General features: G+C 42.2%; 2 pseudogenes; both read left to right on the top strand.

The window, feature by feature from the left end:
• The first annotated feature begins 21,228 nt into the window (after positions 1–21,228).
• On the top strand, positions 21,229–21,343 carry LOC140187019 (U6 spliceosomal RNA; annotated as a pseudogene).
• A 20,620-nt stretch (positions 21,344–41,963) lies between these two features.
• LOC140186730 (ATP-sensitive inward rectifier potassium channel 8 pseudogene) lies at positions 41,964–43,651 on the top strand (annotated as a pseudogene).
• The last annotated feature ends 28,438 nt before the right edge of the window (positions 43,652–72,089 follow it).

Below are 72,089 nucleotides of genomic sequence, written 5' to 3'. Positions count from 1 at the left end.
TTGATGCATGCCCCCTGGTATTAGACATTTCAAACCTGGGAAACAGATACTCTCTGTCCACTCTGTCTATGCCTCTCATAATCTTGTAAACTCTATCAGTTTTCCTCTCAACCTCTGGCACTACAGAGAAAACAACCCAAGTTTATCCAGCCTGTTGTAATAGCTCATGCCCTCTAAACAAGGCAACATCCTGGTAAATCTCTTCTGCACTCTCTAAATCCTCAACATCCTTCCTATAGTAGGGCAACTAGAACTATATGCAATACTCCAAAGTTTTATCAAGTTACAACATAACCTCCTGACTTTTGAATTCAATGCCTCGCTTAATAAATCAAGCATTCCGTAAGCCTTCTCAACCATCTAAATAAAACTATGATCTCTCTGCTCAGCAATGCTTCTAAGGATCTTGCCCTCAACAGTGTACTGTCTCCTTGCACTTGCCCTAGCAAAATGCAACACTTCACATTTGATGCTGACTAGCACCTCACTAGAGATGCTGCCTGGCCTGCTGCGTTCACCAGCAACTTTTCTGTGTGTTACCCCACATTTATCTTGGTTAAACTCCATCTGCCATTTCTCTGCCGACATCTGCAACTGATCTATATCACACTGTATTCTTTGCCAGTTTTCTACACTACCCACAAATCCACCAATCTTAGTATCATCTGCAAATTTACCAACTCAGCCATCTACATTTTCATCCAGGTCATTTTTATACATCACAAACAGCAGAGGTCCCAGCACAGATTCCTGTGGAACACCACTAATTACAGACCTCCAGCTTGAATAAGTTCCTTCAACCATTACACCCTATCTTCTCAGCGCAAGCCAGTTCTGAATCCAGACATCCAATTCGCTGCTGACCTCATGGACCTTAATCTTCTGGATTAGCCTTCCATGAGGGACTTTGTCAAACACGTTACTAAAATCCATGTAGACAACATCTCACTGCCCTAAGCCTCATCAATCTCTCTCGTCAACTTGTCAACCAACTCAGTCAAGCTGCTAAGACATGACCTACCCTGCACAAAGCCATGCTAGGACTCCCTAATTAGACCACGGGTTTCCAAATGCCCATATATGTTATCCCTAAGAATTTTCTCCAGCCATTTTCCTACAGCTGACATGAGACTGACCAGACTATAGTCCCCAGACTTTTCCCTTGTTCCCTTCTTAAATAGAGGTAAAATATTAGCCATTCGCCAGTCCTCCAGGACCTCACCAGTGGCTAGAGATAGGCATCCGTTAGTCTCATGAGACCATGGATTTGCACCTTGGAAGGTTTCCAGGCCACAGGCCTGGGCAAGGTTGTATGGAAGACCAGCAGTTGCCCATGCTGCAAGTCTCCCCTCTCCACGCCACCGATATTGTCCAAGGGAAGGGCATTGGGACCCATGCAGCTTGGCACCGGTGTTGGCGCAGAGCAATGTGTGGTTAAGTGCCTTGCTCAAGGACACACACATGGCCTCAGCCACGGCTCGAACTAGCGACCTTCAAATCACTAGACGAACGCCTTAACCACTTGGCCACGCGCCAACACTGTGGCTAGAGAAGACACAAAGATACTGGTCAAGGGCCCATCAATCTCATCTCTTGCCTCCTTCAATAACCTGGGATAAATCCAATCAGGCCCTAGGGACATCCACAATAATACTCATTAGGAGGCCCAACACTCCCTCCTCCTAGACCTCTAAACATATTTATACACTCAACACTGATCTCTTGGTCCTTCATTAGATTAGATTAGATTATGAGGACACTCAACCCTCGTTTATTGTCATTTAGAAATGCATGCATTAAAAAATGATGCAATGTTCCTCCAGTATGATATCACAGAAACACAAGACAGACCAAGACTAAAACTACCAAAAACCACATAATTATAACATATAGTTACAACAGTGTAAAGCAATACCATAATTTGATAAGAGCAGACCATGGGCATGGTAAAAAAAAGTCTCAAAGTCCAATAGCCCCAACCTCTCACGCAGACAGTAGAAGGAAGAAACTCTCCTTGCCACGAGCTTCCAGTGCCGCAAACTTGCCGACGCAGCATCCTGGAAGCACCCGAGCACAGTGCAACTCTGAGTCCATCCGAAAACTTCGAGCCTCCGACCAGCCCTTCGACACCGAGCATCGAGCACCATCTCTGCTGAGCACTTTGACCCCGACCCCGGCCGCCAAGCAACAGGCAAAGCCGAGGATTCGGGCCTTCCCCTCTGGAGATTTTGGATCACACAGTAACGGCGGCAGCAAAGCGGGCATTTCAGAAGTTTCACCAGATGTTCCTCCGTGCTCTCATGTCTGCCTCCATCAAATCAGAATTATGCACGGCCTCCTACTTGACAGATTACAGATATTCATCACCGGAGAGGCTGCGCGCGCTGCGTCGCACCGCTATCTTCTCCTCCTCCTATATGCTTTTCCTTGATAAATACTGAAGCAATTTACTCATTAAATACCTCGTTCACATTCTCTGCATTCAAGCAAATTTTCTACCCTTTATTGTTGAGCGGTCCTACTCACTCCCTAGTTATCCTCTTGTTCTTGATGTATGTATAGAGTGCCCTGCGATTCACCTTAATCCCAATTGCCAAGGTCTTTTCATGGCCCCACCTGGCTTTCCTAATTCCCTTTTTTAGTTCTTTTCTGTCTTCTGTATGCTGCTCATGTGCTTCAGTTGATCCTAACTTCCAAAAATTTCCTTTTTCTCCTTGACTAAATTCACCACCTCTCTGGACATCCAAAGCTTTCTTATCTTTCCATCTCCGTCCTTCTAACTGGAACGTACCCTTCCTGAACTCTGTACGATTGATCTTTAAACACGCTCCACATGTCTGATGTGGATACACCAGAAAAAAAAGGTGTTCCCAATTAGTTCCTGCCTAATGCCCTCATAATTTGCCTCTCTCCAATTTAAAGCTCTCCCACAAGGACCATATCTATCCTTATCTATGACCAGTTTGAAAATTAAGGAGATGTGGTCACTGTTCCCTAACTGTCAACCCTGTGAATGGTCAGTCACCCGGCCAGGCTCATTACCCAACACCAGGTCCAGTACTGCCCTTCCTCTCATTGGACTGTCCACATATTGATTTAAGAAACCTTCCTCGATACACTTCACTAATTCTGCTCCATCTAAACCCCTTACACTAAGAAGGTCCCAATTTATATTGGGGACTTTAAAATTCCCCATGACAACAAGCTATTATTTTTACATATTTCCTTAACCTGATTACATATTTGTTTCTCAATGTCCGGGTGGTTATTAGGGGGTTTGTAGTACAATCCCACCAGTGTGATTGCACCCTTCCTATTCCTGTCCACCCAAATTCACTCAGTGTCTGGCCCCTCTATTACTTCTCCCCTGAGTGTAGCTGTGTATTGTGTACGTTGGCAGGTTCTCAGAGCAATCTCATTACGTCAGCCAGTGTCTGGGTGACTGTGCTGACTGGTTTGAACCAAAATCAAAGGGAATAAAAGAAATCACAGCTACCATCAGGCAAGCGGACCAGAAACCTAACGTCCCACTACATTGGGTTCAATAACAGTTACTTCCCTTCAAACATTCGATTCTTGAACCATCCAGCACAACCTAAACGTCACATCAGTATAGCAACACTGTAACAGTTTTATAATTTGCACTAAAATGGACTTTGTGGATAACTTATGTTTAATTTATGCATTTTTCAAGTGAACACTGTTTACATAATCGTATATGCCTATGATGTTGCCACAAGTTTTTCTTTGCACAACTTCATACATGTATTTTTGCATGACAATAAATTTGATATTGACATTGAAACATATAAGTTGTCACAGGGATACTGCAGAATGTATATTGTGTTACATATTTCATGCGTATCTTGTGACTGTCTTATGAGGATGATGTAATGGTCTTGCGGAGGTCACATGATGTCATTTTCCCACAAGTGAGGTCACATGACGACCTGTTCTCAACAGGTATATAGAAGAGACTCCTGATGTGACGCAGTTAGTTTTCAGTTAGTTTTGTGTTAGATACTCCGTTTTGCTGCGTATTCGGCTGATGACGCAGTTTTGTTTTAAAGTGGTGTTCTACTTTCTATTGTAAGTAGTATTGGAGAGTGAAGATCTTACCAAAGTGCAGGAATTCGCTAAGCCAAGTAAAGCTGATATCGTTTGGCAGTTTTGGAGAGGATCGACCTTTATTGAATCTTCGTTCAAGAAAAAGTGACCTGCAACTGAGATATCCCCTGCTAAAGTAAGAAGGATAGTGCAGTGTTGATTTTCCAGAGGAAAGGGTCAGTTCCTTTAAACTGTTTTATTCCTGTCGTCGTGAATCCTGCGGACAAGGCAGATTCCAGCTGGGATCAGCAGTAACGACACGCCTTCGAGGAATTCTTTACTTCAGGAAAGAATTGACTGTACACATCTCTTGGACTTTCGAATTTACTATTGAACTGTGTTCGAATTTACCACTTTAAGAACTGTTTTCGCATTTACCCTTTTAAGAACTGTTCCAGAGTTGCCGTATAGCAGTTAACTTCTGGTTAAGTTAGTTGTTTAAATACATTTCACTATTTTTGAGCAAAGTTTAATAAATGTTTGTTTGTTTTTATAACACCTGACTCAATTCTATATTCATTGTTGCTGGTCACGTGACATAATTTGGGGGCTCGTCCAGATTTGTTCTGATTTTGAGTTTAGGTGCTTGTTTATTTATCAATCTGATTTGGAAAAGGGAAATACCCAATTCTTTTGTTTGATTGGTAGTATTCGGCAGCAATAAATATTGATGACTTTATGGATTCGCCTGACCCGGAAGAATTAGCGAAGGCAAAAAAAAACTGTTGTATCGGAGATTGCTAGGAGGTTGGATATTAAAGGAATTACGAAGGTTACAACAAAGCCCGTCATTCAGAGAAAAATCGCGGAGCATTATATAAGTTTGGGAAAGTTTGATGATGAGGTGTTAGGGAGGGTTCCAGTGAGTACACTAGAAATGCAGTTACATCTTGAACAGATAAAGTTTGAACGATTTAAAGCAGAAATGGCCGAAAAAGAGGCAGATAAAAAGGAGTTTGAGCTAGCGATGGAGAAATTAAGGATGGAAAATCACTCCTCTAGTTCTAGGCAACAGTTCGTTGCTAGTCGAGAGGTTATTTTCGCTCCTCCGTTTAATGAAGCAGAAGTGAACAAATATTTCCAACTTTTTGAAATCGTTGCTCTGAGTTTAGAGTGGTCGAAAGAGAGATGGCCAGTGATGTTACAAAGTGTAATTAAAGGCAAGGCACAACAAGTTTATACAGCTTTAAATGCTGAGCAAGCACTTGATTATGATATTGTGAAACAGCATATATTGAAAGTGTATGAACTGGTTCCGGAAGCTTATAAAGAAAGATTCAGAAATTTGAAGAAATCTGTGGAAAAAACTTACATAGAATTTGCCTACGAAAAATCTGTGTGGTTTGAGAGATGGGTTTCCTCTAAAAATGTGAATGGGGAGTATAATAAATTAAAAGAGTTGATTTTACTGGAAGAATTTAAAAGGAGCATTCCTGTTGAAGTGATGACATACTTAAATGAAAGGGACACTGCTACATTTTTGCAGGAGTCTGCTAAATTAGCTGATGAGTATGCTTTAATTCATAAGAATAAATTTTTTCCAGGTAGGACTTTTAAAAGGAAAAATAGCACAGGGAGTCAAGGTAAACCAGAAATTAAATCTGAAGTTAGTGAGAAAGGTAAGGATGAAGGGAGACATGTGAAGGAAAGACATTTTGGTCTAATTTGTAATTATTGTAAGAAACCTGGATATGTGATAGCTAACTGTTTTTGATTGAAAAAGAAGGAGAAGGAAGCCGTCCCAGATGCTTGTGTGCAGCATATTGAAACACCCGTAAATCCACAGAGTTCAATAAATACAAATTAAGTTTTGTCAGAGTCTGACCAAGTTAGGAGGGGATATGAACATTTTATAACCGAAGGATTTGTATCCTTGAAAGAGGGATCCAATCCAGTACCAATAAGAATCCTTAGAGATACTGGAGCTTCTCAATCACTAATGTTAGACAGTGTTCTAAAGTTTAGTGATGAGTCTGACTCTGGGGAGGTAAACTATATAAAAGGAGTTGGGAGTGCCCTTATGCCAGTACATTTACATAGAGTAAATTTAAGATCAGGGTTAGTTACAGGGCTTGTTAAAGTAGGACTACAACCCAGTTACCTGTGAATGATGTTTCTCTTTTGTTAGGGAATGACTTGGCAGATGGACTAGTTTTTCCTGAAGTGCATTTGACAATAAAGCCTAACTCTGAGGAACCACAGAGGGATTCTAACACAGATTCTTCCTGTGTTGTAACAAGAGCTATGGCTAAAAAGACTGATGTACAGGATGAGGTTGTTACCCATGACTGTTCAACTCAGGATGTGAATTTTGAGGATGTGTCAGAAACTTTCTTACCTTCATTATTTGATCAGGATTTTGGTAGTAAGTCTGACCATGAAGATTTGTCTTTATCTCAGAAGGAGATGATAGCAGAGCAGGGTAGAGATCCTGAGATAGTCAAACTAAAGGAACAAGCTCTTTCAAATAGTGAAATTGAGAAGGTGCCAGTAGGATATTATTTTGAGAAGAGAGTATTAATGAGAAAGTGGAGATCACTTATAATTCCAGCTAGTGAGGAATGGAAAGTTAATCACCAGGTAGTAGTTCCTAAAGTTTATCGAAATGAGATTTTAACTATGGCTCATAGTATGCCTTTGGGTGGCCATCAAGGTGTAAAGAAAACTATGAACAAGGTTTTTAAATATTTTTACAGGCCTAGTTTAAGAAAAGATGTGACAACATTTTGCAGGACGTGTCATATGTGCCAAATTGTGGGTAAACCTAATCAAGTTACTCTGGTGGCCCCACTGCAACTGATTCCAGCATTTGGTGAGCCGTTCTCCAAAATTGTTATAGATTGTGTAGGCTCATTGCCAAAAACTAAAACTGGACATCAATATTTGCAGACCATTATGTGCACAGCGTCTAGGTTTTCAGAGGTAATACCTCTGAGGAATATAACAGCCAAAACTGTGACAAAGGCTCTTATAAAATTCTTTACTTATTTTGGGTTGCCTAAGGAAATACAATTGGATTAAGGGAGTAATTTTATGTCTGGATTCTTTCATCAGATAGTTTATAAACTGGGAACAAAACAGATTACCTCATCTGCATGTCATCCAGAATCACAAGGAGCCTTGGAGAGATTCCATTCTACCCTTAAAACTATGATTAGGGCGTATTGTGTGGAAAATAAAAAGGATTGGGATGAAGCCATACATTTACTACTTTTTGCAGTATAGGAGGCAGTACAGGAATCATTAGGTTTTAGTCCTTCTGAACTTGTGTTTGGGCATAGAGTTCGAGGACCTTTGGCCTTGTTGAAAGAACAGCAGATTAATAAAGAGGTACACACTAATTTGCTGGATTATATTCTAAAATTCAAGGAAAGATTACATAAAGCTTGTAGCTTGGCCAAGGAAAATTTAAAATTGGCTCAGGAGAAGATGAAAACTTGATATGATAAGGAAGCTAGAATGAGGTCATTTAAGCCTGGAGATAAGGTGTTGGTTCCTTTCCTGGTGCAAATGAACCCATTACAAGCTAAATTTCATGGTCCTTATGAGATTAAATCTAAAGTAAACGATGTGGATTACGTTGTAAAAACCCCAGATCAAAGAAAGCTAACACAGCTGTGTCATATAAATATGATAAAACCGTATTATGAGAAATAGGCTGCTACTGTGACTGTTGTGGTCAATAATGAGTCTGATCTTTCTAAAAACTTGACAGATGATTCATCTGAAACTCATTTTAAATCCAACATTATTTCTGCCAGGTTACCAAATTCAACAATTCAAGAAAATATTGATGAGAAATTAGCTCATTTACAGCCAGAGCAGAGAGGGCAGATGAAACAATTAATTTTTATATATAGGGATTTATTTCTAGACGTTCCTAGAAGAACCACCATAGCTTCACATGATGTAGATGTTGGAGATGCAAAACCCATAAAACAACATCCATATCAAATGAACAGGGAAAAATGTGAACTTGCTGATCAAGAAATTAGGTATATGTTAGATAATGGTATTATTAGACCTTCTAATTCGAATTGGAGTTCACTCTGTGTTGTAGTGCCTAAGCCAGACAATAGTATTCGGTTTTGTACAGATTACAGGAAGGTGAATGCTGTGACAAAAACTGATGCGTACCCAGTCCCTAGGGTAGATGGTTGCGTGGATAAAGTTGCACAAGCAAGGTTCCTTACAAGGATTGATTTGTTAAAAGGTTATTGGTGTGTTCCATCGACGGATAGAGGTAGAGAGATTTCTGCATTTGCAACCCCATCTGGGTTATATGAATATAATGTTCTTCCATTTGGGATGAAGAATGCACCAGGATGATTAATAGTGTGATTCATGGGTTATCAACAGATGCCTATACTGATGATTTACTTACAGGAAATAATACTTGGAAAGCACATATTACTGCGGTGGAGAAACTATTTGAGAGACTTTCAAAAGCTAACTTAACTATTGATTTAGCTAAAAGTGAATTTGGTCATGCCTTGGTTACGTTATAGGTCCGGGCTCAGTTAAGGAAAATGGTTAAGGAAATAAATCAAACTCCAATTTAGCAACAAAATTTGATGTTACAGGAGTATAATATTTTGATAACCCATATTAAAGGTAAAGATAACGTGATCACTGATTGTCTATCTAGATGTTAAATGTACAATGTAAATTTTTTTTGTGTGGAGTGGTATTTTAACACTTGTAACACTCCTACTGTATATTATTTTGCAAAATGCTGTATGATAATACTGTGTATACTGTGTATGTTGTAAATTTTATACATTTGTATTTTTTTGTAAATAGCTAATTGTTAAAAATTTTCCTCCTAAAGGACCAAAATTTTTTTCCAGAGGAAGGTGTTACATACTTCATGGATACCTTGTGATTGTCTTATGAGGATGATTTAATGGTCTTGCGGAGGTCACATGATGTCATTTTCCCACCAGTGAGGTCACATGATGACCTGTTCTCAACAGGTATATAAAAGAGACTCCTGATGTGGCACAGTTAGTTTTCAGTTAGTTTTGTGTTAGATACTCCGTTTTGCTGCGTATTTGGCTTATGATGCAGTTTTGTTTTAAACTGGAGTTCTACTTTCTATTGTAAGTAGTATTGGAGAGTGAAGACTTTACCAAAGTGCAGGAATTCACTGAGCCAAGTAAAGCTGATATCGTTTGGCGGTTTTGGAGAGGATCGACCTTTAGTGAATCTTCATTCAAGAAAAAGTGACCTGCAACTGAGATATCCCCTGCTAAAGTAAGAAGGATAGTGCAATGTTTACCTTTTCCAGAGGAAAAGGTCAGTTCCTTCAAACCATTTTATTTCCGTCGTCGTGAATCTTGCGGACAAGGCAGGTTCCGGCTGGGATCAGCAGTAATGACACATCTTCGAGAAATTCTTTACTTCAGGAAAGTCTCTCCTAATTGACTGTATACATCTCTTGGACTTTCGAATTTACCATTCTATGAACTGTGTTCGAATTTACCACTTTAAGAACTGATTTCGCATTTACCCTTTTAAGAACTGTTCCAGAGTTGCCATATAGCAGTTAACTTCCAGTTAAGTTAGTTGTTTAAATATATTTTGCTATTTTTGAGCAAAGTTTAATAAATGTTTGTTTGTTTTTATAAAACCTGACTCAATTCTATATTCATTGTTGCCGGTCATGTGACAATTGTGATGTTTTCACTAGCGGGAGAGTCTCAGCTGAGGGGACTTAGGTTCAGGGTAAGAGATCAGTCATTTAAAACTGAGGTACATAGGAGTCTTTTTGTGTCAGAGGATGGTGGAAGTATTTAAAATGTAGGAAGATGCACCTGTTGGATTTGAGTCTAAATTGTCATTTTCTTGTAGTTTATAATGCTTGTTTATATGTTTGTATAATCACCTTATTGTCTATTGACCACTCATGAACAGAATTAGGTTAAGAAATTTACTACAAAACTCTTAATTAATCAAAATTCGCACTTTTTTGTCTCTGTACAAACAACAACGTTACTATGTTGACCCCGGGCCAACAACTTCGAACATGAATTCTACTGTTCCGTTTGTGCCAATACTCATTCAGACCAATTTTCCAATTTATAACACTGAAATAGGGATCTCTGTTAACCAGACAATCGATCCTTTCTTCTCTCAGCCCCTTGCATGGGAGTTCTTCCCTGTGATGGTGAATCTCCGGTGTCATACTTGCTGTATTCAAAAATCTCTGCTTTTATATTCATTCCCTACCAGTTCAAATGTTGCATTTAGCATTAATGGCTATGGGTCATCTGACTGACCTATAACATCTTCTCATTGGATGTAGTCCAAGGGTGACACAACTTCTTGCCTAGGTGTCTTCTTGTGTTCCTTTTGATTTTGGTTCAAACCAAACAGGTCACCCAGATACTGGCTGACATAACGATAGTTCTTCTGTGAACCACCATTGTACACAATACACAGTTTATCTGAGAATGATCTAGGTTTGGCAGATCCATAGCAAAACCTCATTGGCACCACATTCAGTTGCTCTAACTAGGTTATCCCAGGGCAAGAATCAAACAGTTTGCAAGATGGAGGTTACAGAGCAGTTTCACAAAATGGCGTCCTCTTTCTTCAAGCACATGGCAAGAACAAAGATAATTGGTTTGTGTGCTTCCACTGGCCTTGACTTGTTTGGTGTTTTCTTCCATATTTTAATTACAACATGATCAACATCTCCCGCTTCTGATCCACAGAAAATTCTGGGGATCACACTACTGTTTACATGTCTGTGAGAATACAGAACAAATGGGACACCACATTCACAACTTCAACAAACAATACTGATAAAGATACTAACTAAATATCATCGACTGTAAACATAGATAAAACAATATCAACATATTGGCATATTTAAAAATAATATTATCAGTACAAGGGCACAATGAAACATGACAAAAATGTACCGAATTTCATACTATATATCAAGGCACTTAACAGCCATTATTAACACTTGAGCACAATTTCATAGTATGAAATCAAACCAAAAAAATTGCGAAAAGAGATTTGGAATGGTATTTAGCATGCATGCACACATACACACATACATAGGATGTACATTAACATTTGAATCTCACTTTCAAACTTTACTCCAAAAGGGATGAATTCTGCAAAACATCATTAGCTAAATCTGCATGATCTTTAATAGTCTTGGATAATTCATACCATTGTCTAATGGTAGCTTAATTATATGCTGTAAAATGAAAGATAGGTGGAAGAGCAGTAGGTACATATCTAAGTAAACCCTCAGTATACAATATATATGTCCAATTTAATGGGTGGTTTTGCAACTGGTTTGGATAATACTGGCCAAGCTAAAACTAAGTCCCTTAAAATACTGAAAATTGCAAATTGCAACTTAAAGTTCCCTTCTTGTAATGTTCTTGAAGTAGCAATGTAATATGTATCATCTGCCAAACAAATTTCAGGGATGTCCTGTTATTAGCGAATAATTATCATAAGAAAAACACACACACACAATCTATTAATCCATTCTTAACTAAATGGGTTAACTAGTGGGGTACCGCAAGGCTCAGTGCTGGGATCCCAGTTGTTTACAATATATATTAATGACTTGGATGAGGGAATTAAATGCAGCATCTCCAAGTTTGCGGATGACACGAAGCTGGGTGGCAGTGTTAGCTGTGAGGAGGATGCTAAGAGGATGCAGAGTGACTTGGATAGGTTGGGTAAGTGGGCAAATTCATGGCAGATGCAATTTAATGTGGATAAATGTGAAGTTATCCACTTTGGTAGCAAAAATAGGAAAACAGGTTATTATCTGAATGGTGGCCGATTAGGAAAAGGGGAGGTGCAACGAGACCTGGGTGTCATTATACACCAGTCATTGAAAGTGGGCATGCAGGTACAGCAGGCGGTGAAAAAGGCAAATGGTATGCTGGCATTTATAGCGAGAGGATTCGAGTACAGGAGCAGGGAGGTACTACTGCAGTTGTACAAGGCCTTGGTGAGACCACACCTGGAGTATTGTGTGCAGTTTTGGTCCCCTAATCTGAGGAAAGACATCCTTGCCATAGAAGGAATACAAAGAAGGTTCACCAGATTGATTCCTGGGATGGCAGGACTTTCATATGAAGAAAGACTGGATGAACTGGGCTTGTACTCGTTGGAATTTAGAAGATTGAGGGGGGATCTGATTGAAACGTATAAAATCCTAAAGGGATTGGACAGGCTAGATGCATGAAGATTGTTCCCGATGTTGGGGAAGTCCAGAACAAGGGGTCACAGTTTGAGGATAAAGGGGAAGCCTTTAAGGACCGAGATTAGGAAAAACTTCTTCACTCAGAGAGTGGTGAATCTGTGGAATTCTCTGCCACAGGAAGCAGTTGAGGCCAGTTCATTGGCTATATTTAAGAGGGAGTTAGGTATGGCCCTTGTGGCTACGGGGATCAGGGGGTATGGAGGGAAGGCTGGGGCGGGGTTCTGAGTTGGATGATCAGCCATGATCATAATAAATGGCGGTGCAGGCTCGAAGGGCCGAATGGCCTACTCCTGCACCTATTTTCTATGTTTCTATAAATCCTCTAGACAAACCCAATATCCTCCTTTACACAATCTCGTCTCAGTTCTTCATGACTTCTTTCATCGTACATGTAACCTTCGACCATTTTGAGGCCACTCATCAGTAGTATTCCAACATCAAGCATTTCCAAACACCATTGTGTGGTTTAATTCCTTCAGTGCCTTTAGTCCAGTGATAGGTTATCTCCCTTGCTTCCTTCACAACACATGTCCAGTGAGGAATCAATGGCAACTCAATAACAACATAGTCCCAAAAATATTGAGCTGTTTCACTGCACTGAATTGTGAGGTTTTCCTTTATTATTGCATTTTTTGCTAGCTGAGACAATGTCTGCCCTCCAACAGCCAGGTCTAAAAATCACATTTTCCAATTGCAAAATTGGGACTTTTCAAAGGGTATTATTTCCATCCCTTGGTATAAATCATTGTTGCTGTTGCTATATAATATGCCTGCCCCACCAATGCAAACTGTAAGAAAAACTGATTATTCATAGGCAATGAAGTATTTCCATAAGTACTGATACCACAATTTACAACTTTCTCTTTTGTCATTTCTTCTGGGCAGATCCGGTGGTCTCCCCTTTAATGGCATCTTGATAACTCTGTCCCTTTCCGACCATTCATTACAATAGCATGGATTGGTGTGTTACTTAAGGATATCTAAGGAGTCTCATGACATTTGCTCAAATTGAGAACGTTTTCACTCTACTTGCCCCACGTACAATGTTCTTCTGTGTATCATTAATAATGATCAAAGCATCCTTTGGAAAATACTTGGCTGCAACCACCCCAATAGATACATCTCAAGCGAGTCACATCCCCACTTCCAAACGTACATTCACATGAGTGTGATCCAACAGAGCTATAATCTTACCACAGCCATCATTAGCTAAGGGCTGCTCAGTAACTGGACCTAAAAATTGACTATTATTCCCTCTGGAATAGCTGATGTGAGTTTTCAACTTTATAACTGTTTTTTTACCCTCACATATATCCCAAAATTAGCACTCCTCGCACCATCCTGTGCATGTGAGGAACCATCTACAACAAAAAAAAAGTTTTTGCTTTGTTTGTGTCTTTGTTTCTCGGGTATTTCTTTCTGACCTCCTTCCACTCCCCCCCCCCCCCCGCTTATTATTTTGATACAAGTGGTCCCTTGGGATAATTTGTTATCATATTATGACACTCCAGTATAATGAAGATGATCTGCAAGGAAGGTAGAATATCATTTTCAACCCTGCAGTACAAGGATGACTGACCAAGACATTTTAATTTAAACATCCAGCAGTAGCTAGATAAATGTGGGTTTTAAGATGGTGAGGGAATTAATGCCGAAATGCTGTTTGGACCAGTCCAAATATTTAAATGAAACATTAATTTGCAATTTACTTCACAAAACACTGATTGCTTCAAAACTATTTTCCAAGGGATCTCAAACCCAAAATCTATGTCAAAAGTCTTGAATAACATCTTTTATATTCTGTAAAAGACAACACTCCTGTTAGTAAAAGCAACTTTTAGGATTGCTTCTCAAGTATTCCAATCTTCCTAAAATTGTTAATTTCATATTCCCAATTTAACTGTCTACCAATGAGCAATTTCTCCCAAGTCCTCATTTCCCTCTGAAATGTGGTCATCTCGTATCTGGAATTCATATGCACATCTTAACTGTCTCCACCTAGGTTACAGATGGCCAGTGTGGAATCTGGGTTTCTCTAAAATCAATTCCATGGAAAACAAATAAAGAAACACAAACCAAAAACGCAGGCAAAACAAAACAAAAATCCACACTTGTAGTTCAGAACCTTTGCCAGTAACAGCAATTGCCACCATAACAGTAATTCCACCCCCCCCCCATGAAAAACATTCACACATTTTTCAAAGAACCAAGGAAAAGAGGAAAAAACTGCTGGGTAGGGGCCCCCAGCACGTTATCACATTGATGCAACCTCTTAAAGGAACAGCTTCTTCAGACAAGAGCAAATTCCATCTGGAGTAGGAAAATATTCCTATTCATTATCTTTTGGTCAGAAACTTCCCCCCAATATTGATTGAGCACACACAGAACAGCCTTTGATTTCTCCTCACATAGGCAGGCACACTGCTTCATGAACTCACACGTGGCCATACTTCACACAATTAATTCATAAAAAACATTCACACTTTAAATCATTTCAGAAAGTGTCTTGTTTCCTGAGGTTTAAACCGTTACCAAAACATTCAGTTACAATTTGAGAAAACTGAGGAAATGTGTTACTCTAAGACTTTAAATCAAGAATACTCTAAGTTATTCATCATTCACAAGTAAACAACATTCAATAGCTTTAAAGCATGACATCACCACATTAACATATTCGGACCTTTCTGTAACGCCATTCTCTGATTTTTGTTAGGATTCAGATTCTACGAAGTGTTTGCTGTACAGTTCCAGACATAATGACCCACTTTACCACAGATGAAACTGCAGATCTGAGCACTGTACAGGGATCGATGCCCCACCAACAGCTTCCCTGATTGGGTGAACATGCACTCCAGCGCTATGTTACCTCTCTTCCACAATCTCTCTGCTGACTTCTATACTGTCCTGCATTATTCCACCTGATACCTTAAGGAGACAATACTCTAGTTGCCTCTGAAGTATTCCTAAAGTTAAAATCAAACTCCTGCACTTCCTTCTCCCAAGCACAATTATTTTCCTACGTACCCATGCCTCAGTATTCGTAGGATCACTGGGATCAAGCAGTTCACACATTCTTCTGCTCTCCTCTGTACTGTGTGATACCAAGGTCTTCAGCTAGTTACTACTTTGTTGTTGAGTCAAGTTTCATATATCCAAAGTAGGACCACAAACACTCCAGAAAACCAACCACAACCTCATCACAAATCCAGAGGGGTGCTCCCCTTTCCACTGCCTGCACTATGAAAAGCCTCCACAGGATCACCTCGATTAGCCTCTGAAGCTTCTAAAATAGCCTCCTGTAAATCGCCCAGTGTCATCTGGCCTTGTGCCTGCTCCTCCAGCAGGGCTGAGAGTAACACTGAAGTTAGACACAGAAGGACTGAATTCCATTCCTCTGCTTCATCTAAACCATGCTGCTGAATTCACTGGAAACATTCCCAAGGATCATCTCCCAGCCCACATTTTGGTATATTCTTCGCTGCTCTTGCACTCAATTGGGCCACGTTGAAAAGGATAGAGTACCATTTCACAACTAGTTCCCTTGGTTCTGGTGTCTCCTGAACTCCTTCGATTACCACGGACGCCATTTGGGGCAGGGGTGTTGAAGGTTCCATCCCCTCTTGCAAAAACCCATGGGAGTCGTGGGCCACTTCCCCAGTCATTCTCACTATTACAGAGTGTCGTCTCACACGCTAAATCTACATCACCGTCCACACCTAATGTACATATCATTCCTCTCTGAACTGAGAGTTGACTGCAGCTTTTCGATCTGTTTTAAACTGTTTGTGTGATCGGTGCTGCCATTCTTCTCAGCCGCCAGCTTCTGCACATTCTTAGCAGTCCATAAATCCTGACACGGATTTTTCCATTTCTCTAATTCTATATCCATCCTTTTACACTCCTTTTCAGTTTTCTCCTTTTCTCTCATTACACATTCACAGGAATCTGAAACTGACTCATGGATCACCAGATCGTTCTCCCTCAGAATTTCATTTTCCTTCCCTTCTCTCTCTCTCTCTCTCTCCAGCTTTTTCTTACACTGACTCAATTCCTCTGCCAGTTTCCGTTTTGCTCTCCCCGATTCAATTAGATCTTCCCATATACACCCCACTGTAGCAGCTTTTAAATCTCTTATCATTTCTTTGATTTATTTTCACTAACTGCTTTTCACAATGCATCCCCCAGGATCCCTGTCCCTCCACTCTTAATCTTTCCTATCCACGCTTCATAGTTGGGCCATTTTCTTAATATACGTTTTAAAAAGTAATCTCTCTAATCCCCCAAAACCCCTGGGTTCTTGTCCTCTGCTTTTCCCATCTCAATATCCTAACCTTGTGGGTGGTTCAACTCGAAACTAGGGTACCAGCCCTCTATTCCTTGTTTTTGAACACACCTTGGAATGCCAAAATATGTTGACCATTCATCAAATCAACCAGGTTAGGAAACTTACTATGCAACCCTTAATTAATTAAAGCTCGCACTTTATTCTCTCTGCACAAGCAACAACATAACTATATGGACTCTGGGCCAACAACTTAGAACATGAATTCTACTGTTCCCTTTGTACCAATACTCACTCAGACCACTTTTCCAACTTATAATACTGAAATAGGGCATCTCCACTGGCCAGATGATCAATCTTTTCTTCTCCCAGCCTCTGACGTGGGGGGTTCTTCCTCGCAATGGTGAATCTTTGGAGTTATCGCTATTTTGTATTTGAAAACCTCTGCTTCTCTATTCATTCCTTACCAGTTCAAATTTAACATTTCAGTTTTTTTTGGCTATGGGTTATTTGACTGACCTTTAACACTTTCTCATTGGATGTAGTCCAAGGGCTACACAACTTCATGACTTCTTTTGTTCCTTTTGATTTTGGTTCCAACGAGATAAAAACAGATCATCCAGACACTGGCCAACATAACGATATTACTTTTGCAAACTACCATTGTACACATTACACAGCTTATCTAAGAATTCTCTCAGGTTTGGTAGATCCATAGCAAAACCTCTTTGTCTCCACATTCAATTGCTTTGATTAGATTATCCCAGAGCAAGAGCCAGTTCAAAGAGTTCGCAAGGTGGAGATTACAGAGCAGCTTCACAAAATGGCAGCTCCCATCTCCTTCAAGCACATTGCAAGAACAAAGACAATTAGTTTGTCTGCTTCCACTGACTTTGAACCATTCAAGTTTGGCATTTTTTTCCCATATTTTAATTCTTCCATAGCCAACATGTCTGTACATGTTCAGTAGATTTATAGTATAGCTAGTTCTGGTAAGCCTGTTTTGCACCAGCATAAATTAAACAGACTTATAAGCTGTTGTTATATTAAAAAATCTCATCTGTCCAGTTTGAGCTAGTTTTCAGTATAAAGATCAACCAGAAGGCATGATTCTTTGTCTTTATTTGTTCTTTATACTTACAGAAGAGTGAGTAGGCTATTGGGTTACTCTTATTTGTTTGTTATGAACGTTGAATAAAATGACCATTACCATAAAATTTGTGCCTCATCCTTGACTTCTGAAGAACCACCCAGACACTATTATCTCAGGATCCAACACATCACTGAAAAATTAAGGAATTGGAATCTGTGGGGATCTGGCACAGAGGACGTGTTGACGTTTAAGGCCTTAGGGTAGATCAAGCGTGTTCATATTGAGGAGTGAGTAAGAATGAGAAAGGCCTAAGTAGAGTGGATGTGGAGAGGATATTCCCATTTGTAGGGGAGTCTAGCACCAGAGAGCATAGTCGCAGAATACAAGGACATCCCTTTGGAACAGAAATGAAGAGGAATTTCTTTAACCAAGTAGTAGTTAATCTGTGAAATTTATTTCAATAGACGGCCACAGAGGTCAAGTCAGTGGAAAATTTTCAAAGGCCTTGCTAAAATCCATATGCAACACATCCACTGCTCTACCCACATCAATTTATTGTGTCACCTCTTTGAAGAATATATTTAACAATTTGCCCTCCATTGCTTTCTGTGGTAGAGAATTCCACAGATTCACCACTCCAGTGTGTCAAATTCAGTGTAAATCAAGTAGGTCACTCAGTCCTTGGTGTTGTTGAGTTTCTGTAGAGTTGTTGGAACTCCACAAATCTAGATTTGTGAAGTGTCATCCATTGAGCTCCAGATTTTTGCCTTGTCAAAGACTTTTGATTGTCAGAAGATATGTCATTTGCATTAGGATACTTGCTTTGACCAGCTACCAGAGCCATGGTAGTTATATGGCTGCCCCTGGTGGGCTTCTTGTTAATGTTGACTCCAGGTATTAATGTGGCAGAACTCAATAACGGTAACACCATAATGTGTGAAGGAAATTAGACCCTGCTGTTTTGAAGAGTAGCTAGATAATGGCTTCTTCGGTGGTAAGGATCTCAGGAAGAAGACAAGATGGGACATCTATTCAACACATCCAGTCAAGCAAAACCGCAGGTCTCTGACTTTTCTTTAACACTCATATGCTGGCCACTATCTTCACTAAAGATGAAGATGTTCCTCCTGTTGCCAACTTTGTTACCCAGCACCATTCACTATTCAGTGTGTTAGGACAGGGATAGCACATTACAGCAGCAGCGACCCAACTTCAATTCCCATTGCTGTCCCCATGGCCACATGGGTTTCCTTCAGACGCCCCGGTTTCCTCCCTTATTCCAAATATTGTATAGTTAGGGTTAGTGAGTTGTGCGATTTCAGAATCAGGTTTATCACCAGCATTTGTTGTGAAATTTGTTAACTTAACAGCAGCAGTTCAATGCAATGCATAATATAGAAGAAGAGGAAAAAGAAAATAAAATATTCATAATCATAAATAAATAAATTACAGTATATGTACATTGAATAGATTAAAAATGATGCAAAATAAACAGAAATAACATATATCTAAAAAAGTGAGGGAGTGTTCATGGGTTCAATGTCCATTTAGGAATCCGATGGCAGAGGGGAAGAAGCTGTTCCTGAATCGCTGAGTGAGTGCCTTCAGGCTTCTGTACCTCCTACCTGATGGTAACAGTGAGAAAAGGGCATGCCCTGGGTGCTGGAGGTCCTTAATAATGGACGCTGCCTTTCTGAGACACCGCTCCTTGAAGATGCCCTGGGTACCTTGTAGGCTAGTACCCAAGGTGGGCCTCACTAAGTTTACAACTCTCTGCGGCTTCTTTTAGTCCTATGCAGTAGCAACCCCCCCCCCCCCCATACCAGACAGTGATGCAGCCTGTCAGAATGCTCTCCACGGTACATCTATAGAAGTTTTTGACTATATTTGTTGACATACCAAATCTCTTCAAACTCCTAATGAAGTATAGTCACTGTTTTGCCTTCTGTATAACTGCATCAATATGTTGGGATCAGGTTAGATCCTCAGAGATCTTGACACCCAGGAACTTGAAACTGCTCACTCTCTCCACTTCTGATCCCGCTATGAGGATTGGTATGTGTTCCTTCATCTTACCCTTCCTGAAGTCCACAATCAGCACTTCTGTCTTACTGACATTGAGTGCAAAATTATTGTTGCGGCACCATTTCACCAGTTGGCATATCTCACTCCTGTACGCCCACTTGTCACCACCTGAGATTCTACCAACAGCAGTTGTCTCATCAGCAAGTCTACAGATGGTATTTGAGCTATGCCTAGCCACACAGTCATGGGTATAGAGAGAGTAGAACGGGAGGCTAAGCACACACCTCTGAGGTGCACCTGTGTTGATCATCAGCAAGGAGAAGATATTATCACCAATCCACACAGATTGTGGTCTTCTGGTTAGGAAGTTGAGGATCCAAAGGGAGGTACAGAGGCCCAGATTCCGTAATTTCTCAGTCAGGATTGTGGGAAAGATGGCATTGAATGATGATGCCAGAAACATGGCACAGTTGTGGGCTGCCCGCAGCACATCATCCAATTGTGCTAGTCATTCAGGGCCCTAAACATTTCTTCCAGGTGAGGCAACACTTCACCTGTAAGTCTGTTGGGGTCATCTACTGTATCCGGTGTTCCCAGTGCAGTTTCTTGTACCTGAACATCGGTGAAGCCTGAGGTAGATTAGGAGATTGCTTCGCTGAGCACCTATGCCCCAACTGCTTGAAAAAGCAGGATCTCCCGAAAGCCACCCATTTCAATTCTACTTCCCATCTCCATTCCAACATGCCAGTCCATGGTCTACTCTACAGCCATGATGAGGCCACAATCAGCCTTATATTCTGTCAGGTAGCCTCATACCTGATGGCATGGACATTGATTTCGCAAACTTCAGGTAATTGCACCCCCTCCTCCTCTCACCATTCCCATTCCCATTTCCCACTGTCACCTTATCTTCTTCCCTGCCCATCACCCACCTGGTGCTCCTCCCTCTTCCCTTTCTTCCATGGACTTTTATCCTCTCCTTTCAGATTCCCTCTTCTCCAGCCTTTTATCTTTTCACCAATCAACTTCCCAGCTCTTTACTTCCCCCCCTCACCTCAATTTCACCTATCACCTGCCACCTTGTACTTCTCCTTCCCATTTCCCCATCTTCTTCTCAATTTTTTTTCCAGTCCTGATGAAGAGTCACCACCCGGGGTGTCGGTTATTTGCTCCATTCCATGGATGCTGTCTGGCCTGCTGACTTCTTCCAGCATATGTTGCGTGAATAAATTTTTATAGTTACAGATAGTGCAAACTACGTGCGCTTTGTAGTTTTCCTGACCAATGATGAATGGCGGGACTCTCAGGGCCTCTGGGCTGACTGACCAATGAGAGCGGGTGAGACTCCCCCGTCGGGTAGGTTGACCAACCACTATGGGAAGGCCAGGCTCACCCAGTGGGTGGGCTGACTGACCAGTGACGGAGGACAGGACTCACCTGGAAGGTGGGCTAACTAATCACTGATGAGGGCAACGCTTGTGCTTGCTTCAGGAGCACATACAGCTATACTAAGATTGAAAGAGTACAGAGAAGATTAGTATGGCACCTGAACGGCAATGATATGCAAATTTGTAAGTCGTTCCATTATTTTACAAGACATTATGTATGAGATAGTGTTGGCACGTGGCCAAGTGGTTAAGGTGTTCCTCTAGTGATTTGAAGGTTGCTAGTTCGAGCCTTGGCTGAGCCAGCATGTGTTTCCTTGAGCAAGACACTTAACCACACATTGCTCTGTGACGACACTGGTGCCAACAGTATGGGTCCTAATGCCCTTCCCTTGGACAACATCGGTGGCGTGGAGAGGGGAAACTTGCAGCATGGGCAACTGCTGGTCTTCCATACAACCTTGCCCAGGCCTGCGCCCTGGAAACCTTCCAAGGCACAAATCCATGGTCTCACGAGACTAACAGATGCCTATTACTAGGTATGAGATAGTACAAACCGTAGTTAGACTTAAACGGATGGGAATCTGTATATGTTTTATGTGAATTCCGGCACATGTTGGTATTAGAGGGAATGAGCAAGCAGGCAGCACTACAACCAGAGGTCATGGGCGAATGCTGAAACGTTTAAGGGAACTCAGAGGGTCAAGAAAGTGTGGAATGAGTTGCCAGCACAAGTGGCACGTGTGAGCTTGATTTCAATGTCAGAACGAAGTTTGGATAGGTACATGGATGGTAGGAGTATGGAGGGCAGTGGTCCCAGTGCAATTCAATGGAAGAAGGCAGTTTAAATGGTTTAGTACAGATTAGACTGGCCGAAAGGCCTGTTTCCGTGCTGTACTTCTCAATGACTTTAAATTAGTAAAGGGAGGCAACTAGATGTGCAGAAGTGGGCATTCAAATAAATTACGGTGGAGGAGATACGAAAAACATTATTAAAAGTGAAATCAAAAATTGTGGAGAATGAAGAAAGAATAGGAAGACATCTATAATAATAAAACAAAACAAGGAAGTCTGCAGATGCTGGAAATCCAAAGCAATACACACAAGATGCTGGAGGAACTGGGCACGGTCAGGCAGCATCTGTGGAGGGGAGTGGGTGGACAGCATTTCAGGCCAAGACCTTTGCCAGAAGGAAATTAATGCAGGAAAGAGCAGGAGGGTGGAGGTGATAATGTCAGGATTGTGGTTTGCATTGTTTTTAATGAATAAACACAATAATCAGGTGTTGTGAGTATTCTAATCAGCAAGAAACAGTTGAGCATGTACTGGTGATGTGTCCATGATATAATCAAGAGAGAGGATGGCTAATTTTAAAGTTATCATGGAGTAAAATGCAATTTAACATTAATAATGAAAACTATAGAAAGGGTGCAGAGGAGATTTACAAGGAAACTGTAGGAAGAGTGCAGAGTAGATTTACAAGGGTGTTTCCTGGATTGGGAGGAATGCCTTATGAGAATAGGTTGAGTGAACTCGGCCTTTTCTCCTTGGAGCGATGGAGGATGAATGGTGACCCGATAGAGGTGTATAAGATGATGAGAGGCATTGATCGTGTGGATAGTCAGAGGCTTTTTCCCAGGGCTGAAGTGGCTAACACGAGAGGGCACAGTGCTTGAAAGTAGGTACAGAGGAGATGTCAAGGGTCAGTTTTTTACACAGAGAGTGGTGAGTGCGTGGAATGGGCTGCTGGCGAAGGTGGTGGAGGCGGATACGATAGGGTCTTTTAAGAGGCTCTTGGATAAGTACATGGAGCTTAGAAGAATAGAGGGCTATTGGTAACCCTAGGTAATTTCTAAAGTAAGTACATGTTCAGCATAGCACCTCGGGCTGAAGGGCCTGTATTGTGCTGTAGGTTTTCTATTTTTCTATGTTTCTATATGGTGGATGCAATTTAGTGCACTGTGGACTGATCATAATCATGACATCTATTACCTAAAATTTAATGGATGCTGTCTTTTTATTACTAAGTTAATCTGCTTAGGCACCTTTTCGATTGCAGTTAGATTGAAAGGCCACCTAGATGCCTGACTACATATTTAATTTAACATTGATTGCATCTTACAGACATTGCCCTGTGATGAGATGGTCGAGACAGACACAAAAACAAAATACAGGAAAATCTAGAAACTTGTAAATAAGACGAGGAATTACTGGCACACTCAGCTGGTCACATGGCAAGCGTGCAGAAGAAACCCAAGTGACCAGATCAAGACAACGATGTTTCCTCAGCACTAGAAAATATTTGAGTTAAATAGATTTTAAGCAAATAGTAGCATAGAATTAAGGGAATGGAAAATGAAATGGAGGGGTGTATGATAGGTTAGATGTCAAGAGTCATTAAGTATTAAAGGGCTAATAGTGGAAGGATTTCCAAAAGATGCTGGATACGTCTGTACAATGAAAAAATTAAAATGTTATCAGAAGAACATGGAAAAATAGGAGTAGGAGTAAGCCACCTGATCTCAGACCCTTCTCACAATTCAATGTGATTATGGCTAATCTAACACATTCTCACCTTCTATGCTAGTTCTCAATTGCCCTCAATTACCTGATTCTTCACAAATATATCTATCTCCTCTTTATCATCAATATTTGGTAAACCCCACTCTTCTATTGCTATTAGCAAGAACCTTTTAATTTTTCAGATAAAGATAAGCAATATATATATTTTTATTTTTAATGGAGGATTGGTTAAAAGAACACTTCAGTCATTTTCAAACCAAAGCACTTTGTGTCATAAAGTGCCCCCACTGAGCTTCTATTAAAGATTGCTGGTCATGATTTCAGCATCTGTCATCATAATGCCTAAATATAAAGACGATGCGAAAATCTCTAAATGGTTGCTATACACGAATGCACCGGATGGCTCTTGACGCGAGTTGGCAACAGCAATGACTAATGTCGAGCTTTATAACAACCTACCGATGCTCACCACTAAAATCGAGGCCAGAAGACTGCAACTAGCAGGGCATTGTCTACGCCACCCCGAGCTACCTGCCAGCCTAGTCATCATATGGGAGCCCAGGCACGGGAGGATGAACCCTGGGTGCCCTCCCAAGACTACGGTCAACACGCTCCTAGAAGACAGCAGCACGGCTAATGTAGATGAACTGAACACACTGATAAGGGAGAGGGAGAAGTGGAGAGTCCGTCATCGTGCCCGACGCCGGCCCCCTAGGCCTGAGTCGACGTAGTAGTAGTATTTCAGCATCTGCAGTCTCCTGTGCTTCCACTTTATATCCTGTTACCTTTCAAAGGAACAATAATACTCATGAAGAATGACAGAATTTCTAAACAAATTTCCATCATTCCAACTCTGAAATACAGTTACACTTTTAAACAATATCATTGGCTGCCAAGGCCATCGGGATATTTGACTGTAAAGTGAAGTGCTGCATAAATGGGAGTCTTTTCTTTAATTGATATGACGAGGAGAACTTCTCACAGTGCATATCGTACTGAGTAACAATATGTTGTGATTCATAGACACTTTTATGATTCTGGACTGTTAACGAGGTAGCACAGGAACATCTTGGATTTGATCGCTAACGGAATGCAAAACTTTCTCACTTAACTGATGTGAACTGTTCTGTAAAAAATAAAACTGTTCAAATCTTATTGCTAACAAGACTAAAGGTTATAGGTTGAGTATCAAATAAAATATCAAAAACCTTACGGAACACAATGTTCCCCTGGTCCTGCATGACCCTTCAAAGCAGCAGGTTAAGATTGATTAGAACAGTCTCCGAACTATTATTACCAAAAACGGAAAAAAGATGAAAAATCTAACCATTCCCAATAATTCCAATTGTTATAAGACCATAAGATATAGGAGCAGAATTAGGCCATTTGGCCCATCGATTCTGCTCCGCCATTTCATCATGGCTGATCCATTTCCCTCTCAACCCCAATCTTCTGCCTTCTCCCCATCTCCCTGACTAATCAAGAATCATCTAACTTCTGCCTTAAATATACCCAATATCATGGGCTCCACAGCCACATGTGGCAATGAATTGCACAGACTCACCACTCTCTGGATAAGAAATTCCTCCTCATCTCATTCTAAATGGATATTCCTTTATTCTGAGGCTGGGTCCTCTGGTCATAGACTCCCCCACTATAGAAAACATTCTCTCCAGATCTACTCCATCTAGGCCTTTCAACATTTAATAGGTTTCAATGAGATCCCCCTCATTCTTCTGAATTCCAGTGAGTACAGGCCCAGAGCTCTCAAATACTTCTCACAGAACCATTTCTCAAAGCCTCAACATTACATCCTTGCTTTTATATTCTAGTCCTCTCAAAATGAATGCTAACATTGCATTTGCTTGCTTCACCAGTGACTCAACCTGCAAATTGACCTTTTGGGAATCTTGCACGAGGACTTCCAAGTCCCTTTGCATCTCAGATTTTTGAATTTTCTCTCCTTTTAGAAAAATGTCTGTGCTTTTATCTCTTCTACCAAGTGCATGACTCTACACTTCCTAACACTGTATTCCATCTGCAACTTATTTGCCCATTCTCCTAATCTGTTTAAGTCCTTCTGCAGCCTCTCTGTTTCCTCAAAACTATCCGCCCCTTCACCTATCTTCATATCTAAGGATCTATGGGGACCTCACTTTGTGGATCCAGAAGCGGCTTACCTACAGAAGGCAAGGAGTGGTTGTAGATGTGTCATATTCTGCATGGAGATCGGTGACCAGTGGTGTGCCTCAGGGATCTGTTCTGGGATCCCTTCTCTTTGTGATTTTTATAATGACCTGGATGAGGAAGTGGAGGGATGGATTAGTATATTTGCTGATGACACAAAGGTTGGGGGTGTTGTGGATAGTGTGGAGGGCTGTCAGAGATTACAACAGGACATCCATAGGATGCAAAACTGAGCTGAGAAGTAGCAGATGGAGTTCAACCCAGATGAGTGTGAAGTGATTCATTTTGGTAGGTCAAATATGATGGTGGAATATAGTATTAATGGTAAGACTCTTGGCAGTGTGGAAGATCAGAGGAATCTTGGGGTTCGAGTCCATAGGACACTCAAAGCAGCTGTGCAGGTTGACTCTGTGGTTAAGAAGGCGTATGGTGCATTGGCCTTCATCAACTGTGGGATTGAGTTTAAGAGTCGAGAGGTAATGTTGCAGCTATATAGGACCCTGGTCAGACCCCAATTGTACTGTGCTCAATTCCGGTCACCTCACTTCAGGAAGGATGTGGAAACTATAGAAAGGGTGCAGAGGAGACTTACAGGGATGTTGCCTGGATTGGGGAGCATGCCTTATGAGAATAGGTTGAGTGAACTCAGCCTTTTCTCCTTGGAGCGACGGAAGATGAAAGGTGAACTGATAAAGGTGTATAAGATGATGAGAGGCATTGATTGTGTGGATAGTCAGAGACTTTTTCCCAGGGCTGAAATAGCTAACACTAGAGGGAACAGTTTTAAGGTGCTTGGAAGTAGGTACAGAGGGGATATCATGGGTAAGTTTTTTACACAGAGAGTGGTGAGTGCGTGGAATGGGCTGCCAGCGATGGTGGTGGTGGAGGTGTATACAACAGGGTCTTTTAAGGGACTCCTGGATAGGTACATGGAGCACAGAAAGCAGAGGGCTATGGGTAACACTAGGTTATTTCTAAAGTAAGGACACGTTCAGCACAGCATCGTGCGCCAAAGGGCCTGTATTGTGCTGTAGGTTTTCTGTGTTTCTATGTTTCTCAGTCTGTGCAAATTTAGCCACAAAGCCATCAATTCCATCCTCCAAATCATCAACATGTAACATAAAAATAAGTGTCCCAACACAGACCTCTGTGGAAAACCGCTAGTCACCAATAGCCAATCAGAAAAGGCTCACTTTATTCCCACTCTTTGCCTCCTGCCAATCAATAAATGTTCTATCCAAGCTAGTATCTTTCCTGTAATACCATGGGCTCTTAAATTGTTAAGCAGCCTCATATTTAGCACCTTGTCGAAGGTCTTCTGAAATCCAAATATACAACATCTACCAATTCTACGTTGTCCATCCTGCTTGTTGCTTCTTCAAAGAATTCCAACAGATTTGTCAGGCGAGATTTTCCCTTCAAGAAACCATGCTAACTATGGCCTACTTTATCATGTGCCTCCAAGTACCCCAAAACCACATCCTTAACAGTAGACTGTAAGATCTTCTCAACCACTGAGGTCTGGCTAACTGGCCTATGATTACCTTTATTCTGCCTGCCTTTTTTCTTGAAGAGTGTAATGATATTTACAGTTTTCAAGTCTTCTGGACCCATGCCAGAATCCATTAAGGTCTTGAAAGATCATTGCTAATGCTTCCACAAGATCCTTCAGAACCCCAGGGTCCATTTGGTCCACATGACCTTCACACCTTTCAGTTTCCCAAGCACCTTCTCATTGGTATTGGCAACTTCACTCACTTCTGCCCTGACACTGTCAAACTTCTGGCATACTGCTTGTTTCTTCCACAGTGAAGACTGATGCAAAAGACTTATTCAGGTCACCCACCATTTTCTTGTTCTCTATAACTATCTCTCCGGTATCATTTCCCAACGGATCAATATCTATACTCACCTCCCTTGTACACTTTATATATCTGAAACTTTTGGTATCCTCTTTAATATTATTGGTTGGCTTACCTTTGTATTCCATCTTTTCATACTTTATGACTTATATCAATGTCTTCTGTTGGCTTTTAAAAACTTCTCTATCCTCTAACTTCCCACTAATTTTTGTTCTAATATATGCCCTCTTTTTATATGTCTTTGACTCCTCTTGTCAGCTGTAGTTGTATCATCCTGCCATTAGAATACTTCTTTTTCTTTCAGATATATCTATCCTGTGCCTTCTGAATTGCTCCCAGAATTTCCAACTATTGCTGCTCTTCTGTCATCCGTGCTGGTGTTTCGTTCCAATCAATTTTTGCCATCTCCTCTCTCATGCCTCTGCAATTCCCTTTACTCCAGTACAGTACAGATACATCTCTCTTTAGCTTCTCCTAATATTACGATCTTTCACCCCTAAGGGTTCCTTTACCTTAAGTTCTCTAATCAATTCTGGTTCATTACACAACACCCAAACCAGAATAGCTGATCCCCTAGTGTGCTCAACCACGAGCTGCTCTAAACACCCATCTCATAGGCTTTCTACAAATTCCCCCTCTTGGGATCCAGCACCAATTTGATTTTTCCAATCTATCTGTATTTTGAAATCCTGCATGACGAGCATTACATTGGTCTTTTGACATGCATTTTCTATTTCACGTTGTAATTTGTAGTGTACATCTTTACTACTGTTTGGAGGTCTGTATATGACTCTTATCAGGGGTTTTCTTACCCTTACACTTTTTTTAGCTCTGCCCACAATGATTGTATACCTTCTGTTCCTATGTCACCTTTCTAATGATTTGGTTCTATTTTTACCTACAGAGCCACACTGTCCCCTCTGCTTACCTGCCTGTCCTTTCGATATCCTTGTATGTTATGCTCCCAGCTATAATTTTCTTTTGGCTATGATTCAGTGATGCCCACAACATCATTCGGAGAAGGAAGTCTGAGAATCGGAGCGGGAGTGCGAAGGAAGCCATTTTTGAATTTTTCGGTTTTTTTCCATCGGCGTTCAGAGAGGCGGGACTGCGCAGGCATGTGGCATCAGGAGGTGAAGCGTGGAAGATTTAAAAGGAACAGAGCCTTATACAGTGGGCAGCAGAGTTTGCGGGAGGCAGAGTGAGCCCGGAGCAGAGTGAAGGCTTAAGGGCTTCGGCTCTACGGGCTTAGGCGGAAACAGACGAGGCAGGGAAGGTTTAGTTTTCAATTTCTCCTGTTATTTGAGGAGAGGGGCAGTATGAGTGTGAGGGCAGTTTGATGTTCTCGGTGCCGGATGTAGGAGGTCCTGGAGTCTCCAAGCCTCCCGTACATCCACATCTGCGCCTGGTGCGCCAAGATGCAGCTCCTAAGGGACCACGTTAGGGAGCTGGAGCTGCAGCTCGATGACCTTTGTCTGGTCAGGGAGAGTGAGGAGTTGATAGAGAGGAGTTACAGGCAGGTGGTCACACTGGGGCCACGGGAGGCAGACAAGTGGGTCAGGGCTAGGAGGGGAAAGAGGAAGAGTCAGGTAATAGAGAGTACCCCAGTGGCTGTGCCCCTTGACAATAGGTACTCCTGTTCGAGTACTGTTGGGGGGGACAGCTTACCCGGGGGAAGCGACAGTGGCCGTGCCTCCGGCACAGAGTCCGGCCCTGTAGCTCAGAAGGGTAGGGAAAGGAAGAGGAGGGCAGTTGTAATAGGGGACTCGATAGTAAGGGGGTCAGATAGGCGATTCTGTAGACGCAGTCCAGAGACCCGGATGGTAGTTTGCATCCCTGATGCCAGGGTCCGGGATCTTTCTGATCGTGTCCAAGATATCCTGAAGTGGGAGGGTGAGGAGCCAGAGGTTGTGGTACATATTGGTACCAATGACATAGGAAGGAAAAGGGAAGAGGTCCTGAAAGGAGAATATAGGGAGTTAGGAAGGGAACTGAGAAAAAGGACTGCAAAGGTAGTAATCTCAGGATTACTGCCTGTGCCACGCGACAGTGAGAGTAGGAATGCAATGAGGTGGAGGATAAATGCGTGGCTGAGGGATTGGAGCGGGGGCAGGGATTTAAGATTTTGGATAATTGGGACCTCTTTTGGCGCAGGTGTAACCTGTACAAAAAGGACGGTTTACACTTGAATCCTAGGGGGACCAATATCCTGGCGGGGAGATTTGTGAGGGCTACTGAGGTGACTTTAAACTAGAATGGTTGCAGGGTGGGAATCAAATTAAAGAGACTAGGAGAGAGGAGGTTAGTTCACAACAGGGGGATGGGAACCAGTGCAGAGAGACAGAGGGGTGTAAAATGAGGGTAGAAGCAAAAAGTAGTAAGGTGAAAAGTAAAAATGGCAGGCTGGCAAATCCAGGGCAAAAATCAAAAAGGGACACTTTTCAACATAATTGTATAAGGGCTAAGAGTGATGTAAAAGCAAGCTTGAAGGCTTTGTGTGTCAATGCAAGGAGCATTCATAACAAGGTGGATGAATTAAAAGTGCAGATTGTTATTAATGAATATGATATAGTTGGGATCACAGAGGCATGGCTCCAGGGTGACCAAGGATGGGAGCTCAACATTCAGGGATATTCAATATTCAGGAGGGATAAACATGAAAGAAAAGGAGGTGGGGTGGCGTTGCTGGTTAGAGAGGAAATTAACGCAATAGAAAGGAAAGACATTAGCCGGGTGGATGTGGAATCGATATGGGTAGAGCTGCATAACACTAAGGAGCATAAAATGCTGGTGGGAGTCGTGTACAGGCCACCTAACAGTAGTAGTGAGGTTGGGGATGGCATTAAACAGGAAATTAGAAATGCGTGCAATAAAGGAACAGCAGTTATAATGGGTGACTTCAATCTACATGTAGATTGGGTGAACCAAATTGGTAAGGCTGCTGAGGAAGAGGATTTCTTGGAATGTGAGCGGGATGGTTTTTTGAACCAACATGTCGAGGAACCAACTAGAGAGCAGGCCATTCTAGACTGGGTATTGAGCAATGAGGAAGGGTTAATTAGCAATCTTGTCATGAGAGGCCCCTTGGGTAAGAGTGACCATAATATGGTGGAATTCTTCATTAAGATGGAGAGTGACATAGTTAATTCAGAAGGTTCTGAACTTAAGGAAGGATAACTTTGAAGGTATGAGACGTGAATTAGCTAAGATAGACTGGCAAATGATACCTAAAGGGTTGACGGTGGATATGCAATGGCAAGCATTTAAAGATCGCATGGATGAACTACAACAATTGTTCATCCCAGTTTGGCAAAAGAATAAATCAGGGAAGGTAATGCACCCGTGGCTGACAAGGGAAATTAGGGATAGTATCAATTCCAAAGAAGAAACATACAAATTAGCCAGAAAAAGCGGCTCACCTGAGGACTGGGAGAAATTCAGAGTCCAGCAGAGGAGGACAAAGGGCTTAATTAGGAAAGGGAAAACAGATTATGAGAGAAAACTGGCAGGGAACATAAAAACTGACTGTAAAAGCTTTTATAGATATGTGAAAAGAAAAAGATTGGTTAAGACAAAATGTAGGTCCCTTACAGATAGAAACAGGTGAATTGATTATGGGGAACAAGGACATGGCAGACCAATTGAATAACTACTTTGGTTCTGTCTTCACTAAGGAGGACATAAATAATCTTCCGGAAATAGTAGAGGACAGAGGGTCTAGTGAGATGGAGGAACTGAGGGAAATACATGTTAGTAGGGAAGTGCTGTTAGGTAAATTGAAGGGATTAAAGGCAGATAAATCCCCAGGGCCAGAAGATCTGTATCCCAGAATGCTTAAGGAAGTAGCCCAAGAAATAGTGGATGCATTAGTGATAATTTTTCAAAACTCGTTAGATTTTGGACTAGTTCCTGAGGATTGGAGGGTGGCAAATGTAACCCCGCTTTTAAAAAAGGAGGGAGAGAGAAACCAGGGAATTATAGACCGGTTAGCCTAACATCGGTGGTGGGGAAAATGCTAGAGTCAGTTTTCAAAGATGTGATAACAGCATATTTGGAAAGTGGTGAAATCATCGGACAAAGTCAGCATGGATTTGTGAAAGGAAAATCATGTCTGGCGAATCTCATAGAATGTTTTGAGGATGTAACTAGTAGAGTGGATAGGGGAGAACCAGTGGATGTGATATATTTGGATTTTCAAAAGGCTTTTGACAAGGTCCCACACAGGAGGTTAGTGTACAAACTTAAAGCACCCGGTATTGGGGGTAAGGTATTGATGAAGATAGAGAATTGGTTGGCAGACAGGAAGCAAAGAGTGAGAATAAACGAGACCTTTTCAGAATGGCAGGCAGTAACTAATGGGGTACCGCAAGGCTCAGTGCTGGGACCCCAGTTGTTTACAATATATATTAATGACTTAGATGAGGGAATTAAATGCAGCATCTCCAAGTTTGCGGATGACACGAAGCTGGGCGGCAGTGTTGGCTGTGAGGAGGATGCTAAGAGGATGCAGGGTGACTTGGATAGGTTAGGTGAGTGGGCAAATTCATGGCAGATGCAATTTAATGTGGATAAATGTGAGGTTATCCACTTTGGTGGCAAAAACAGGAAAACAGATTATTATCTGAATGGCGGCCAATTAGGAAAAGGGGAGGTGCAACGAGACCTGGGTGTCATTATACACCAGTCATTGAAAGTGGGCATGCAGGTACAGCAGGCGGTGAAAAAGGCAAATGGTATGCTGGCATTCATAACAAGAGGATTTGAGTACAGGAGCAGGGAGGTACTACTGCAGTTGTACAAGGCCTTGGTGAGATCACACATGGAGTATTGTGTGCAGTTTTGGTCCCCTAATCTGAGGAAAGACATTCTTGCCATAGAGGGAGTACAAAGAAGGTTCACCAGATTGATTCCTGGGATGGCAGGACTTTCATATGATGAAAGACTGAAACGACTAGGCTTATACTCATTGGAATTTAGAAGATTGAGGGGGGGATCTAATTGAAATGTATAAAATCCTAAAGGGATTGGACAGGCTAGATGCAGGAAGATTGTTCTTGATGTTGGGGAAGTCCAGAACCAAGGGGTCACAGTTTGAGGATAAAGGGGAAGCCTTTTAGGACCGAGATTAGGAAAACCTTCTTCACACAGAGAGTGGTGAATCTATGCAATTCTCTGCCACAGGAAACAGTTGAGGCCAGTTCATTGGCTATATTTAAGAGGGAGTTAGATATGGCCCTTGTGGCTAAAGTGATCAGGGGGTATGCAGAGAAGGCAGGTACAGGGTTCTGAGTTGGATGATCAGCCATGATCATACTGAATGGCGGTGCAGGCTCAAAGGGCCGAATGGCCTACTCCTGCACCTATTTTTTATGTTTCTATGTTTCTATACATGCCAGTCCATAACTGTGCTACAAGTTCATCTATCTTATTCTGTATACTCTGTGCATCTAAATATAACAGCTTTAGTCCTGGATTCATGACTCTTTTGATTTTGCCCCTATTACATTGCAACTCATCCCCCTTGATTGCAATATTGTCCTAATATCAGCCTATCCTTGCTAGCAGTTTCATTACACACTGCCTCTGTTTGTAAAACAACTACACCATCCTCAGTTCCATCACTCCAGCTCCCATCCCCCTGACAAAGTAAGTTAAACCCTCCTGAACAGTTCTAGCAAACATGTCCACAAGGATATTAGGCCCCGTTGGGTTCAGGTGTAACCCATGCCTTTTGTACAGGTCATGCCTTCCTCAGAAGAGATCCCAATGATCCAGAAATGTTGATCAGAGATAGTGTCACGGCTGCAGAAAAAGTGGACGCCATGGAGGGATTGTCTATGGAGTCTGTGGGTGGAGGTTAGGAACAGGAAGGGGTCAATAATTCTACTGGGTGTTTTATTACAGGCCACCCAATAGTAACAGGGATATCAAGCAGCAGATAGGGAAACAGATCCTGGAAAGGTGTAATAATAATAGAGTTGTCGTGATGGGAGATTTTAATTTCCCAAATATTGATTGGCATCTCCCTAGAGCAAGGGGTTTAGATGGGGTGGAGTTTGTTAGGTGTATTCAGGAAGGCTTCTTGACACAATATGTCAATAAGTCTACAAGAGGAGAGACTGTACTTGATTTGGTATTGGGAAATGAACCTGGTCAGGTGTCAGATCTCTCATTTTGGAGATAGTGATCATAATTCTATCTCCTTTACAATAGCATTGGAGAGAGATAGGAACAGACAAGTTAGAAAAGCATTTAATTGGAGTAAGGGGAATTATGAGGCTATCAGGTGGGAAATTGGAGGCTTAAATTGGAAACAGATGTTTCCAGGGAAAAGTACAGAAGAAATGTGGCAAATATTCAGGGGATATTTGGGTGGAGTTCTACATAGGTACATTCCAATGAGACAGGGAAGTTATGGTAGGGTACAAGAACTGTGGTGTACAAAGGCTGTAATAAATCTAGTCAAGAAGAAAAAAAAAGCTTACTAAAGGTTCAGGGAGCTAGCTAATGTTAGAGATCTAGAAGATTATAAGGCTAATAGGAAAGAGTTTAAGAAAGAAATTAGGAGAGCCAGAAGGGGCCATGAGAAGGCCTTGGCGGGCAGGATTAAGGTAAACGCCAAGGCATTCTACAAGTATGTGAAGAGCAAGAGGATAAGACGTGAAAGAATAGGACCTATCAAGTGTGAAGGTGGGAAAGTATGTATGGAACTGGAGGAAATAGCAGAGGTACTTAATGAATACTTCAGTATTCACTATGGAAAAAGATCTTGGTGATTGTAGTGATGACTTGCAGCAGACTGAAAAGCTTGAGCATGTAGAAATTAAGAAAGAGGATGTGCTGGAGATTTTGGATAGCATCAAGTTGGATAAGTTGCCAGGACTGGATGAGATGTACCCAGGCTACTGTGGGAGGCGAGGAAGGAGATTCCTGAGCCTCTGGCGATGATCTTCGCATCATCAATGGGGACAGGAGAGGTTATGGAGGATTGGAGGGTTGCGGATGTTGTTCCTTTATTCAAGAAAGGGAGTAGAGATAGCCCAGGAAATTATAGACCAGTGAGTCTTACCTCAGTTGTTGGTAAGTTGATGGAGAAGATCCTGAGAGGCAGGATTTATGAACATTTGGAGAGGTATAATATGATTAGGAGTAGTCAACATGGCTTTGTCAAGAGCAGGTCATCCCTTACGAGCCTGATCGAATTTTTTGAGGATGTGACTAAACATATTGATGAAGGAAGAGCAGTAGTTGTAGTGTATATGGATTTCAGCAAGGCATTTGATAAGGTACACCATGGAAGGCTTATTGAGAAAGTACTGAGGCATGGGATCCAAGGGGACATTGCTTTGTGGATCCAGAACTGGCTTGCCCACAGAAGGCAAAGAGTGGTTGTAGACAGGTCATATTCTGCATGGAGGTCGGTCACCAGTGGAGTGCCTCAAGGATCTGTTCTGGGACCCTTACTCTCCATGATTTTTATAAATGACCTGGATGAGGATGTGGAGGGATGGGTTAGTAAGTTTGCTGATGACACAAAGGTTAGAAGTGTTGTGGATAGTGTGGAGGGCTGCCAGAAGTTGCAGCGGTACATTGATAGGATGCAAAACTGGGCTGAGAAGTGGCAGATGGAGTTCAACCCAGATAAGTGTGAAGTGGTTTATTTTGGTAGGTCAAATATGATGGCAGAATATAGTATTAATGGTAAAACTCTTGGCAGTGTGGAGGATCAGAGGGATCTTGGGTTCCGAGTCCATAGGACACTCAAAGCAGCTGCACAGGTTGACTCTGTGGTTAAGAAGGCGTACGGTGTATTGGCCTCTATCAATCATGGAATTGAATTTAGGAGCCGAGAGGTAATGTTGCAGCTATATAGGACCCTGTTCAGACCACACCTGGAGTACTGTGCTCAGTTCTGGTCGGCACACTACAGAAAGGATGTGGAAACCATAGAAAGGGTGCAGAGGAGATTTACAAGATTGGGGAGCATGCCTTATGAGAATAGGTTGAGTGAACTTGGCCTTTTCTCCTTGGAGTGACAGAGGATGAGAGGTGACCTGATAGAGGTATATAAGATGATGAGAGGCGTTGATCGTGTGGATAGTCAGAGGCTTTTTCCCAGGGCTGAAATGGTTGCCACAAGAGGACACAGGTTTAAGGTGCTGGGGAGTAGATACAGAGGAGATGTCAGGGGTAAGTTTTTTACTCAGAGAGTGGTGAGTGCGTGGAATGGGCTGCCGGCAATGGTGGTGGAGGCAGATACGATAGGGTCTTTTAAGAGACTTTTGGATAGGTACATGGAGCTTAGAAAAATAGAGGGCTATCGGTAAGCCGAGTAATTTCTAAAGTAAGGACATGTTCGGCACAGCTTTGTGGGCCGAAGGGCCTGAATTGTGCTGTAGGTTTTCTATGTTTCTATGTTAAATCTGAACCCCTGAAACTTGCACCAGTTCTTCAGCCATGCACTCATCAACCATAGCATCCTGTACTTACACTCAATGCAGAATCAGAATGAGAATCAGGTTTATTATCACCGGCATGTGACGGGAAATTTGGTAACTTAGCAGCAGCAGTTCAATGCAATACACAATCTAGCAGAGCGAAAATAATAATAATAATATTAATAAGTAAAATAAAACATAATAATAAACAAGTAAATCAATTATGTATATTGAATAGATTTTCAAAAACAGAAATACTGTATTTTTTTTTAAAAAGTGAGGTAGTGGCCAAAACTTCAATGTCCAGTTAGGAATCAAATTGCCAAGGGGAAGAATCTGTTCCTGAATCGCTAAGTGTGTGTCTTCAGGCTTCTGTACCTCCTACCTGATGGTAACAGTGAGAAAAGGAGGGTGCTGGAGGCCTTTCTGAGACACCGCTCCCTAAAGACGTCCTGGTTACTTTGTAGGCTAGTGCCCAAGATGGCTGATTAGATTTACAACCTTCTGCAGCTTCGTTCGGTTCTGTGCAGTAGCCCCTCCATATCAGACAGTGATTCAGCCAGTTAGAATGCTCTCCATGGTACAACTATAGAAGTTTTTGAGTGTATTTGTTGACATGCCAAGTCTCTTCAAACTCCTAATGAAGTATAGCCACTGTCTTGTCTTCTTTATAACTGCATTGATATGTTGTGACCAGGTTAGATCCTCAGAGATCTTGACACCCAGGAACTTGAAACTGCTCACTCTCTCCACTTCTGATCCCTCTATGAGGATTGGTATGTGTTCCTTCGTCTTACCCTTCCTGAAGTCCACAATCAGCTCTTTCGTCTTACTGTTGTTGAGTGCCAGGATATTGCTGCACCACTAGTTGGCATATCTCACTCTGTATGTCCTCTTATTACCACCTGAGATTCTACCAACAATGGATGTATTGTCAACAAATTTGTAGATGGTATTTGAGCTATGCCTAGCCACACAGTCAAGGGGATATAGAGAGTGGAGCAGTGAGCTAAGCACACATACCTGAGGTGCGCCAGTGTTGATCGTCAGTGAGGAGGATATGTTATCATCAATCCACACAGACTGTGGTCTTCTGGTTAGGGAGTCAAGGATCCAATTGCAGAGGGAGGTACAGAGGCCCAGGTTCTGCACACTTCTCTATCAGGATTATGGGGATGATGGTATTAAATGTTGAGCTACAGTCGATGAACAGCATCCTGAGGTAGGTATTTGTGTTGCTTAGGTGGTCTAAAGCCGTGTGGAGAGCCATTGAGATTGCATCTGCCGTTGACTTATTGTGGCGATAGGCAAATTTCAATGGGTCCGGGTCCTTGCTGAGGCAGGAGTTCAGTCTAGTCATAACCAACCTCTCAAAGCATTTCATCACTGTCAATGCGAGTGCTACCGGGCAATAGTCATTAAGGCAGCCCACATTATTCTTCTTTGGCACTGGTATAATTGTTGCCTTTTTGAAGCAAGTGGGAACTTCTGCCTGCAGCAGTGAGAGGTTGAAAATGTCCTTGAATATTCCCACTAGTTGGTTAGCATAGATTTTCAGAGCCTTACCAGGTACTCTATCGGGACCTACTGCCTTGCGAAGGTTCACTCTCTTTAAAGACAGTCTAACATCGGCCTCTGAGACAGAGATCACAGGGTCATCAGCTGCAGCAGGGATCTTCACAGATGTAGTTATGTTCTCCCTTTCGAGGCGTGCATGGAAGGCGTTGAGTTCAATTCAAGTTTAATTGTCATTCAACCGTACATGAATACCGATGAGTACAGCCAAATGAGACAGTGTAACTCCAGGACCGAGATGGCAAATCACAGTGCACAGAGTCACACACAGCACAAAGCACACGTAGAACATACAAGATAGTAAACACAAGTAAGATATCAGTAAAATATAGCCACTCAAAAAATACAGTGCAGACCCTGAGTCCATGAGTGCTGCAGAAATCTGCACTTGACCACAAAACAGATTGTCTTTCGCTGAGTGAGTATTGAAAGCGGGGTTAGTACTGACTCCAGCCTGGATGCCAGACCTCGTCACCCCTAGGAGAGCGCACCGGCTTTGATGTGTCTCTACCGGCAGCTGTAGTAGGGAAATTCTAGGCGGTTTCCAGATCAGGTTACATGGTCGGCACAACATTGTGGGCTGAAGGGCCTGTAATGTGCTGTAGATTCCTATGATTCTCAGATTCTATGACATTGCAGCTTGAGGTCTACTCCTCGCTATCACTGAGGCCGCACCACCCCTCACCATCCACCCCAGTTCTCAGGAAACAAATCAGTGAATTAAACTCACCGATGTACGGCACAGGCAGCAATCCAGGGATTACTACCCCAGAGGTCCTGCTTTTCAGCTTTCTACCTAGCTCCCTCAAATCTCTGTTCAGGACCTCCTCACCTCTCCTACCTACGCTATTGGTGCCAATATTTACCAAGTCTTCTGGCTGCTCACCCTCTCCCTTTAGAATGTCGTGGACCTGATCCAAGAAATCTCTGACCCTGGTACCTGGGAGGCAACATACCATCTGGGTGTCTCTATCACGTCCACAGAATCTCATCTCTATTCCTCTAACTATAGAGTCGCCTATCACTACTGCAGTCCTCTTCACCTCTCTTCTCTTATGAGCCATAGCACCGTACTCGGTGACAGAGACCCTGTCACCCCCTTGTTAGGACGTCCCCCTCAACTGTATCAAGTGGTCTGGTTATTATTGAGGGGAACGGTCACAGGGGTACTTTGCACTGGCTACCCACTTCCCTTCCTTCTCCTGACAGTCATCAGTCCTGACGAAGGGTTGCGGCCCGATTCGTTGACTGATCGTTTCCACGAATGCTGCCCGACCTGCTGAGTTCCTCCAGTGTGTTGTGAGTGTTGCAGTCACCCAGTTACCTGAAGACTACCAGTTTTGCAGACCTGCTAAAAGTGGCAGTCTATAAGTGAACAATCTGAAGTGTTGAAAATCTGGTACATTGATGAATAAGCAAACTTGAGTACAGATCTCTTATACTATTTGCAGAAAATGAATTTAGTTTTAATAACTTAAAATCAAAAGTGGCCAAATGCCATATGCAAAAACAACACAACCAAGTTACTGAAATTCTTAAAGGAATTCAACCTGCTGCCTTTATTGCATCTGATCTGCATGAATTCATCCCATACTAACATAATGGACCTCCTACTGCCCTGTGAGATAGCTCACAGACACCTTGTTTGCATCCAGTTAAATCTGTTACTGGATAAGCCCCATCATTCAGCTCTGGGACATGTTCTCCCTGCAGCAAAGGAAGCTGAGGTATGATTTAATTAAGGGGCATAAGATCATGACAGACATAGATCAGGTAGACAGTAAAAACTTTTTCCTGTGGTCAGGCTATAAAACAAGAGGGTATAGGCTGAAGGTGAGAGGAAGGAGATTTAAGAAGAATCTGAATGGAAATATTTTACATAAAAGTAGTTGATATCTGAAATAATTTGTCAGAGGAGGTGATGGAATCAAATAGAATTGCTATATTTGGAAGGTGTTTAGACAGATATTTAATTAGCCAAGGCATGGAAGGATATGACCCTAATGCAGACAAATGGGATTAGTGTAGGGGAACAAAAATGTTGGCATGAATGCAATAGGCTAAAGGACCAATTTCAGTGCTATACAACTCTGTCTCCATGACTCTCTCAGCCCCTCTTGTAAGGATGTTAAAAGTTGCAGCAAGAAGCAGGAGAATAGGATTGAGAGGTAAGTTACATCAGTCATGATTGAATAGAGGAGCAGACTTGATAGGTCAAATGGCTTAACTGCTCCTATATCTTATGGTCACTTTAACTAGACGTGGATAATCATTAATGAAAGGATAATACTCTATTAACTTTAAGCTTGAGAAATGTTTTCACCAATTAATTTATCATTCATCATTCTTACTTTTCTGTGCCCTTTCTGCTGTGATATTAGAGGAATCTTAGCAATAAAGGATAATATTGTGCTTTGTAGGGAAGATTGGAGCGGGTGAACTGTTTTAATTTTGTTTTATTCCTTACTTTGACAATGACAACATTCATGGAAGCCCACAGCTCTCCAGGACGGTCTCTGTGGTTGATGCATCATGATGCCCTGGCCAAACTTTAATCCAGTTTAATGTTAATATGGAGCCTCATGATCAGCAGAGTGCTTCTGATTATGATTCCTTTGCTTTCCATTAGTCCGTGTTAAAATGCAATCAATAGCCTGTGATATCGCAACTATTTTGTCATTTCAGCCGCATATTATTTCAGGCATTTCTTTAAGTTTGTCTTCGTCTTTATCCAAACTTAACGAAGAGGAAAGGAAATGCAAAATTTGTTCAAATCATTTGAATTTTGCAACAAGTTTTCCATGAGTCACTTGAAACTTAACATCTTTAAGATCATGATGGAGATTTCAATTGATTTGTTATGGAATAAGGATTTCCCTCTAAGAATCTTTCACGTGTGCACTCTAATACCATGCAGTGTTTTCATGTGCAACTGTTCAAGTCTCTGCTCTTAATACTCGTCATGTGGCACAAAATGCAGCAGGTAGCGCTACTGCCTTGTACCTCTAATAACGTGCATTAGATGCTAACCCCGGGTACCAACTGTCCGAGGTTTCCACATTCACTTGTCAATTTCCTCAAAGCGCTCTGGCGTACTCCCGCATCCTACAGACACTCAAGTCGGGCACTCAGGTGTGTGTGAGTGATGGGGTAGTCAGTGGCATGTGACAGAGAATATATTGTAAGGAAATAAATAGAGGGGTGACACTAATGAGACTACACTGGGAGGTTACGTGGATGGACATGATGCATGCACATGCTACAAAACACAGAAACAAGCTGCAGGACTTTTTCAGCGCTGGAAAGGAAGTCAGTATCTGCCGCAAGACACAATGTGTTGCAGGAATTCAGCGGGTCATGATGCGGGGTTTCGACAATTCCTTCTCCCCGCGAGCTGAATTCCTTCAGCAGACTGCTTGTCGTTTCAGATTCCAGCGTCTACAGATCTAGTCCATCTTGACGACATCCGCTCTCCCCGTAGCCTACCAAGCCTATTTATGACTTTTACAGTATTTGGCTGTTTAAAGAAACGCGGGGGTGTACACCGATGCTGAAAGAATTCTGTACTCAGCAAAACAAAGCGTTCAGTCCTTTCACTCTGCTAGTTCAAAAGAGGAGAAAAGGTCACATAAGTACCCGTGCTGGGCTGTTCAGCTTTTAGAGCCGACAGAAACCAGAGGCCAGTTCATTGGCTATATTTAAGAGGGAGTTAGATATGGCCCTTGTGGCTACGGGGGTCAGGGGGTATGGAGGGAAGGCTGGGGCGGGGTTCTGAGTTGGATGATCAGCCATGATCATAATAAATGGCGGTGCAGGCTCGAAGGGCCGAATGGCCTGCTCCTGCACCTATTTTCTATGTATGTTTCTAAACCATCATTGTTACGTGGAACCCGGCAGCGAAGGATACGAGTTCCAATATCAAATAAAACTTTAAAATCATTCTCAGCGTTTCCACTTTGAATGAGCGTTACGGGTCGAAATAAGTTTGAGGGACTGTTTGAAACAGGTTTCCCCCGTGCAGTCCGCCAACGAAGGTTTCATCTAATTCACTCTCAGTCAATTACGTACCGCGGCGTCGGTCGCCTCTAGTGTTAATTTCAGGCGGAAGCGTTGAGGAACAAATGCATCAGGATGGGAAGTCCGCTCGCAAACGTCAGAAGGTTTGTGACTGAAGGCAAATGGAGAGTTTGAAATTGGACTCGTTTACGGACGTAACCTGCCCGACCACGCCCACTCACCACCCCCACCCCTTCCGAGATTTAGGAGCAGCGAGCGAACAAGATCGAGAGTGCGGTAGGCTGACTTCTCGAGATCACCAGATTCCCCGCGAACCCGCATTGAATAGAACAACTTGTCAGGTGCCTCCTGAGCGGCACAGAGGAGGTAACGATATCGGGTTGGTTAAATTCGCTGTTGTGATTTAACTCCTAGAGGAGGGGGAGCGAGGTAGAAGTCCTGATGGAACATAGGTGCTTGCACTAATGTGCAGGTTGGGCGTCTGAGTGAGGGTGAAACGTCCAACGGGAGCACAATCGGTGCTCGGATTCCCTGCCCCGTGTGAAGTCAGGACTATGCTGCCAGAATGTTGGCCAGGAAGAGCATCATCCCAGAGGAGTACGTCCTGGCCCGGATCGCGGCTGAGAATGTCCGGCAGCCCCGCTATACAATACGTCCTCGTCAACCCCGCTTCATTAACAAGAACGGAGCTTGCAACGCGGCGCATAAGAACATCAGGGAGCAAGGTCGCTTCCTGCAGGATGTCTTCACCACCCTGGTAGACCTGAAGTGGCGCTACACCCTTTTCATCTTCACCATGTCCTTCCTCTGCAGTTGGCTACTCTTCGCCATGATGTGGTGGCTGGTGGCCTTCGCGCACGGAGACCTGGACCACAGACAGAGCACGTCCTTCGAGCCGTGCGTCACCAAGGTGAGGTCGTTCACCTCGGCCTTCCTTTTCTCCATCGAGGTGCAGGTCACCATCGGCTTCGGCGGCAGGATGATGACCGAGGAGTGCCCCATGGCCATCACCGTGCTCATCATGCAGAACATCTCGGGGCTGATCATCAACGCCGTCATGCTGGGCTGCATCTTCATGAAGACTGCTCAGGCTCACCGGAGAGCGGAGACCCTGATCTTCAGCCGGCACGCCGTGATCGGCCTGAGGAACGGCAAGCTCTGCTTCATGTTCAGAGTGGGCGACCTGAGGAAGAGCATGATCATCAGCGCCTCGGTCCGGATGCAGGTTGTGAAGAAGACCACCACCACCGAGGGAGAGGTTATCCCCATCCACCAGATCGACATCCTGGTGGACAACCCCATCGACACCAACAACATCTTCTTGGTGGCGCCGCTCACCATCTGCCATGTTATAGACAAGCGGAGCCCTCTCTACGAGATCTCGGCCAGCGACCTGCAGCACCAGAACCTGGAGGTGATCGTCATACTGGAAGGCGTGGTGGAGACCACTGGCATCACCACCCAGGCCAGGACGTCTTACATCGCCGAGGAGATCTTGTGGGGCTACCGCTTCGTCCCGATCGTGACCGAGGAGGACGGTACCTACTCGGTGGATTACTCCAAGTTCGGCAACAGGATCAAAGTGGCGACTCCTCGCTGCACGGCCAGAGAGCTGGATGAGAAGCCCTCCATCCTGATCCAGACCCTGCAGAAGAGTGAGCTCTCGCACCAGAACTCGCTGAGGAAGCGGAGTTCGATGAGGCGAAACAACTCAATGAGGAGGAACAACTCTTTCTTAAATAAAGTGCAGTTTTTTACTCCGGATAGCACAGAGTACTGATAAATTCTATTATTGACTGGGGAATGAATTTTACAAAGGTGCATGCATTTTGTTTGGAATTTTACAAGTTTTCAAACGAGACGCGACTTGCAGACTGAGAGAGATATCTTGAATAAAATCGTTATTTTTCTTTCTGGGCCCATATGGAATTACTGTATATTACACTCTTAGGAGCTCATTTCTACGATGTTAACTTTTTCCTGTTAGATATTCCGTAAATCCCTGCGAAAGTTAGCGAGTCCTTTGCGGTTCCGCACGACACTTCGCTGTTTGCCAAGAATTTGTCTCGGAATTCATTGGCAATGCATCATTTATTGATGGAACAATCAACCAATGAGGTGAAGGATGCGTAACAGGTCATCCACTGCTCGATTAACTTCAATCAGCAAGGGAACAGAGAATCTCCGCTATATTTTTCTTTTTTTTTTGTGGTTCCGGCTAGCATCCTGGAGGAATCTCCTGCTCCCTGAATGTTTCTCCTCACGCCCTTTGCCCTTGCATCTTGCCCCCACTTTGGCAAGTGTCAAGTTCCGAGTTCAGTCCCTTCTCTTGCCTTTCTTCACCCTCACGGTTTACATGACTGTGGAAATTATTTAGAGTCCGTTTATCTTTATTTAATTAGTTCAGTTGAAAGAAATTGACCAAACGGTTGATCTTATTTCTCTGTTGCTTTGAGGATTAGTCTGAGCCCTGTGTCTGAGCAGTGGTAAGCAAGGGACAAGATGAAGGTGCAATAGAGAAGGGTTTTTGATAGTGATGATAAGGGAATAGGACTTAGAGAAACCCTTTAAAACGAGAACGGAAGGGTGAAGGAGATAGATGGTGTTAATGAGTTTTGTTGACTGCTGACTGATGCCACAGGATATAATAGACTGAGCTTGTGACACAATATATATGGGATTTTCACAGGAAGAATGCTCTCTCAGAACGTGGTTTATGTATCACTAATATACACTGAGATTTATCTTGAGCCTTAGAGCAAATGGAATGTAAACATTTGCTGTTCTGTAACTCTTTCCACTCAAATATGCCTATAAAATTTACAAGGACTGGGTACTATAGTGTGTCAAGACTGAAGGCCAATAAAGATGTCAAAATATCCCACTTGAGATAGAGTTTGTACAATCAGTAAAGTGCCTGTAGCAGCTCCCCACAGAAGAGTTTGGCTAGTTATGTCTGGGCATGTGATTAGAATAAATACTAAAATGTGGCACTTGTTTAACATGTGCTAAAAAAGTGAAGTAGTAAATGTCTTTGCCGAATGTGACAGATTTTTTCACTATTTTAATCCACAGCAGATATAGCTCCAACTGTCACTCAAACTAGGAGGTATAAATGACATCTTTAATTGAATAAAATCAAAGTTTGTTAGAAGCAATGGTGCAGCATTTGTGGAAAGGGAAACAGATTGAAGTGACAGAGACTGTGGCAATTCTGGTTCCTGGCTCCATATTGTAGTAAAGTCTAGGATGTAAAATGTGAACTCATTTCCCTTTTCGACAGAAGTTACCTGACTTGTTGAATCTTATTAGGATTGTCCATATTTATTTCAGACTTACAGCATCTGCAGTATTTTTATTATCATGTACCTTTAATACAATACTTGAAAACAGATCGCTGGCAGTTCTCTCAACATTGGGCAAACTAATATTAACAAGATGGCAAGTTTTAAGTACAGCTGCATTCTGCAGTTCCTAGAATGGATTATTATGCTGCTAATATGTAGCTGTATCTACAACAACTGTAAATCGGTATATCATGATCACCAATTGCTTACAGACATTTGAAACTTTTTGGTTACTCTGTAGAGGTATACAGAGAAGCAGGGAATGACTTATAACATTTGTGACTTGAATTGTAATGTTAGTTTTATGAACTTGCTATTGGCTGAAAAAATTCATACATTTGCTCATTTTCTTTGGATTCCAATATTGACACTTACTCTTCTCACCACCTTTAATCTAATTATTGAATATGAGGGAGTACCAACTCCTGCTATATAAAAAAAGTAACTGTCTAAAAATTTCACACCAAATGAACAGGCTGGAGATCTGAAGATTGTGATGGTACAGTCTGATCAGTTTAGTGGATTACAGAGTTGAACAAATCCAGCTAGGGAAAGTCAGATTTTATTTTTTGAATGAATTAATAATGCTTCTGGCCCAACACCAATGGCAGTACTTGTGCACAACCATACCAAGCCCCAGCATTTACATTTAGAAAGCCGGGCAGTCAAGAAAGAGTATCAGTGTCGCAAACTGTGCTGAGATTATCATCAGACACCACTTGTTGCAACTGTCAGATCTAATTGTTGGCAGTGCCTCAGCATCACAGGTAGGTAAGATGCCCAGCCCGAATCAGAACTGCCCATTCTGCAATAGTATGAAAACTTGCAATACTGTACTGCAACCTTTAATGATTCTATTACCTGAAGTATGCAGTTTTTCTGTGTCCTTCACCAGTCTGATGTACTTTAAAATGAAACCATCAGCTATCTTTCTGTTTCTTCATCTGTAGTTTTCCTTTTTTCCTTTGTTCTGACTTGGAGAATTTATTTATATACAGCTTCTTCTCCTTTCCTTTCCAGTCCTGATGAAGGGACTCAGGCTGAAACAATGACAGTTTTATTCCTTTCTATAGATGCTGCCTGACCTACTGAATTCCTCCAGCAGGATTTCCAGCATCTGCAGAATCTTTTGTACTTACGATACTGCAGAGTGACTTGTGCAAGTGTTTCCTTCACTCATTCTCACACGCCCATCTCTGAAGTGCTTCTTTATTTAACTTATCCTGTTTATCTAAACTTTATCCTTTGACGGTATTGGCCAATCGGTTCGATTCTCTGCGGAGAATCATGTGTTTACAATTTATTCCACTTTCTTGAAGTAGATTTGATTCTCCTCTCTTAACAGGCACATATATTTTTCGTGAGGAATTCTTAACTCATAATAAAACCCACACAGACTAATCAGTTAAAGATCTGAACCCTTCTTTCAATTTCTAAGAAAATGGATTAAGATTCTCATCTCTAGTTTATAAATTTTTCATTTCTGCAGGCAAACTTCCAAATTTATTGAAGTTGCTAGGATCAAATTTTTCTTTACCATATCTTTCTAAGCTCTAATGTGCCATTTATTCAATGCCTTTGCTATGTTCAAATCAAATCAGTTGCACAGTATTTTTTTATTTGCAATTAATTTAATCTCTCTTGAGTAATTCTTTGCTTTCTTAACTTTTTCACCATAGGTCATAGTCAGAGAGTCATGGAAAGAGGCAGCATGGGAACAGAGCCTCTGGCCCACTGAATATATGCCAATCATCACTTGTACTATCCTTTTCCAAGGCATTTTATTCTCCCTTCATCAACCTCTCCTAGATTTTACAACTCGCCTGTACTAGTGGTAATCTGTGGTGGCCAATTAACCTCCCAACATTTTGAGAAGGTGTGAGGAAACCATATCACTCAAGGGAAACCCATGCATTCACAGTAAGAGCATGCCAACTCCAGACAGACAACACCTGATGTCAAGACTAAACCTAGGCTACTGAGAGCTGTGAGGTAGCAGCTCTACTGGCTGTGCACTGTGCTGCCCAAAAACTTCAGCCGCTATTTAAAACTTGAAGGTTCATTTTTCTCATCTTTAGGTTTCAGAAAGTTGTTGGTTTGGCAATGAGGAATCACAGGATAACAGAATATACAGCAAGGAAATAGGCAATTTGACCCAGTTCATCCACACTGAAGTGCAGGCATTTTCCCACGTTATTGACTGCACCCGGTGATTGGTCCATAGACCTTGGTGCCTAAGTGATGGAAAAGTTTGTCTGGAAGTGCTCAGCTAGAAAATTCTCGGAAAATCTTGGCACTTTAATGTGGAGTCTCAAAAAAATCTGCATGTTTAAATAAATAGTTTGTCGCCGGTTAGTATATTTATATCTGTGCACTGCTCTTTTTTACTGTAGTCCAAAATATTGCTATAAATACAGCTATTTATTATTATTTATCTATTTATTCCTTAACATCAGATTGTTCTTACTCATATAGTGGTGTGCACATAACCGTTAGGTAGGAGTTATGGACTTAACCGTCTCTTCCTGGCTGAAATAAAGGTTTGCATCTCTTTTCTAAGAGTAAGTATTCGTGTTGGCCCTGAAACAGAAAACAATGCATACAGGATGAGTGCCGTGATTTGGACACAGATTCTGGCATAATGCTCCAACACAGCATTGCGGTATTGCTTAAAGATTTAAAGCAACACACACGAAATGCTGGAGGAACTCAGCAGGTCAGCAGGCATCTATGGAAAAGAGTACAGTCAACGTTTCGGGCCAAGACATCAACTGTTTACTCTTTTCCATAGATGCTGGCTGTCCTGCTGAGTTCCTCCAGTATTTTGTGTGTGTTGCTTGGATTTCCGGCATCTGCAGATTTTAAAGATTTAAAGATTAGCTTTATTTGTCACATGTACATCGAAACATACAGTGAAATGCATTGTTTGTATCAGGGATGAGATGATGGCAGCCTACAAATTGTCGCCATGCTTCCGAAACCAACATTGCATGCTGCACTGTTGGAGGCACTTTTAAGTGAGATGTTAAGTAAAATACCTATCTGCAATTTTTGAATGGAAATTCTCCCACGTGTTTTGTCCTTATTAAACCAGACTACCTGGTTATTGTTCTGTTGTTGGTTTGAAAGCTTGCTTGCTGAGCACAAATTGACTGCGCTGATTCTATTTTTACATTGGATACACTTTAAACCTGTTTCATTGTCTTCTTAATGTTTGGGACACCATACGTTAATGAAATATGCAATGCAACAGTAAACCTTTGTTCTTAAATTTGGTAAGTGGCAATTGAAAGGCCTAGTTAGCACAACTTTAGTTATGGAGTAAAATTCATGTTATAGGGAGACTCTTATTAATTGCAATCAAGTCTGCTGGGGTATAAGCACTAAATTTGATTTACCGTCTACTTTATTTTATGCACAGCTTTTATTCTGCTTGTAACACGTGTGTAGCAATAGACTACAAAATTATTTTTGTTGCTTTGTTTCATTAATATATATTAGTAACATAATCAGAGCAGCAACTCCACTCCTCCATTTTCTGTACAGTATTTCAAGAAATCCTGAAATTGTGAATGATGCCATATTAGTGCAAGTGAATTTTTTTCTTAAAGAAAATAACCCTGTATCCAGGTTCTTACTATTATATGTATATCTAGCAATAGTTATTTTAATACTTTTGCTTGCTACTGAGCAGCAGCTCCATTTTATTAAACTCTGGAATTTGAAATATCTTTTCGTTAAAAGTAAATGACAAATTAAAAAAATTATGAAGAAGTGGATTCTATTGGGGAAAAGTATGAAGGTTAAAATATTATCCACTTATTTGGATACAAAATTCCCTTCAAAATACAGTAGTGACCAATTTTCAATTGTTCGTTGAAAAAATAAGTGATACATATAAATTGGTAAAACAGCAGTAAAATCAAACAATACTTCACAATTATTGTCATAGCTTGTATAAATGAATAGCCAAGCTAATGGTTTCATAGATGTAATTGATAATTACACCCATGTTAGTTGTCATCCTCATCTGAGATATTCTTTATCGAATGTGTTATCTGTACTGCTGCACCAAAACAATAAATTTCACATTATCTAAGACAGTGATAATAAATCTGTTTCTGATGCAGTACCTAAGCAAGAATTAAATTGAATCCATTTAATTTGTATGTATTTTTCAGCAGCAAAATATTTAATACACTGCACACATTATTTCCCCTTTTCTTGTGCTGGTAGTGCTTAGACTAACAAATGGTTATACTCACACTAAGCAGTTAATAAACGGTAACCAATATAACAAGGTATATGTAACCGATCTCACACATGCCCTCTTTCAAAATTAGAAGTTTTCCACTAATATCTACAATTTAGCTGAGCACACTTGTTAAACTGCCATTAAATATTAGCTTTAGCATACAGAGGTCTTTTATTCGTTGCTGACAAATTCACGTTGATTTGACCACACTTCCAATATAAAATATTTTGGCTCATCATCAGCCATGAATGTTCCCAAGCAACTTCTACATCTTTCTTCCGCTAGTTGAAATGAATCATGAAGTAGGAACATATTTCTGCCAGAAGAAGGACCATAGAAACCATAGAAACTACAGCACAGAAACAGGCCCTTTGGCCCTTCTTGGCTGTGCCGAACCATTTTCTGCCTAGTCCCACTGACCTGCACACGGACCATATCCCTCCATACACCTCCAATACATGTATCTGTCCAATTTATTCTTAAATGTTAAAAAAGAACCCGCATTTACCACCTCGTCTGGCAGCTCATTCCATACTCCCACCACTCTCTGTGTGAAGAAGCCCCCCCTAATGTTCCCTTTAAACTTTCCCCCCCTCACCCTTAACCCATGTCCTCTGTTTTTTTTCTCCCCTTGCCTCAGTGGAAAAAACCTGCTTGCATTCACTCTATCTATACCCATCATAATTTTATATACCTCTATCAAATCTCCCCTCATTCTTCTACGCTCCAGGGAATAAAGTCCTAACCTATTCAACCTTTCTCTGTAACTCAGTTTCTCAAGTCCCGGCAACATCCTTGTAAACCTTCTCTGCACTCTTTCAACCTTATTTATATCCTTCCTGTAATTTGGTGACCAAAACTGAACACAATACTCCAGATTCGGCCTCACGAATGCCTTATACAACCTCATCATAACATTCCAGCTCTTATACTCAATACTTCGATTAATAAAGGCCAATGTACCAAAAGCTCTCTTTACGACCCTATCTACCTGTGACGACACTTATAGGGAATTTTGTATCTGTATTCCCAGATCCCTCTGTTCCACTGCACTCCTCAGTGCCTTACCATTAACCCTGTATGTTCTACGTTGGTTTGTCCTTCCAACGTGCAGTACCTCACACTTGTCAGTATTAAACTCCATCTGCCATTTTTCAGCCCATTTTTCCAGCTGGTTCAAGTCCCTCTGCAGGCTCTGAAAATCTTCCTCACTGTCTACTACACCTCCAATCTTTGTATCATCAGCAAACTTGCTCATTCAACTTACCACATTATCATCCAGATCATTGATATAGATGACAAATAACAATAGACCCAGCACTGGTCCCTGTGGCACACCACTAGTCACAGGCCTCCACTCAGAGAAGCAATTCTCTACCACCACTCTCTGGCTTCTTCCATCGAGCCAATGTCTAATCCAATTTACCACCTCTCCACATATACCTAGCGACTGAATTTTCCTAACTAACCTCCCATGTGGGACCTTGTCAAAGGCCTTACTGAAGTCCATGTAGACAATATCCACTGCCTTCCCTTCATCCACTTTCCTGGTAACCTCCTCGAAAAACTCCAATAGATTGGTCAAACATGACCTACCACGCACAAAGCCATGTTGACTCTCCCTAATAAGTCCCTGTCTATCCAAATGCTTGTAGATTCTGTCTCTTAGTACTCCCTCCAATAACTTACCCACTACCGACGTTAAACTCACCGGCCTATAATTTCCCGGATTACTTTTCGATCCTTTTTTAAACAACGGAACAACATGAGCCACTCTCCATTCCTCCGGCACCTCACCCGTAGACAGCGTCATTTTAAATATTTCTGCCAGGGCCCCCACAATTTCAACACTAGTCTCCTTCAAGGTCTGAGGGAACACTCTGTCAGGTCCCGGGGATTTATCCACTTTAATTTTCCTCAAGACAGCAAGTACCTCCTCCTTTTCAATCTGTACAGTTTCCATGGTCTCACTACTTGATTCCCTCAATTCCATAGATTTCATGCCAGCTTCCTTAGTAAATACAGACGCAAAAAACCTATTTAAGATCTCCCCCATTTCCTTTGGTTCCGCACAAAGCCGACCACTCTGATCTTCAAGAGGACCAATTTTATCCCTTACAATCCTTTTGCTCTTAATATACTTGTAAAAGCTCTTTGGATTATCCTTCACTTTGACTGCCAAGGCAACCTCATGTCTTCTTTTAGCCCTCCTGATTTCTTTCTTAAGTATTTTCTTGCACTTGACAGCAATTTTATTTTTAGCCTGTGAGTGGACTGCAGTAAAATTTGAAACTGCTGGATACACACTGCAGCTCAGGGAGTAATTGTGGAATGAGAGTATCAAGTCCTTTTTGCGATTCTGATGAAGGTCCTTTGATCTAGTTTGTTCCCTAGATCAGGGGTTCCCAACCTTTTTTATACCATGAACTCCTACCATTAACTGAGAGGTCCCAGGCTGGGAACCCCTGCTCTAGATGCTGCTTGACCTGCTGAGTATTTCCAGTGTTTCCTGTTTTTTTAAATTTCAGATATCCAGCCTTTGCAGTTTTTTTTATTTTCTTTTAATGTGCCTGCCCAAATCTAATTAGTTGATAACCAAAATCAAAAGCTTTGACCTCAGAATGACCTTTAAGATTCCTAATAGAAATACATCTGTATCTGATTAAATTGAAGCAAATATTTATTGATTATTATTGAACAGAAGTATGTTATGATAGAAGCAAATAGGTTATCCCCACCTAACCAATACCTGGAGATGAACTATGTGATGCACAATAAACAATATTGATTTGACCAATCATAGGAGAGGGAATTGTGGCTCAGTATATGAAGGACCATCATTGTTTTACCCATTTTGCACCAATAAGCAAGACAGATTTTATCTTCCTTGCAATTAATCTTGTACATCACATTCCCTCTTTATATTTATGGAGGAAACTATACTCAGTTTGTTTTCCTTTAAGGAGTACACATCATGATAGTTTTAATCCTTTAAATGCTGATTTTTATAATACAAAATCTTGTAATGAAAAGGTTAAATTAAAATATGGAAATAAGTTTACCCATGCCTACACTCAATATTAAGTTGGAAATGATTAGGTTGAAAATTTCCAAAATAATATTTTTTGATTGCTGAACATTCCTGTCAATTGTCACATGTACCTGAGCATGAAATTGATTTGTTTCTAAAAGTAAGCAGAATGTGCAATATCGGCTTTTGGTTACTTTAATATTGATATTAAATTATAAAGAGTCAACGTAGGTAGTAAGCACACTCAGTATCTGCAGAATGATCGAAATATGACGTGTCTGACATTACCAGTTAAAAGATATTAACAGAAAAGTCTTGACAAAGCTTTATTTCTATACAATACTAAAGCTACCCCAAGCCAGCTTGAATGTGTGGTGAGAACAGACACAACATTAACTCTCAAAATGTAATTTATTGAATACTTAAATAGGAGAACTTTTGCAGTGATATTACAAGGCACTGGGTAATGGTACTTATCAGATAGCTCTTTGAAAGAGCCAGTGCAGATACAGGGGGTGAAAGTCCCACCACTACTTGACATGGTAGATGTTGCAAAGTCAATTGCCCTTGAAGACCAATTTGGAACATGAGGGAAGGGGGCATAATTTCATAAAAAGAGATTGCCCATTTCAAACAGAAGAAAGAGAGATTTTGTTTTTCTCTCAGAAGGTTGTGAATCTTGGAGTTCTATCCCTCAGATACTCATGATGGGATCATTGAGCAACTCACACAAAATGCTGGAGGAACTCAGCAGGTCAATAAGCATCCATGGAGGGAAATGACCAGTCAACATTTCTGCCCAGACTCTTCACCAGGACCCGAAGTTTTGACTGCTTATTCCTCCTCCCCATGGATGTTGGCTAACTTGCTGAGTTCCTCCAGCAATTTGTGTGTGTTACTAAAGGTTTTCAGCACCTGCAGAATCACTCATGCCTGTAGAGTCATTGACTGTATTCAAGGCAAAGGCAAATGGATGTTTTTAGACTAGAAGAGTGTGTGGGTTGCACTCATCTTTACTTTCAATACAACCTTTGGTATATTCACTAAAATCCAAATGGTTTTGGATTTTAGGTGATTTACTCATTATTACGGTGATGTGCCTCTCATGTGAGATGTGGCAGTCTTGGGGCAACGCCCCTCTTCCGCAGAGTCACATCTGCCAGAAGTGCCTGCGGCTGGGTGATCTGGAAGACTGTGTAAGGAATCTGGAGCAGGAGCTGGATGACCTTCGACTCATAAGGGAGAATGAGCGCAGTCATAGATGAGAGCTACAGGGAGGTGGTCACACCTAGGCTGCCGGAAGCATGTCATTGGGTGACAGTCAGAGGGGGAGAGCGAAGGTGAGTAGACAGGTAGTGCAGAGCACCCCTGTAGCCATTTCCCTGAATAATAAGTTTACCGTCCTGGATACTGTTGGCGGGGACGACCTACCAGGTGTGAGCCACGGTGGCAGGGCCTCCGGCACTGTGTCTGACCCACTGGTGCAGAAGGGTGGGACAGAGAAGAGGAGAGCTGTCGTCATTGGAGACTCTATAGTCAGGGGAGCAGACAGGAGATTTTGTGGACGTGAGAAGGACACCTGCATGGTTTGTTACCTCCCGGGTGCCAGGGTCCCGGATGTCTCTGACCGGGTGCACGACATCCTGGGACGAGAGGGAAAGCAACCAGAAGTTGTGATATATGTTGGGACCAACAACATAGGCAGGAAGAGGATGAGGTCCTGAAGTGTGAGTTTCGGGAATTAGGCAGAAGGCTGAAGAACAGGACCTCAAGGGTGGCGTTCTCAGGATTGCTGCCAGTGCTACGTGACAGTGATGGTAAGAATTGGAGGAGATGGCAGTTGAATGCGTGGCTGAGGAGTTGGTGCAGGGAGCAGGGTTTTAGATTTTTGGATCATTGGGATCTCTTCTGGGGAAGGTGGGACCTGTATGGATTGGATGGGTTGCACCTGAACTCGAGGGGGAGCAATATCCTTGCAGGTAGGTTTGCTAGCATGGTTCGGGAGAGTTTAAACTAATTTGCAAGGGGGATGGGACCCGGAGCGATAGAGCAGTGAAAGAAGTGCATGGAGTAAAGCCAGATTTAACATATAGAGAGGCTTTGAGGAAAAAGAAGCAGAATAAAGGGTGTAAAGGTAGTAAGGTAGAAGGCCTTAAGTGTGTGTACCTCAATGCAAGAAGCATCAGGAACAAAGGTGATGAACTGAGAGCTTGGATACGTACATGGAATTATGATGTAGTGGCCATTACAGAGACTTGGCTGGCACCAGGGCAGGAATGGATTCTCAATATTCCTGGATTTCAGTGCTTTAAAAGGGATAGAGAGGGGGGAAAGGGGAGGAGGGGTGGCATTACTGGTCAGGAATACTATTACAGCTACAGAAATGGTGGGTAATATAGCAGGATCCTCTTTTGAGTCAATATGGGTGGAACTCAGGAACAGGAAGGGAGCAGCTACTCTATTGTGGGTATTCTATAGGCCCCCTGGTAGCAGCAGAGATACAGAGGAGCAGATTGGGAGGCATATTTTGGAAAGGTGCAAAAATAACAGGGTTGTTATCATGGGTGACTTTAACTTCCCTAATATTGATTGGCACCTGATTAGTTCCAAGGGCTTACATGGAGCAGAGTTTGTTAAGTGTGTCCAGGACGGATTCCTGTCACAGTATGTTGACAGGCCAACTAGGGGGAATGCCATACTAGATCTAATATTAGGTAACAAACTGGGTCAGGTCACAGATCTCTCAGTGGGTGAGCATCTGGGGGAGAGTGACCACCGCTCCCTGGCCTTTAGCATTATCATGGAAAAAGATAGAATCAGAGAGGACAGGAAAATTTTTAATTGGTGAAGGGTAAATCATGAAGCTATAAGGCTAGAACATGTGGGTGTGAATTGGGATAATTTTTTTGTAGGGAAATGTACTATGGACATGTGGTCAATGTTTAGAGATCTCTTGCAGGATGTTAGGGATAAATTTATCCCAGTGAGGAAGGTAAAGAATGGTAGGGTGAAGGAACCATGGGAGACAAGTGAGGTGGAAAATCTAGTCAGGAGGAAGAAGGCAGCATACATGAGTTTTAGGAAGCAAGGATCAGATGGGTCTATTAAGGAATATAGGGAAGCAAGAAAGGAGCTTAAGAAGGAGCTGAGAAGAGCAAGAAGGGGGCATGAGAAGGCCTTGGTGAGTAGGGTAAAGGAAAACCCCAAGGCATTCTTCAATTATGTGAAGAACAAAAGGATGACAGGAGTGAAGGTAGGATCAATTAAAGATCAAGGTGGGAAGATGTGCCTGGAGGCTGTGGAAGTGAGCGAGGTCCTTAATGAATACTTCTCTTTGGTATTCACCAATGAGTGGGAACTTGATGATGGTGAGGACAATATGAGTGAGGTTGATGTTCTGGAGCATGTTGATATTAAGGGAGAGGAGGTGTTGGAGTTGTTAAAATACATTAGGATGGATAAATCCCCGGGGCCTGACGGAATATTCCCCAGGCTGCTCGACGAGGTGAGGGAAGAGATTGCTGAGCCTCTGGCTAGGATCTTTATGTCCTCGTTGTGCACGGGAATGGTACTGGAGGATTGCAGGGAGGCGAATGTTGTCCCCTTGTTCAAAAAAGGTAGTAGGGATAGTCTGGGTAATTATAGACCAGTGAGCCTTACATCTGTGGTGGGAAAGCTGTTGGAAAAGATTCTTAGAGATAGGATCTATAGGCATTTAGAGAATCATGGTCTGATCAGGGACAGTCAGCATGGCTTTGTGAAGGCAGATCGTGTCTAACAAGCCTGATAGAGTTCTTTGAAGAGGTGGCCAGGCAGATAGATGAGGGTAGTGCAGTGGATGTGATCTATATGGATTTTAGTAAGGCATTTGACAAGGTTCCACACGGTAGGCTTATTCAGAAAGTTAGAAGGCATGAGATCCAGGGACGTTTGGCCAGGTGGATTCAGAATTGGCTTGCCTGCAGAAAGCACAGCGTTGTGGTGGAGGGAGTATATTCCGATTGGAGGGTTGTGACTAGTGGTGTCCCACAAGGATCTGTTCTGGGGCCTCTACTTTTCGTGATTTTTATTAACGACCTGGATGTGGGGGTAGAAGGGTGGGTTGGCAAGTTTGCAGATGACACAAAGGTTGGTAGTGTTGTAGATAGTGTAGAGGATTGTCGAAGATTGCAGAGAGACATCGATAGGATGCAGAAGTGGGCTGAGAAGTGGCAGATGGAGCTCAACCCGGAGAAGTGTGAGGTGGTACACTTTGGAAGGACAAACTCCAAGGCAGAGTACAAAGTAAATGGCAGGATACTTCGTAGTGTGAAGGAGCAGAGGGATCTGGGGGTACATGTCCACAGATCCCTGAAAGTTGCCTCACAGGTAGATAGGGTAGTTAAGAAAGCTTATGGGGTGTTAGCTTTCATAAGTCGAGGGATGGAGTTTAAGAGTCGCGATGTAATGATGCAGCTCTATAAAACTCTAGTTGGGCCACGTTTGGAGTACTGTGTCCAGTTCCCATCGCCTCACTATAGGAAGGATGTGGAAGCATTGGAAAGGGTACAGAGGAGATTTACCAGGATACTGCCTGGTTTAGAGAGTATGGATTATGATCAGAGATTAAGGGAGCTAGGGCTTTACTCTTTGGAGAGAAGGAGGATGAGAGGAGACATGATAGAGGTGTACAAGATATTAAGAGGAATAGATAGAGTGGATAGCCAGTGCCTCTTCCCCAGGGCACCACTGCTCAATACAAGAGGACATGGCTTTAAGGTAAGGGGTGGGAAGTTCAAGGGGGATATTAGAGGAAAGTTTTTTACTCAGAGAGTGGTTGGTGCGTGGAATGCATTGCCTGAGACAGTGGTGGAGGCAAATACACTAGAGAAGTATAAGAGACTACTAGACAGGTATATGGAGGAATTTAAGGTGGGGGGTTATATGAGAGGCAGGGTTTGAGGGTCGGCACAACTTTGTGGGCCGAAGGGCCTGTAATGTGCTGTACTATTCTATGTTCTCTGTCCTATGACCTTGGACCAAATGTAATGTCGAGTCATTCCTTGGAACTTCGTCTGAGGCAGTCTTGCATAATTACAGAAGACTTGTTTCCACTCCATTTCTTTGGGGCCTGAGATGGCCGATGAGGCTCGTCAGAACACTCAGGACACTCTGCCACAGGTGAGGCAGGGAGTGCTTAATGGAGCAGGTTGGTGTGTTTTATGGGAAGTGTCCCCTCCTTCTGCCATTATCTGGAGCCTATGGAAGCTCAGTATGAGTGGATTTGCGGTGGCCAATGCCGCAATGAATACCCATGAGTCTGATGGGGTCACCTACTGTATCCGGCACTCCCGGTGTGGCTCCTATATATTGATGAGACTTGAAGTAGATTGGGAGACCACTTCACTAAGCACCTACGCTCTGTCCACCATAGAAAACGGGATTTCCCAGAGGCCACCCATTTTATTTCCACTTCCTATTCCCATTCTGATATGTCAGTCCATGACCTCCTCCTCTGTTGCGATGAGGCCACACTCAGGTTGGAGGAGCAACACCTTATAGTCCACCTGGGTAGACTCCAACTTTATGACATGAACATTGATTTCTCAAACTTCTGGTGATGCCCCCCAACCCATCCTTCACTATTCCCCTTTCCCATTTACCTCTCTCACCTTATTGCCTTATCTGTCTATCACCTCCCACTGGTGCTCCCCCCCTTTCTTTTATCATGGCCTTCTGTCCTCTCCTATCAGATTCTGCCTTCTCCAGTCCTTTATCTCTTTCACCCATCAACTTCCCAGCTCTTTACTTCACCCCCCTTCCCCTTTCACCTATCACCCTGTGGTTCTTCCTCCCCTCCCCCCACTTTCTAACTCCGACTCCTCATCTTTTTTTTCCAGTCTTGATGAAGGGTTTGGCACGAAACGCCGACTGTTTACTCTTTTCCATGGATGCTGCCTGGTCTGCTGAGAAACTCCAGCATTTTGTGTGTGCTGCTTGGATTTGCAGCATCTGCAGCTTTTCTCTTGGTTCTGTATGCCCTCCCTTCATCTTCAGCAGAAATGGCCAATGATTCCCATGAGTCATTTTGGATGTTTGTACTGTTTCAAGGAGGCTTTAAGAACATCTCTCAATCTTTTTGTCTGTCCTTCTGGTAATCTCTTCCCATTTTAGAGCCTGGAATAGAGTGTCTGATATCTGATATCACAAGTGCAAATGATAAGTACTGTATATCCAAATGAGCTGAATGAATATATGTCTGTCCTCAATGCCTGAAACATCAGCCAGTGGATTTAAATTTTTTAATTTTATTATAGATGCAGGGTAGAATAGGCCCTTCCAGCCCAACAGGCTGCACCAGCCAGCATCCCACCTATTTCACCCTAGCCTAATCGCAGGACAATTTACAATGACCAATTAATCTACTAGCCAGTATGTCTTTGGACTGTGGGAGGTAACCAGAGCAGTGGGAGTAAACCCACGCGGTCATGGGGAGAACATATAAACTCCATACAGACAATGCCGAATTTAATTTTAAACTCCAAAACGCTCCAGGCTGTAACAGCAACGCACTAGCCACTACACAGAGGTAACATTCATGGTATCCCGCTAGTACTTCTGAGGTGCCATGCTGCACACAATTCAGATCTCAGAAAAGTGCAGGAGGATAGCAAACACGCCTATCTGAACCTGGGCCTTGGTCTTTCTGAGATGGCCAAGGGTGGTACACAAGAAAGATCTTGTTTCAACACATTTGAGCTAAATGCAGGTGTCTGTTAGATTACATCCATAAACACAAGAGATGCTGGAAATCCAGAGTGACACACACAGAATGCTGGAGGAACTCAGCAGGTCAGGCAGCACCTATGGAGATGAATAAACAGTTGACGTTTTGGATGGAGGCACTTCTTCAGTACTGGAGGGGCAAGGGAAAGATGGCAGAATAAAAAGGCAGGGGGTGGTGATAGAGGACTAGCTAGAAGGTGATAGGTGAAGCCATGTGGGTGGGATAGGTAAAGGGCTGGAGTAGAAGGAATCTGATTAGGAGAGGAAAGATGACCATGGGAGAAAGAGAAGAAGGAGGAGCACCAGGGGGAGGTGATTATGCAGGTGAGGAGAAGAGGTAAGAGGCCAGAGTGGGGAATAGAAGAAGAGGGAAGGAGGAGGGAATTTTTTATAAGGAGAAATTGACATTCATGTCATCAGGTTGGAGGCTACCCAGATGAAATATGAGGTGCTGCTCCTCCATCCTGAGAGAGGCCTCATCATGGCAAAAGAGGAGGCTATGGACCAACATGTCGGAATGGGAATGGGGACAGGAATTGAAATGGTTGGCCACCGATCTTGGCAGATGGAGTGGAGGTGCTCAACAAAGCGGTATGCCAATTTATGTCAGGTTTCACCAATGTAGAGGCGGCCGCATCGGGAGCCTTATGGATTATATCCATGTCTGATTGAGAGTCTGCAATGACGCTCACATCAGCCACACCATAAACAGGTAACATCAACATATACAAAATACTGCAGGATCTCAGCAAGTCTGGTAGCATCTATGGAGGGGAATTAACAGTCAATGTTTCAGCCAAGAACCTTCATCAGGACTGGAAAGGAAGGGGGAAGAAGCCAGAATAAGAAGACATGGGGGGGAGGGTAGAAGTATAAGCCGGCAGGTGACAGGTGAGACCAGGTGAGGGGGAAGGTGGGTGAGTGGACGATGGGGGATGAAATGGGATGCTGGAAAGTGGTAGATGGAAAAGGTAAATCGAGGACTGCTGAACTGACTGTTACCTAATGTGCTCTTTTGATTGTTTATAGTTTCTGCACGGCTCTGAAATCCCCTGGAATTAATACCTTTGAGGGGACTCTTTATCTCTCCCAGACTGGTAAAGATCTCTAGTGCTGGGAGTGCACATACGGCCAATCTCATCTGTTCCTTCAACACCACCTCTTTGGCGAAGAAAGCATGGCAGTGTCTCCACTTCCTGAGGAGATTGAGGAGAATGAGGCTTCCCCCCTCCCCCACTCTATCTAATTTTTACAGGAGCACAATCAAGAGTGTCCTAACCAGCTACATAACTGCCCGGTATGAGAATTATGAGTTCCTACAAAGGATTGTGAGAACAGCTGAGAGGATCGTCGGGGTCTCTCTTCCACCCATCAGAGATATTTATCAGGAGCGCTGCTTACATAAGACCCTTAGCATCATCAATGATCCCTCCTATCCGTCCAACAATCTCCTTGACTCCCTACCGTCGGGCAGGAAGTACCAAAGCATTAGGACAGGAGCTGTTAGGATGGGAAACATCTTCATCTCCCAAGCTGTAAGACTACTGAATGCCCTATCACCACTCAGGTCTCACCATGCATGAAGCACCAGTAGCATTATATGATTTACTTTTTAACATGTGTGGCAAAAGCAGCTTATTATTTCTCTTGATTTATTTTACTTACTGAAATTCAGCACGGTATCGGCTTTTCTGGCCCTTAGAGCCATCCCATACAGCAATCCCTTGATTTATTTTTTTAACTCTGGCCTCAAAAGAAAATTTACAATGACCAATTAATCTACCAACTGGTACGTTGTTGGACTGTGGGAGGAAACTGGAGCACCTGAAGGAAACCCAGGCGGTCACGGGGAGAACGTACAAACTCCTTACAGGCAGCAGCGGGAATTGAACCCAGGTCACTGGCACTGCAGAGCATTGTGCTAACCGTTACACTAACATACCGCCACAATTGTTAAATTACTAGTGGTAATAGTAACTTAGGTGTGTGAGCTACAGTATATGTACGGTGGTGTGAACCTTGGTCCGGAGGAACATTGTTTTATTTGGTGGTATGCATGTGTGTGGTTGAATGACAATAAGCTGAATTTGAAATTGAAGATACCAGAAGTGGTTTGTTGAAGTCATGAGATATTCTAGCCAAAGAAATCCCCCTAGATAATTCTGCAAACGCTCTCTCCCTTTTGCCACCGATAATACTTTAGCCCTGTCTTCCACAAGCTAAAGATTCTACGTTGTCTAGGTTTCATACTATAATATTCCTCTCTAAATAGCTTAGGAGTTTTATCCTCAGTTAATTCTCATTACTCATTTATTTTGTAGCGTAATGGTAATACGTAATCTGATACCCTTTTCTAACAAGCTCTACTGGGCACTGCTTTCTAGGACTGCAATCAGATTCCTATTATTACTAAGGCTCCCTGTTTCACATCATTCATTCTCTTGAATATTTTAAAGTCTGGAGTATTAAGTTCGCAGGCTCATTCTGAACGAGTTAAGTTTCCAACATGATAGCAATATCAGGGTGACATTGTAATTTAATCTAAGATGTTAAGATTTCTATATTATGTAGGGCAGGGTCCACAGTGGACAAAAACATGTGGTACAGTTTGTCTTTGGGATAAAGCTTTCTCTTCACCATTTACACCTCGGACTTCAACTACTGCACAGAGTCTTGCCATCTTCAGAAGTTTTCTGATGACTCTGCCATAGTTGGATACATCAGCAAGGGAGATGAGGCTGAGTACAGGGCTACGGTAGGAAACTTTGTCACATGGTGTGAGCAGAATTATCTGCAGCTTAATGAGAAAAAGACTAAGGAGCTGGTGGTGGACCTGAGGAGGGCTAAGACACCGGTGACCCCTGTTTCCATCCAAGGGGTCAATGTGGACAAGGTGGAGGATTAGAAATACCTGGGGATACAAATTGACAATAAACTGGACTGGTCAAAGAACACTGAGGCTGTCTACAAGAAGGGTCAGAGCCATCTCTATTTTCTGAGGAGACTAAGGTCCTTTAACATCTGTCGGATGATGCTGAGGATGTTCTACGAGTCTGTGGTGGCCAGTGCTATCATGTTTGTTGTTGTGTGCTGGGGCAGCAGGCTGAGGGTAGCAGACACCAACAGAATCAACAAACTCATTTGTAAGGCCAGTGATGTTGTGGGGATGGAACTGGACTCTCTGATGGTGGTGTCTGAAAAGAGGATGCTGTCCAAGTTGCATGCCATCTCGGACAATGTCTCCCATCCACTATAAATGTACTGATTGGGCACAGGAGTACATTCAGCCAGAGACTCATTCCACCGAGATGCAACACTGAGCATCATAGGAAGTCATTCCTGCCTGTAGCCATCAAACTTTACAACTCCTCCCTTGGAGGGTCAGACACACTGAGCCAATAGGCTGGTTCTGGGCTTATTTCCTGGCATAATTTACATATTATTATTTAATTATTTATGGTTTTATATTGCTATATTTATACTCTATTCTTGGTTGGTGCAACTGTAATGAAACTCAATTTCCCTCGGGATCAATAAAGTATGACTATGACTATTGGTCATACGCTGACATTTATTGTAGCTACCATTTGTCAGACTAGCTGCTGCTGGGTCTATTTGCCATGAATGCTGATAGGTTGAAAAGTCAGTCTTTCAATAAAAGAACCAACCCAAAGGATGTAGAGAAATAAGTGGACACCCCTTCACAACAATTGAAATCATCTTCCTTCACTCAAAAGGCTGGTACAAGTTTGAAACTTGCTTCTGATTCTGTAACCATTGTAACTGAGTATGTAAGAGTTTATCAGAAAAATCTCAGATGCTGGAAATCAAGATTAAAAACAGAAAATGCAGGGAAAACAAAACAGGTAAAAAAATAGTTATTATTTAAGGTTAATGGCCCTTCATCAGAACTTAAAAAGTGAAAAGACAAGACAAGAACCTCGACCCATTGCAATTTGCCTATTGTCACAGTAGGTCTACGGCAGATGTAATATGAATGGTTTTTCACTTTGCCTTAGATTACCTGGACAATACCAACACCTATGTTTATTGACTATAGCTCAGTGTTTAACACCATCATTTCCAGAGACCTGATCAATAATCTACAAAAACAGGGCTCTGTTCCTCTCTCTGCAATTGGATCCTTGACTTCCTAATCAGAAAACCACAATCTGTATGGGTTGTTGATAACATATCTTCCTTGTTGACAATCAACACTGGTGCACCTCAGGGATGTGTACTTAGCCCACTGCTTTAACTCTCTCCATACCCATGACTGTGTGGCTAGGTGTAGCTCATATGGCATCTGTAAATTTGCTGATGATACAACCATTTTTGGTAGAATCTCAGTTGGAGACGAGAGGGTGTACAGGAGTGAGATATACCAGCTAGTGGAATGGTGCCACAGCAACAACCTTGCACTCAATGTCAGCAAGACCAAAGAGCTAATTGTGGACTTCAGGAAGAGTAAGATGAGGGAACATGAACCAATCCTCATAGAGGGATCAGAAGTGGAGAGAGTGAGCAATTTCAAGTTCCTGGGTGTCAAGATCTCTGAGGATTTAACCTGGTCCCAATGTATTAATGAAGCTATAAAGAAGGTAAGACAGTGGCTATATTTCATTAGAGGTTTGAGAAGATTTGGTTTGTCACCTAAAACACTTGAAAACTTCTACAGATGTACCATGGAGACCATCCTGACTGGCTGCATCACCGTCTGGTATGGGGGAGGGGGTGCTACTGCACAGGACTGAAAGAAGCTACAGAGAGTTGTAAAATTAATCAGCTCCGCCTCGGGTACTAGTCTCAGTGGTATCCAAGACACCTTCAAGCAGCGGTTCTTCAGAAGGCGCTGTCTATCGTTAGGGGCCACCATCACCCAGGACCTGCCCTTTTCTCGCTGTTACCATCAGGAAGGAGTACAGAAGGCTGAAAGCACACACTCAGCGATTCAGGAACAGCTTCTTTTCCTGATTCCTAAATGGACATCGAACACACTTGTTAAAAATATTATTTCTGTTTTTGCACTATTTTTAATTTAACTATTTAATATACATATCTATACTTATTGTAATTAATTACTTTTTTCTATATTTTCATGCATTGCATTGTACTGCTGCCACTAACTGAACAAATTTCACAACGTATGCCAGTGATATTAACCTGATTCTGGTTTTAAGTCTCTAGGAGGATGGGTGAGGGATGGGGTGGGGATATCTCAGGGTTGCCGTGGTGATGAGTTGTTGATGGCGTCATCAATGGACAGGTTAGAGGCACAAGAGACTGCAGATGCTGGAATCTGGGGTAGAAATAACCTACTGAAGGGCCTCAACAGGATGAACAGCACCTGTGGGGTGAAAGGTTCTCTCAGCATTTTCTTTTCTGCCATAGATGCTGTTTGAGCCATTGTATTCCTCCAACAGATTGTTTGTTGATCGATAGCTTAATCAGGGAAGTTAGGGAAAGAGAGCATAAACATAGGTAAAAGCTACATAGAAAACCTACAGCACGATACAGGCCCTTTGGCCCACAAAGCTGTGCTGAACATATCCCTACCTTAGAACTACCTAGGTTTACCCATAGCCCTCTATTTTTCTGAGCTCCATGCACCTATCCAGGAGTCTCTTAAAAGACCCTATCATTTTCATCCCCACCACCACCGCTGGCAGCACATTCCACGCACTCACCACTCTCTGCGTAAAAAACTTACCCCTGACATCTCCTCTGCACCTACTTCCAAGCACCTTAAAACGATCCCCTCTCATGCTAGCCATTTCAGCCCTGGGGAAAAGCCTCTGACTATCCACACGATCAATGCCTCTCATTATCTTGTACACCTCTATCAGGTCACCTCTCATCCTCCGTCGCTCCAAGGAGAAAAGGCCGAGTTCACTCAACCTGTTCTCATAAGGCATGTTCCCCAATCCAGGCAACATCCTTGTAAATCTCCTCTGCACCCTTTCTATAGTTTCCACATCCTTCCAAGAGTGAGGCAGCCCAGAACTGAGCACAATACTCCAAATGGGGTCTGACTAGGGTCCCACATAGCTGCAACATTACCTCTCAGCTCTTAAATTTAATCCCAAGATTGATGAAGGTCAATGCTCTGTATGTTGTGAAGTGCAGAGCTTTACAACATTCGGGGCAGGCAAGTCTGTAGATAGGAAAAAACAGACAATTTTACAGGTGGGTGACTAGATAAATGCTTAATGGACAGAGACATCAAGTGATATGAAGTTAAAAGAGTCAAATGGACTCCAAGGTGTGATTGGCCTCTGAGCAGGCTTTCCCTATTATTCTGCTATCTCATTCCTAATTCTCCCACTTTTTCATTGTGAGAATTTCCAGTCTGAAAAATAGACTGCCTGGATTTGTCCAGGCAGACAAATTCACAATTCTGCAAAAGCATTTCAAATAGAAAGTAATAAAAAGGAAAAAAAATTACAAAAAAATCCAATTAGGTAATTGTAAGGAAAGGTGGGAGACAATTTGCCTAATCCACTATAGCCAGATAATGCCCATTCAGACTGATTTCTCTCAGACTCTTGTGTGAGGAGTAAGTTTGAGTTAGGACATCAGGAGAACTTCCCTACCACCATTAAATGCTGTCAAAGGATCTTTCATTGACAGCGTAGGTAGACTTCCATTTACAGCCTTATCTGACCCCATTCACAGCTGGTGAGAAGGGAATCATGGGAGGTGGGTGTGCACCAGGAAGAAAAGTCCTTGTAACTTTCATCACCTTCAATCAACTGCAGGTGATAATGTGGGTAGAACATAAATTGTCTCAGACGTGCAGTAAATAGACCCATGGTCTCTCAGCTCCATTCACCCAGATTCAATAGTGAGCTTTGGTTCAAACTTGTAGCAAATCCATAGGTTCTCCTTGTGACACCATGGGTTTCCTCTGGGTGATCTGGTTACATACTACATCAGAAAGGTATGTGGGTTCAAAGTATCTATATACATCACCATATGCTACCTTAAGTTTCATTTTCTTGCAGGCGTTGACACAAAATACAGACATAGAATAGAATTTATAAACCTATACCTAAGCAAAGTTCGAGAAACAACCTCCCCTTTGTACCCCATCCCTTATTTATCTATCCATCGATCTGTTTATTTATTTATTTATTTATTATTTCTTTTCCCTTTTATTCTTCCTTTTTTCTCCTTCAGTCCCTCTCACTATTACTCCTTGCCCATCCTCTGGGCTTTTCCCCCCTCCCCCTTTCTTTCTCCCTAGGCCTGCCATCCCATGATCCGCTCCCTTCTCCGGCCTCATATTCCTTTTGCCAATCAACTTTCCAGCTCTTAGCTCCATCTCTCCCCCTCCTGCCTTCTCCTATCATTTCGGATCTCCCCCTCCCCCTACCATTTTCAAATCTCTTACTATCTCTTCTTTCAGTTAGTTCTGACGAAGGGCCTCGGCCTGAAATGTTGACTGTACCTCTTCCTATAGATGCTACCTGGCCTGCTGCATTCACCATCAATTTTTTTGTGTGTGTTGCTTGAATTTCCAGCATCTGCAGATTTCCTCGTGTTTCCGAGAACCAACCAATGGGCAAAAGAAGCCAAATTGTGCAAATGATAAAAAAGTAAATAAGTAATACTGAGAGCATGTGTTGTAGAGTCCTTGAGAGTGAGTCTATAGGCTGTGGAATCAGTCATTATCAGGGTGAGTGAAATTATCCTGGTTCAGGACCCTGATGGTTGTAGGGTAATAACTTTCTTGACCCTGGTGGTGTGGAACCTGTTCCCCAGTGGTAGTACAATCATTGTAGTAGGTGGTAGTAATTGGTAGGTATTTATCCATTTCCCAGAGATATAATCTGGGGAAGTTGATGGGGATGTAGTGACAATAAAAAAAGAATAGTATAATATTAATGTAGATGAATGTGTGATGGTCAGGGCAGACTCACTAACCTGTTTCAACGTTGTGTGATTCTCCAAAAATCTATTCTGATTCATTCATAGATCCTGCTTACTGCCGGTCTCAGCCTAAACTCCAGTAATAGTGTTTTTTTCCAGAAATAAATGGTTGATAAATTCACACTGTTTTAATAATCACTTACATTTCCCCAGCTGTCCAGGAGTATCATTCAGTGAAAAGAGGAAACATGATTTTTCAACTGCAGAGTAATTTTTTTTTGGAAACAATTCAGGATTAACTAACCTAAAATATGTACAGTTTGAATGAAGATCAACTGACTTGTGACAGTGACAGACTCTGAAGTCAGGTTTTTGCAGGCCAGGGTGTGTTGAAAATCTTCTCTTTTGTGGCTTTACAAAAGAAAAAACAGTTTTCCATAGGATCTAACCAAGATGTGATATTCCACAGTGTTTTCAAAATAAGCACAAATCAGCTTCAAATTTAACTGGAAAAATCAGCCAGACCAGGTAATTTGTGTATCTTTATGACAATGATGCAAATAACTGATCAAAGAAAATACAATGAGAGTTCAATAGCTACAAGATGTACATTTTAATTCAATTAAAACAAATTCCCTTGTGCAAAAAATAAAGTGTGCTGAAATGTAACTTTAAACAGCCTTTGTGGATTAAAGGTGCTGGACAAATTGAACAATTATTTAATATAATGAAATGTTTTGAACCGTTATTTAACCTTTCACTTGTGTGAAATGCCAGTTCCATCCAATACTCGCATTCTCCAAATCTGCGTTTCCCACTTGTTCCCTTGTTTCACTAAGTTTTTGCATCGTGTCAGTGAACTTCTTGTGGGATTTTACCCTTTATTTGCATTGTGGTGAAGAAAAGTCACCTGCAAAACCATTGAAGGGCTTATCTTGTAGGTCTTGGCTTAATGGCTGTACTTACGTCAATGACAAATATCAAAAGTTTATATTAACCAGAATATAGTGCTTTCAAAACAAAACACTTCATGATCCTTTTCAGAGAAAGGCAACACTGTTATTCACTCTATCCTGACAATAACGACCCAAACTATGCCTAAAATAAATAGCCATTCTTTTCATTTTATGTAAAGTTTACTTCATATGAAATAGCTGTCATCTTTTCAACAGTACAACAGTAAACAAACTGTCAAGGTATAAGGAGCTTTGTGAGTCTATGAGGCTGTGGTAAATGCCCTATAGTTTCCCTCTCGCTTAAATTAACTCCAAACACAATCTCCTAAAGCAGCATTAAATAAAACAAGTGCTCTAAAGAACATCCTTGTAAAAAAAGGCCCCAAACTTATTTATTGAAACTGTTATTTTGAACATCCATAATAATGTCAAGTTTAATCGTGTTCATATTAAGATTGATGTGAGTCCTCTGCACCATACAGTATACTTATAAATTACTAGCTCCATGCATGCTTTACAAATAGAAGTCCAGATTTCTTTTCATTTCTTTCCAGATCTATCTTCCACAGCCTTCCTGTTTGGAATTCAGCAGATAATATAATCAGACTTTATTTGAAATGACAGGCAGTAAGTTAACATGTTTCCATGAGAAAGAAGTAATTTCAGCCCACTGAACATATGCTAGCTCACAGAGCAGCCACAGAAAATTAATAATTTTCCCCTGTAATTTATCAATTTCCCCTGGATTCTTCCACTTAGCTGCACACTAGAGGCAATTTATATTGATTGATTAACCTAACAACCTGCAAGGAAACTGGTGGAGAATGTGAAAACCCCATATAGATAGCACCTGAGGACAGGATTAAATATGGGTCACTTGAGATGTGCCTCTTGCCTTAAGTAGTTAGGTTTACTTTAGTTACATTTTATATAGTTAAGATAATATTATTTTCTTCACACAATTTAGATTATAAGAATATAATACATTGGAGCAGAATTAGGTCATTTGGCCCATTGAATCCAGTGGTGCAGTGCTAGCTGGAGCACACCGAAGCGCGTCCAGCACATTTTTAACAGGAAAACCAAAATAAACAAGCTAATTAATTAGGTGCCACCCAGGGTGATTTGAGCATCTCAGAAACTGCTGATCTCCTGGGATTTTTACGCACAACAGACTCTGGAGTTTACAAAGAATGGTGCCAAAAACAAAAAGACATCCAGGGAGTGGCTGTTCTGTGAGCGAAAACATCTTGTTAAATCCACTCGCTGGATGTTTTTTTTGTTTTTGGCACCATTCTCTGTAAACTCCAGAGTCTGTTGTGCGTAAAAATCCCAGGAGATCAGCAGTTTCTGAGATACTCACATCACCCTGGGCGGCACCTAATTAATTAGCTTGTTTATTTCGACTTTTTTCTTAAAGATGTGCCAGACGCACTCTGGTGCGCTCCAGCTAGCACTGCACCCCTGATTGACTCTACCCCATCATTCACTTACCTTCTTTCCATAACCTTTAATGCCCTTAGTAAATCAGTACCTATCAACCTTCTCTTTAAATATACCCAATAATTTGTCTTCCACAACATCTATGGCAATCTGACTAAAGAAATTCCTCCTCATCTCTGTTCTGAAGAATAGCCTTCTATTCTGGGTCTGTGCCCCTTGGTCCTAGACTGTCCCATTATTGGAAACATCCTCTCGAAATCCAATCTATCTATATCTTTCAATATCTGATAGATTTCAATGAGCTGTCTCTGCCCCCCCCCACCCCCCACCCCCATTCTTTTGAGTTCTGGTAAGTACAACCCCAGGGCCATTAAATGTTCTTCATACTGTACATTCCTGGGATCATTCTTGTAATTCTCCTACTGGATTTCCTCAGCGTTTAGTGTTCCTTTGTTAGAGTGTTATTTGTCTCAGCTGATCTGTGCCCATGATGATCAGGAGTACAACTTTTGTACCCAGAAGTTGGTGAAATGATGAAATGATCCAGTAATCATTACAAACAGTATTAACTCCTGAACTCCTTCCACCAACAATCAATGGAAATATATGAGACAACACCACAATAATTCTCTTATTTCACAGAAGACAGAGTGGGAAATAGATTTTGAGTCAATGCTCTTTATTTTCATAAGATGTAAGAACAGGCAAGATAGAGGCTTCATAACGGGGATACAGCGTTCCTTACATTCCTTGGTATATGATATTAATACATACATATTGGAGCTTGGAGGAGTGGAAGGTGATTTTTTTTCAGATATAAAGTATTATCTCAACATCATAGCTGCTAAAAGATGTTTTCTTCCAACTAAAGAAGAAAGAGCTAGTCTGTTAAAGCTCCAAATGAAGATAAACATCTCTATCTATGAGAGCTTTCAGAATTTCCGCTTCCATCGGCTGTGGATACTTAGCCATTAATATATTCAAGGTGAGTTAGCTGGAATGTGTTATTCTTAAGAAGTGAGAAGATATGGAGATTGAGCCAGAAAGTGGTTCTGAGTTGAATGGGAGGCGTTCGGAAGGTTTGAGTGCCTATAAGTGTGACCAATATGTTTCATAGACATTGAAGCACTTCTGGCATGCTTTGAACAGGAGCAGATAATCTGCATGCAATGAAATTCCACACATCCAGAATGAGGTAATGACCAGATATCTGTATTGAGCAATGTGGCTAATGAACACTGCTATGCTTTTGTTCAAAATGAAGCTATTGCATCTTGTGAACTGGGATCTAATCTAGTTGTCCACTGCTCCCCAAGGAGAGATATTTTTGTTTCTGGTCTCCCCCAATTCAAGAAATTTCTAGTGATACAGTTTGGCAGCCATTGTGTCCCACTATATTTTGCTGTAACATTCCAGGTATTTTAAAATGATCAGCATTAACTAATGGAAATTAACTTTCTCCATGCACGATGTGTGCAAAACAGTTCACTACCAAGTAAATAAATGCAAGAGCATGTTGGAATTTAATATGCATTGCTAACATAAATGTCCTGATTACACTGTCAAATGCCGTCTGTGCTGTTTACTGAAACTGAGGTCTCAGATTTCTGTCTACATGTCCCAATAAGGCAGTGACTTGCTGACCGATTTCATTGGGCCATAATGTTGAGGGGGGGAGGTGGGGAGATAGGAGATTCTCCAGCTTACACTGGAGAATCGTCCGACAAGGGAAATAATGGGATTAGTGTATAATTAGGGGAAATGAGTGCTTGATGAATAATATGGATCTTATGATCTGAAAAACCCATTTCTGTGCTGAGTGATACTGTGACTCTAGAAACTGCACCCAGTCAAATCAAGCACTTCAGTCCCAGATCCCAATATATTCAATGGGGATTGTAGAGCCAAGGAATAGGAGACAAAGGAGTAGGATATATTACACAAAGCAGTAATGAGGAGAAAAATATTTTGCCTTGTTAAATATTTAATCATATGATTTATGAGCATTTGGTGTACGTTTATTGTCCTAAAGGTTTATTTAATTATTCACTTCTGTCAGTAGTTTTCAATGTCTGAAATTTCAACAGTTTAAAAGCTCACACTCAAAGGTAACAGTACAGCCCTGAAGCACAACTGGTGGAGCTGTTGCCTCACTGGTTTGATCCTGATCTCCAGTGCTGTCTGCGTGGAGTCTGCATGTTCTCCCTGGGGTTTCTTGTAGGTGCATGAGTTTCCTCCCACCTCCCAAGGACTGCAGATTGAAGGGTTAATTGGCCACTGCATGTAACCCCTCCTGTATAGGTGAGTAGTAGAAGCTGGGGAATCTGATGGGAAACTGGGAGAATAAACTAAAATTAGTGTAGGATTGGCGTAAACGAGTGTGTGCGGATCTGTGCAGATTCAGTGGGCCGAATGGCCTTTTTCTGAGCTGTATGACTATGACTTTCCCAACTGGGAACGTTTCACACAAGCTTTGCCAGCTGTCACAGACAATCATTGTCATGGTCCGGTCCGTGAAGTCCGTGTTCTGGTTCACGGTCCAGTCCATGGTTCCTTGTTCTGGGGTTTCTGGTTTTCCCCAGTTTCTGTTGTGGGCACATGATTCTCATTTTGGGGCTGAGACATAAATACCTCTTCAAACCAGGGCTTCCCTGCCAGACCATCCCTGTCTCCCCCCACCC

This window comes from Mobula birostris, chromosome 23 (genome assembly GCF_030028105.1).
Source record: "Mobula birostris isolate sMobBir1 chromosome 23, sMobBir1.hap1, whole genome shotgun sequence".
In the NCBI taxonomy this organism is placed as follows: domain Eukaryota; kingdom Metazoa; phylum Chordata; class Chondrichthyes; order Myliobatiformes; family Myliobatidae; genus Mobula; species Mobula birostris.
The sequence above is the reverse complement of the archived record's forward strand: the minus strand, read 5'-3'. Positions and strand labels throughout refer to the sequence as shown.